This window comes from Cupressus sempervirens, chromosome 8 (assembly GCF_028749045.1).
Source record: "Cupressus sempervirens isolate cs-2001-9-10 chromosome 8, ASM2874904v1, whole genome shotgun sequence".
Classification (NCBI taxonomy): Eukaryota; Viridiplantae; Streptophyta; class Pinopsida; order Cupressales; family Cupressaceae; genus Cupressus; species Cupressus sempervirens.
Window position 1 is genome coordinate 508,891,795 of NC_143125.1, and position 72,089 is coordinate 508,963,883.

General features: G+C 34.7%; 1 protein-coding gene across 1 annotated transcript; it reads right to left on the reverse strand.

Moving 5' to 3' along the window:
• Window positions 1-31,170: 31,170 nt before the first annotated feature.
• On the reverse strand, window positions 31,171-52,788 carry LOC149543427 (ras-related protein RABE1c-like). Its single transcript, XM_089798213.1, has 8 exons — window positions 52,389-52,788; window positions 52,065-52,137; window positions 51,143-51,243; window positions 50,635-50,700; window positions 32,303-32,400; window positions 32,141-32,203; window positions 31,898-31,990; window positions 31,171-31,769 (listed from the first exon to the last, which is right to left on the reverse strand). Exons 1-8 carry the CDS (start codon window positions 52,459-52,461, stop codon window positions 31,686-31,688), a joined length of 651 nt encoding a protein of 216 aa, XP_089654339.1. The 5' UTR covers window positions 52,462-52,788; the 3' UTR covers window positions 31,171-31,685.
• Window positions 52,789-72,089: the final 19,301 nt, after the last annotated feature.

Below are 72,089 nucleotides of genomic sequence, written 5' to 3' on the forward strand. Positions count from 1 at the left end.
TATTTCTAGTTAAAGCTCTTGTTATGGAAATATAAAAATAGTAAATAGTAAATCCTTTTATTTTATGCATTGTGTTATATGAAGATGAAAAGTAAATTATGTTACCTTAACTTGGTAGAGAAAGTGCAATTGATGTATATTGTATTAGAATGCATTCAAATTGGAATTCAATTCTTTTAAAGAAATGAAAATTTAACCTTGTGCATTAGATTAAATCTATATTGTTGATAGAAATGAATGTTTAGATATGATTGCAATTCTTGTGTGTGTGTGTGTGTGTGTGTGTGTGTGTGTGTGTGTGTGTGTGTGTGTGTGTGTGTGTGTGTGTGTGTGTGTGTGTGTGTGTGTGTGTGTGTGTGTGTGTGTGTGTGTGTGTGTGTGTGTGTTGGAAATAATCAAGACTAGCTAGGTTACTGAGAGGGGAGGGGTGAATCAGTAACCTCAAAACTTTTAACAAATTCAGCACTTAATCAACATAATGCTTTCACCATTAATTAATCTAATCTATTGTATGCATGAGAAAGATAAACATTAATAGCACATGAATACAATATTTGGTGACCCAGAAACCTTCCAAATAGAAAGTAAAACTAGGGTGGGGATGATACCCACAAAACTTCAATAGTGCAGTATAAAGTTGGCCTATTAAGGCTTACAATGATCACTTCTGATGATCTTCCCTGTTAGGAGCAATTAGGATTACTATGTCCACCTTGTTAGAGGTTTTACAAATATATAATGAAGTATGCACTATGTTAAGGGATTTAAAGAAAAGACTATTAAGTCTACCCTGTTAAAGGATTTGAATCTAATTCACCTGTTAGGATGAAATAATAGATCTAACTTACAATGATTTGCTGATTAGATCCTTGAAATGTTGATCACCTCTTTGTGATAGATGTAACTTGACTGCTCCTTATAGACCTTGTTTGAATACTCTGCTCTGTCGTGGATTCGCATTTACTCTTCTCAAAACATTATTTCATCATATTTGGGAATGATACAATACATTACATATATACCATCCAAATACTCATATTTGCAAGGTCAGCCAAAACACAAGTTAACACAAATATTACTAAGTTAGCCCAAATGTACAAACTCGGGTTGTAAAAGTTGACTTGGTGACCTTCTGATACTCAGCATCCACTGCATTACTCGGCATCGTCATGCATTTAGTAGAAGTAGAGGCTCATTCCATACTAATCACTCAACGTAGCTTCAAACTTGGTGAACATTGGAGACTCGATAGATATAGTGTAACTCGGTAAGAACTGAACACTATGTTTACCTTGCTTGCACTCGGTAAACACTGCTCATCCCATCACTCAGTTGACATTGGCTTCACATAATAGGAACTAATGACTCAGTAGATACTACGAAGCTCAATAACCACTATCTGCTCAGTCTGAACTATTGGACTACTGAACTCACTTGGTAACCTTTGGAATGCTCGGTATGAACTATGAAACCTGGTAACCACTGAATTGCTTGGCAAACGTTAGAGACTGAGTGATGAACTCAGTAGCCATACAGAATTATGAATAAGTGTTTTCTCTAATGAAAAAATTAACTTAATGCCAACAATCTCCCCCTTTGGCATTAGTGACAAAAACACTTATTAGCCAAATTTTATGTACAGTGACATGCTGATTTTTTTGATTTTTTAAAATTTGTCTTTGTACTTCTGCCATATATACATTTGCACATATCTCTCCCATATATCATAATATCATTCAGAATGTATATACAAGTATTTCTTCTTTATTACTATGCACATGTCTCTCTCCTTATATTTTTTCCATATGTCTCTCCACAAATAGCTCTTTCTCCCCCTTTTTGACAATAATGCCAAAGATTTATACATAACATACTTATACAGAGACACTAAAATGTGAGAGATACTCAGAATGTACCTTGAGAATAAGAGCTAATGTCTTATCCCAGTTCTTTTGAAAAACTTTGCAGGTATGAAGTGCCACTTGAACTTCTGCTAAAATTTCAATCATATGATCTGCAATTGAAAAATTGTTATCATGGATCAATGTTTTTGAATAGGCTATGTGCTTCTGCATTGTGTCCATGATTGGAAGGATCATTTTTTTGAATGTCTATTAATGTAGATCTTATCCTTGCTTCTTCTCTCAACAATTCAGCCTGCATATCAAATAGGAATCTAACCTTCATGTGATGAGTTGAGCTTGAGTTGGGGTCAAGCTGCAAATTTTGGGCACTGGCCTTTAGATCCTCATCTATTTTATTCAATTTTTCCTTTATTTCCTTAGTGTACTCAGTAACATCACAAAGTTTGGCAAAAAAAGAGATGTTACATTTGTAAAAGAATTTTCAAGATTAGCCAAAATTGAGGAAAGCTCTACTTGATGAATAGCAATGTGCTCAAGCACCTTATTGTCAAACTTTTTCTTAGCTTTTTCAATCAACGTTTCTTGACCAGTAGAGTCCTCATTGAATTTATTCACTTCTTCCTCTAATTGTAACAAAATATGTTGAGATGAATCAACATCTATGCCTATAGCCTCTGTCAAAATGTTCTTTGCACTTTCTATTATCCTGAATTCTCTATCCGTTTCCTCTTTGAGTTGCTTCTGTTTGGCTTTCTATTGTAGAAGTTGGCTAACCAATCTCATTTGTTCCACAGTAGCATTATCAAAATCCAACTTAAGAATTTCAATCTCTTTGTCCAAGTCTATATCTTCATCAATTTATTTTCCAATAATCAAAATTTTAAGGGGTGTCCTTGGTTCTACTTCTAATATTACTGCTTTGGACTTAGAAATAGAAACAATGGTAGAGACAGTAGGGCTTGCAATGAAAACTTGAATAGCCTACTGATGAAATACTGACTAGAGTGCTAATAGAATCCAAAATTGATGTGCTACCCAAAATTGAAGTAATTATAGGTGGAACACTAACTAAAGTACATACAATAGAAGCACTGATAGAAGTATTTACAAATGAAGTACTTACAAGAGCATGCAAAATTGAAGTAGACAAAACTGTAGAATTGGATGCTATACATAATACTAATGTCCCTGACTCAAGAGCTAAAGAAGAGGAGGGCTACAGCTCGGTGAATGAAATGGTAGACACTTCCATTAGTGATACCTAGAGCTGAGAGGGAGAAAATAGTGATTGAGCAGATGATGTATCTGTTGTGGAACTTGCAATCACACTTGTTGAAGTTGTCTCCATACCAAATGATGTAGCAGTATTTGGTGGAGAGTGAGGAAGGGAGGCTATAACTTATGTAGCTATCCTTACTGGATCATTCTCTTCTTCTTCTCCTTCCTTATCTTCCTCTTTAGCTTCTTCCTCTTTCTCTTCTTCACCATCCTTCATTACTGTCTGATAATCCTCAGCATCAATAGTGACACAAGGTGTATTATCTTCTTCATTCTTATCACTATCATCATCATCATTTATTTCCACTGGGTCCTCACTTGGCTTATGCAAATGATAAACATTTTTCCACATATTTGTAGCATCTTTAACTACATGCTCAATATCTTTGACCAAAATCAAACAAGTATGAAATCTCATCATCGTCTTCTCTTCATTTTTCTTCATTGCTTCCTTAACCTCAGCATTGGTAAGATTCGGTAGCAACCGTCTCAAAGATTGCTCATAAATATCCTTGGTTGTCTGCATAGTTGATTCCCATCTAACCTTGACCTTGTCTAACAAAACTATAGGGATTTGTGAAGCAAACTGATCAGGAGAGAATTTCCATCTTCCTAACTTGTCCATGATCAGATCTTCAACCTCTTTATGTTCTATTGGAGTCCTGGTTTCATATTTGAGTGCTTTGAAGTTATTGATTCCAGTACCTACTCTTAATTGGTTGAGTCTTTCCTGAAAAGTGGGAGCAGGCTTATTAAACACAACCTCACTATCTCCTTTCTTCTTGGATCTTCTTGTGAACATATCTATGGAGGCCATGAGTCACTTGGTGATAATTACCTTGCCTTTCTTTTTCATAGGCTCTTCCTCCTTTTCTAATTCATGTTCTTCATCCTCAAATTCTTCATTATCTTCTCCTTTGCCCTTAATAAGCATAAGAGGAGCATTTTTTGTTTTCAACTTTGCTATCTTCCTCTTACCTTTACTTACTGCCTATGGGAGCTTAATTTCTAGCTCTATTCTGGCCTTTGCTTCATCATAAGTTCCAAAGATAAGTAACTTTGGATCTACAAGCTTGTTCACTAGGGCTTCAATTATCTCCTTGGTTTCATCAATATTAACCTCATAAGGAAGAGGTTTCACCCATACATTATGGGCCTAACTGCCTGAATGTACACTTTATCACAGTCAACCATGAAACAAACATCATCCTTGTAATCTTCAACTAGTTTTGGTGGAATTCAAAAACTTTTTCTTTTTTTTCTATTAAGATAGTTTAATAAATATTTACACTACTAGTTCAGAGTTCTCAAAAACAACCAAAAAAGACAAACTTTTCACGCCCTCCCTGCATATATGCTTACAAAATTAGGGGGGTGACGGTATCATTTTTTTTTTACTAACAGTCCATTAAAATTACTATTTACATTACATGGATCAGCAATTTAATAAATTGATACTAACTTATTGAAGTTAACCCCATCCATCCTTAGAGGTCGGACACCTCCTCATGGGTCCCTTGTTTAGCTTCATTCTGACTATTAACTTGATTAGGCACTATATTCCAACCATCATGTTGTACTGTACCTTGCTCTTCCTGAATTTGGACTGAACCTCTAACAAACTATTGATCATCTCTCCAGCTGGATTGAACAGAACCAACTTGCTCCTGCTAATGGTTATCTATATTTTCCCATCCTATCTAAGGAAGCTTAGTTTGAGGGACATCATGTAGTTGTCATTCACTAATATAATTGTTCAAATCATCCATTTCTGTTGGAGCCAAGAAGGATTGGAATCCTGATATATATTTTGCTGCTTGCACCTGTTCTTGAAGTCTGATCTTGTGATTTTGAGAACCAAAGATATCTGTGACATAATATAAAAATGGGTGAGTTTAAGATTAAACTCAGTAAGCTTCCTCCCCTTGGCTTGAAAAAATTCTTTATTCTTGTCCTTCCATAGAGTCCATAACACTTCAATAGTCAGAATAGACCAAAAACTGTTGAATTTAGAATCAAATATATCCACATAACTAGCAAGGACCTCTGACCAAGAAAAACTATCAATACAGTTCCACAAACATGGAGACCCCAAAAAAAAGGACCATATCTTACATGCATATAAACATTAAAAAGAAAGACGTTCAAATGACTCATGATCATTACAAATTATACAACACACAGGAGCAAGACTAATTGATGAAAGGACTTTCCCAACAACTAACTTTTTCAATAATAGCAACCACATGAAACAAAGTTTTTTTGGCTCTACTTTACTTTTCCACATGTATTCAAAAAAAAAAGACCAACTTGAAAAAGGATTAATTTGCCCCCAACACTGAGACACCCTGGTTATGAGAGAGGAGTCATTTTTCATACAGAGATAAACATTTTTGGTCATACTTTCAGACAATAGATTACCATCAATCCATTTAATCTTTTTTAAGAATCCATTAGTATCTAACATTTCTTTTGGATTACAACTTGGCATTGCTTTCTTGATAAGAATGTATGTCTTTTTTTGCGAATCTAGAATGCTAAATCTACTTTTGATATCCTCCTACTCCCTTATTTTCCCCCCTTCCATAATGTCTTGAATCAAGGAAATCCCCCTTAAGTTCCAGGCCTTGGCCGAACAGCTTTGTGTTAAAGCCAAAGGTTTTCCATTATAGGAAAGCCCCCACCAAATAGATCTATCTTTGACCAAATAGTGTCAGGGTCCTCCTGTTGCTCTCCTCATCAGAATATACTGCCTCACATGAATCTAGGCATTCCAAAAAACTTGAAAAATCTTGGGTCCAAATAACTTCATATTGAAATCACCAAAAACAATGTCCATAAGTGGAATATCTTTCCATAATTTCCCTTTTCTAATGATAGACCTTAGAATGTTATTTCTAATAAGAATCTTCCATGGCTCATTCCCCCATAGGGCTTTTACCATCCACTTAGATGCAAGGGCATACCCCTGAGTTTTAATGTCTTTTAATCCCAATCCACCCTAGTTCTTCTCTTGACAACACCAAGCCCATTTGACACAATGCCTTTTCCTGTTCCCTTTTCCATCTGACCAAAGAAAATCTCTAAGTATCTTGTCAATCATATTAACTTGAGAACTTAAAATTAACCAGGCCGAAGCATAATATAAGTGATGAGCTACCAGAACCTTTTGCACCACCTGGAATCTACCTGCTAAAGAAAGAGAATGAGTTTTCCATTTAACATGTTTTCAACTAATCTTACTATAGATCCAATCCCACATGCTATTCAAATTAGGCTCAACTAAAAATGGAATCCCCAAATACCTTACTACCTCATTAGGCCCTGACCAATTCCATCCCTTGCTTACTAACCAGTCTGGTGTGTTCTATTGCCATCCCAAAATTGTGGATTTAGATGGAGCTATTTTGGATCCTGAGACCTTGCAAAAGAACTCCAACCTCCTCATGGCACTATCAAAATTCCCCTTAGATAGCCCTAAGAATAGAGAAGTATCATCCGCAAACTGCACATTGATCAACTCATCTTTGTTTGGAAGAGAGATCCCTTTTACAGGAGGTCTTGATTCAGAGGCTCTTAAAACATAGAACATAGCATCTCCTACAATCACAAATAGTAAAGGAGCTATCAGGCACCCCTGTCTAATAGACCTTTGCAACTTGATGGGTTTTGAAAGATTGCCATTAATATCTATAATAGTAGAAGCCTCATTAAATAGAATGTTGATCCAATCACAGTACTTCTTTGGAAAACAAAAGCCTTTAGAATACCAATAACAAAACACCATTCTATTCTATCATAAGCCTTTTCAAAATCTAACAAAATCATTGCCACCTATTGCCCATTCTCTTTTGCCCAATACATTGCTTCCCAACTTGTAATGAGATTTTCCAATATATACCTACCTTATATGAACCCAATCTGAGTTTGTGAAATGAATCTACTCACCAATGGATCAATTCTCCTGGCTAGGGCTTTGGCTAATATTTTATAAGAAAGGTTTAATAAAGCAATCGGCCTCCAATTTTTAACCAGTGATTTATCCCTAGTTTTTGGAAGAAGCTTAATGACTCCTTTATTAATACCTTTTCCCAAAGATTTTTTAGAAAATGCCTCCTCATATACTCTTAGAAGTTTAACACTTATCCAATTTTTGTTCTTCTTATAGAATTCTACCGAAAGGCCATCTATTCCCGGAGATTTTCCATTAGATAGGGAACCTATGGCAGCATCAATTTCCTCTATCAAAAGCCCTTTATTGAGAGATTCTTGCTCTACTGTAAACACTTTTAGTGGGATAAGCCTAAGGCACTCATCCATTTTTGAATGCTCCTCATATCCCATCTCTGAGGTAAACAATTCTTTATAAAATTGATAGAATGCCTTTTGAATATCTTCTGGTTCCTTAGAGTTTCTACCGTCTACTTGAATCTCCTCTATCAATTCCCTTCTCTGTTTGGCTTTAATAATATTAAAGAAGTACCCTGACCCCTTATCCCCTTCATCAATCCAATGCATCTTGGCTCTGATTTTCTAACCTTGAATTTTATACCTATGAATAATATTAAGGTTATGCTTGCTCTTTACAAGTTGAGCTTCTAATATTTCATCATTCCCTCTAATTTTCATATCTTTTTCCATGTTATTAAGTTCCTTCTGCCAAAAGGATTCTTCTCTATTCCTATCAATGGCCTACTTCTTCCCAATAACATGACAATGATTTTTCCAAGTTTCATTCTTCAGATTCCATAACTCTATGGCATTCAAAAGGGGGTTGCTCATATTAGTAAGATCTGAGACCATCTAAATAGCCTCTAGATTGTCTGTATCATCCAAAAGGGAAATATTCAATTTGAAAGCATTTGCCTTCCTCTTCCTCTCCTCCCTACCCTTATTACCTTCAAGGAAAAAAGTGTAAATTGGAGAATGATCAGAAAGAGAGGCATGGAAGACTTGTACAAGGGCATGATACTGATCTTGTTTGAAGGACACTAAGTTCACTTCCCCATACACTCTATCCAATCTACAATACACCCTTTGTTTACCTCTCTAATTATTGCACCAAGTGAACCAGATATCCTAGAATTTTCCATGCATATTTTCCATAGGATTAGTCAGATTAAATTTTCTTTTAAATTTATTCCAGAAAAATAATTCATTTCCTTTCCATGAGTGTACCAAACCTCCTGATTTATCAGCTCTATGTTCTACCATATTAAACTCCCCAAAAAATACCCAATGAATTTTAGGGGGATTAGAACAACACCATTCCATAATTCTGCTCTTTCTTTGTAGTTATTAGAAGCATATACATTACATATAGCATAAACTGTCTCATCCCTTTTTAATGACACCCATATAATTCTCTAGCAAGGAGAGCAACCATGATCTATGATATGATTTTCCCATTTAGGGTTGACCAGAATAGCCACCTCTCCTTTCCCCCTTTCATGGTTGGAATGAAAACCAACTGCTTTGTCCCATAAGAACTTCAAAATAGATAAAGCTTGAAGCCCTACTACTTTAATCTCTTGTAAACAAATAATATCTTTAGCATCCAGTCTATTACACCATCTCCTAACTAAATACTTCCTATCAGTCATTTCTAACCCGCGGACATTCCAACTATGAATGTGTAGCATCATCGTGATTTAGAAGGAGATTTGGAATTCTTACACAAATTGTTGAAACAATCTGGCAAGCTCTTTCTACCTCTTCCTCAATTAGGAAGAGCGCTCCTTTCTGCAATCTTTCTTTTCTTTTTAATCACAACCTTCGTGAATTGCTTATCCTACTCTAGACTAACCAAAGCCAGGGATCCAGGTAAGGCATCTAGCACTTTCGACTGGGGGAGCAACAGCTTGTTATCCAATTGTATTTTACAAGCTCTTTCCTTAATGGAAGCAAGGGCTAGCTGTTGAGCATTCAATGCTGGGACTAAAGCCTTATCAGAGGGGGCCTCTAAAAAAACATTTCCTGCCAAGGAGGCAACAGAGGGAGTGGGAACCTAAAGTAGAACTATTAGCAGGTACAACTTCAAACTCTTCTTCAAAAAGAGGATTCACAAGGGAAATAAATTTATTAGAAGTCGAGGTATCCACATGGTTTGAGACCCTCGACTACAAATTAAGATTATTATTAACATCCACATCACCATAAGCCTTCTTAATATTAGTAGAAACTATTAAAGAGTTCTTCTCACCCACCACTAAATTCAAATCATCCTTCTTTTTATCTTTAGGTCCATTTTTATTCACCACATTAGCTTTTTCCTTTTGTAGATTCATTAGAGCCAGGCAATCTTTCCTCGTATGGCCATTACATCTACAATGGAAGCAAGCACTAGGATTTCCTAGCAAGGAGATATCCCAACAGAAGGATTCCCTCTCAAAATCTAAGGAAATTTTGTATGGAAAATCCACCTCTGAGGCCAAAGCTACTAAAACCCTAGCATTCAAATGTGGCAAAGTAACTCGGGACTGTTCAATTTGCAGCACAGACCCTAAAGGCTTAAGAATTTGTGGAATAAAAGACCAAAATTCAACATTAAGTTTTTTAATCTCCACCCAATTTAGAGGGGCACGAACAACTATTTTTTCAATATTACTTTTTGGAGACCAAGGATAAGCCTTGAATAACGACCCACCCACATTCCAAAACTTTTTTTCTAAAATTCTTTCCTGCATTATATGATTCTTAAAAAACACAACAAACATACCTTTTTGAATCATATGACAGTAAGTCACAAAAATTCCAAGTTTCTTTCCCCACACTGTAGCAAGTCAGTCATCAAAAAATTTCTTGGCTAGCATAAACTCCTTATCAAGACATTAAAAAAATATTGCAATGCTTTTAAGCCTAGATTGCTCACCTTTAATTGTAGAAATCATGTCCTCATTGGGGGATAAAGAAAGAATTTTTGGGCTGAGAAAAGGAACCTTACCATTCTCTCCTCCTCCATCACCAGTGACAACATCTCCTCCTTGGGCAAGTCCACTTCCCTCGGTTGTGGCTCATGCTCCATTTCTCCTGGAACCATCATACTCTACCTCCACTGGAAGCCTCCATAAAATACCATCAAACTCTACAAAGGCCAAGAAAATAGGACCACTATCGGCTAGGATTTGCTTATATGATGGCTTCTCCCCTACCTTGACAGCGTTAACATCTTCTTTCTCAGAACCAAATCTCTCATAAACACATTCTGAGCCATCTCCCATAATAATATCCCCCTCCCTTCTATCATGACTCAGCTCTCCCATAACACAACTGTACCAGGCCAAGGGCAAAAAAACCACAAGCAATCGAGGGCACAATAAAAACACACATTCAAAATCCCTAAAACACTTAAAACAACAGCACATAAGCACCTACAGGACACTTGACACGACCAACACTTCCATATATTCCTTAAATGACACCTATACACATGACACACGAGATCAAGCGCAGACATCATCATGTATTCAAACTAGTTGCAGAGCCATCCATCATCATCCTCCGTCAAAATTCATTATTTTTTAATTTTCAAATAGTGGGAAGTCTATTAAAGAAACACTAGTATGATCGAACCTGTTATTCATTTTCTCCTTAAAAGCTTCAAAATAGTTATCCATTATACTGTCAAAATTCTCACCCATTTTTGCAATAAACTCATTGATTTGGTACAAAACTAGAGTATCCTTTCTCCATACCAATGATCCTTTGGATGGGAAAAACTTTTGTACATAAAAGAACAAACAAGTAAACAAAGAACCAAATTTACATGGATTATTCTTTGATTTCCTGATACTTTCCATGTTCTTGTTCAATTGTTTCAACATTAGATCTGCCAAATCATATTCTAGATTCTTCTTAACTACTTTGTAAGCTAGGTCCACAGCCTCACATGACACACTATTCAATCGAATGGAGTTGTATATCTTATGCGCAATGATATGAATAGCAAACCTAAGTTCCACATCAGATACATTGTTGATTTTTAGTCCTCTATTGTCCCACTTGGCTAGGGTTTTCTTTTGGAGCTCATCTTGATCTAGGGTTTTGGTAACTTTGACTTTATTGAGCATAGGGAGACCCATGATTCTATGAATCATCTTCTTTGTTATCAAGATGGGTTGTTCTAACCACAACTGACCATTGTGCTCACAGCTCAAAATATAACTAATCCATTTGATTTGGAAGTTTCTTAGCAGGTGCAGAATGTGGGTCAAGCCTTTCTCCTCTAGATGTTTATGCTGGGGTTTGAGGGTTTGATCCACACACAGCTCTCCTAGGCCACTTTCCATTTCTAGGGTTCCAATTTCTTGTACATCACATTTAAATGAGTATGAATATCATTTGTAAGAAGTAACTTTGGTGGGATTTGTGACTAAGCTCCATTAGGGTCGAGTGATTCTATAATTGCTAGTACCAATTTGAAATTCGGAGCCTTCCATTCGACGCCTCACACTAACATCTCATAACCTCTCTTTGTCTTGCTACTGCTGGTGGTGGATGCCATGATTTCTCGGTAGATTGAGGAAAACTTCTTTGAAAATTTTGCTGCAAACTCTGCACAAGATCGCTTGAATGCTCTACAAATAGCTCTACTCTAGATATACTGAATTTGCGATGAAAATGAAGTCAAAATTCTGCCTCTTTGATGAAAACCTTTCATTAATGCTCGGTAAGAAGAGAGCCATAATGACATAGTGCTTGACAGGCTGTCATCCACTATCTATGTAGATAACTCGGTAGAACCTTGTAACTCGGTGACCAAACAAAATTTTTTTACTCCCGACCTCACTTGGTATGACCTAACCTCGCTCAGTGAATACAGATGTTAAACTTCTGTGATCCCTCTGTATCTGAAATACTAATTTGAATCTTTTGCTTCCTTCCATTCAATTGGAACTGTGTAAGATGTGACCCTGAGAGTACAGTTCTAGTTCTTTTTTCAAGAACTTAATTGGAAATGGTGGAGTCACCCACTTCTTGAGTAACATGACCATCATCACTTGAACTAGCTTGCTCGGTAGATTTGGGAATCCACTATTGTCTCATCTACTTCCTAATGTTATCATCTTTAGCTTTCTTTTCATCTTCAACTCTACCTATATTCATGCAATTTTTAGCTATGTGGCCAAGTTCAGTACATGTATAACATCTTATTGTAGTATCCTTCTTTCTTAATTGATGCCTTGCATAGTTTGTGCCAATGTGTCCATATTCTCCATAGTAATGACATCTACACCAAGTATTGTAGTCCCAACCAAATATTGCCTTTACAAATTGTTCAGCTAGATTGAATGGTTTAGATTTGCATTCAAATGCCTTGTGACCTTGTTTCTTGCATTTGTGACATTTACCTTCAAACTTTGGTTTTTCCTTGCATTCATTAGCTTTATGACCATGATGACTGCAATTATAGCATTCTCCATTGAATTTTTCCTTTCCGTTGCTCCAACATTTGTTTGATGATGACCTATCTTACCACAATGATTGCAAGTAGGTATTTGATTCCTATGAGCACCTTGTTTGGAGGATTCACCTTCTTCTTTGTATCCAAGTCCTACTTTGCCCTTTTGCCTATAAAGATTCTGCTCACTTTGCTGGTTCAATTGATCCATGTCTGTTTAGGATTTTATTATTCTTTCATGGAGTTTCTTTTTAGAATTTAGATCAATTTTCAATCTTTCATTGATTTTTCTTTTAGTGCTTAAATCATTTCTTAACCTTTTATTTTCAGATCTCAGACTCATGATTTCCTCATTTGCATTGGAGAGTTGATTGTTAAGACTTTCTTACTAAAGGGATTGATTTTGAGTTTCATTGTTCCTTCTTTCCAAATCTTCATTTTCCTTATTTCTCTATTACAAAATTTCACACAATCTTATTAACTGAATTTCTTGTTCTCTTTTTAATTTTCTTACCTCTTCTTGCAGGGAGCCATTCTTTTCTAGGAGTTCTTTGATTGCCTCATTTGCTTCATATGAACTGCTTGAAGGGAAAAAGTCTTCAATCTTTTCTTCAACATACTGGTGGTCATTCATCTATTTTGCAAGTTCCTTCCTTCTTTTTAGGGATCAGGAAAGATGTTATTTTGCTTCCTTGAGTTGAGCTATGGCCATCTCCAGATCTAGCTTCTCATTGTCAATAGCTTTGTCAAGTCTTAATATCTCCATTGTCCTTGATCTTTGCTTTAGCTATCAAACTTTATCCTGAGAACCACAAAGCTCTGATACCAATTGTTGGAAATAATCAAGACTAGCTAAGTTACTGAGAGGGGAGGGGTGAATCAGTATCCTCAAAACTTTTAACAAATTCAGCACGTAATCAACATAATGCTTTCACCATTAATTGATCTAATCTATTGTATGCATGAGAAAGATAAACATTCATAGCACATGAATACAATATTTGGTGACCCAAAAACCTTCCAAATAGAAAGTAAAACTAGGGTGGGGATGATACCCACAAAACTTCAATACTACAATATAAAATTGGCATGTTAAGGCTTACAATGATCACTTCTGATGGTCTACCCTATTAGGAGCAATTAGGACTGCTAGGTCCACCTTGTTAGAGGTTTTACAAACATACAATGAAGTATGCACTCTATTAAGAGATTTAAAGAAAAGACAGTTAAGTCTACCCTGTTAAAGGATTTGAATCTGATTCACCTGTTAGGATGAAACAGTAGATCTAACTTACAACTGATTTGTTGATTAGATCCTTGAAATGTTGATCACCTCTTTGTGATAGATGTAACTTGACTTCTCCTTATAGAACTTTCTAAATACTCTGCTCTGCGGCAGATTTGCATTCACTCTTCTCAAAACATTATTTCATCATACTTGGGAATGATACAATACATTACATATATACCATCCAAATTTTCATATTTGCAAGGTCGGCCAAAACACAAGTTAACACAAATATTATTGAGTTGGCCCAAATGTACAAACTCAGGTTCTGAAAGTTGACTTGGTGACCTTCTGATACTTGGCGTCCACTACATTACTCAACATCATCATGCATTCGGTAGAAGTAGAGGCTCGGTTCATACTAATCACTCAAAATAGCTTCGAACTCGATGAACATTGAAGACTCGGTAGATATAGTGTAACTCGGTAAAAATTGAATACTATGTTTACCTTGCTTGCACTCGATAAACACTACTCATCCCATCACTCGGTTGACACTGGCTTCACATCACAGGAACTGATGACTCGGTAGATACTACAAAGCTTGGTAACCACTATCTACTCGGTCTGAAGTACTGGACTATTGAACTCACTTGGTAACCATTGGAATGCTCGGTATGAACTGTGAAACCTGGTAACCACTGAATTGCTTGACAAACACTGGAGACTGAGTGATGAACTCAGTAACCATACAAAATTATGAATAAGTGTTGTCACTAATGACAAACTTAATGCCAACAATATATATATATATATGGTATGAACTGTCAAACCTGGTAACCACTGAATTGCTCGACAAACACTGGACACTGAGTGATGAACTCGGTAACCATACAGAATTATGAATAAGTGTTGTCACTAATGACAAACTTAATGCCAACAATATATGGTATGAACTATGAAACCTGGTAACCACTGAATTGCTCGACAAACACTGGAGACTGAGTGATGAACTCGATAACCATACAAAATTATGAATAAGTGTTGTCACTAATGACAAACATAACTTAATGCCAACTATATATATATATATCAATGCATCAGGATGATGCATTTTATATGGGAGGGAGGATGTCACAACCCAATCAAATGACAAATTCGTTGCACCACATAGACTAATTGATTTAATTGTTATCCTTATTATTCCATTAACACAATAATTAGTTAAGATATTGCTATTTCATCTCAATTCAAACAAGGAAAAAGGAGAATTGTGTCAGTTACGATTTTATAATATTATTAATAACAAAACCATTATCTAGAAAAAGAACACAGGAACTGGAGAAGGCTGGAGTGTTGGCGGACTGGAAGAGAGATTGGGATAAATAATTTGGCATTCATCAGTTGTCCAGGTTCCTTAGGGTCCATTTAGCAATGAAAAAATGAGTGGAATAGGCATATGTAAATTCTTAAAATTTCCAATTCTCCATTTGGGTGCACCAAATCGGAATAGTGAATAGGAATACATATTCCAATTTTGACTCAAAAATGAGCATTTGCAATTCCAACTAATTAGGTGAAATTGGAATATGTGTTCCTATTCCTATTTTAGTTATTGTAGAAAACATAAATTTTTGGGTCCGTGAATTCCCCATTCTTATTTTCTATTCTAGAATACATATTCATATTCTCATATTCTTATTCGGGCAGCCAAACGGGCCCTATTGTTCCGTTCATTTTTCTATGTTCAATTTGAAACTACATTGGAAAATAAGAAAAAATTTCAATAAGTATCCTCAAAAATAGCTAAATTCCTTGCAATTAAATGACCCGCGTAAAATTGAATATAGCGGTAATTGCAATAATTTTTGTGTTGTTCATATCTATGTGGGATGATCTTTGCAATAGATACATGTTCTATGAGTGGCATGGATACATTAAATCTTGTGGTTACCTTCTTAGACCAATGCGAACAAATTAGTATTATTTAACCTTCTCAGATCAATGCGAACAAATTAGTATAATTTTAGAATTAGCTTTAGTGTTTGATGATTACAGTGTGTACTGGAAGTCACCTTTCCTTGTGAATCTGAATAGCATTGCGAAGAATTAAACTATTAGCTTACTAGCATGTTATAGGAAGATGTCCATGGCTTCTTGATGCTTCCAAGTTCTGCATGTTAATTTAAAAGAAATGTATGTTTATTAGAAATGTTGATTGATTTCATATCCATCATGTATTCTTTTTTTAGATCACACTATATTTATGTATTGGTAATATACCAGTAGTCGTATATATTCTGAAAGTTAATCCATAATGGTGCTTTTGATGCCTTTCTTTCCATAAGGAATAGCCTATGGATTTTCAAGGTGTATGGAATACTCCTTTATTTGAGATTGAGTGCTCTTAATCTACTTGGACTAGTTCAAGAAGTGAACACATTGAGAAATAATTTTAAGATTTATTTTGCAAGCATGTCTAAGTTTATGCCTATGTGTAGATGGAACATTTGGAAATATTCATTGGTCTCCTTATATTGTAATGAGTGCAATTAGACTTTCTTGTGGGATGGGTCTAATGTGGCTATTTGGGAGGGATAGAAATGGATATTGTATGATTTGTTTCTTTCTATTTGTCAGTTATGATTAGAAATGGATACGGTGTGCTTTGTTTCTTTCTATCAGTTAAATGTGGTTCAATGTGCTTTGGTCAAAGTCGTTTATATTACTACATACATGTGTACATATGTTATTTCATTTTATTGCATATGAGTAGATATGATATCATTTTGTACTGGATATGTGTAGATAGGCCTATTTATGTTTTTTCCCTACCATATTTCGTGACTAGGCTAATTAGACATATGTGGAAAGTAGTATGTTTCAAGGCTACACCGGATCCATTTGATCCTTTTGTTCCAAGTTGCTAGGCTTCTTGTGTCAGGGTCGGGGTTTTCTTCATGTCAGGAAGGATCTTGGGGGAGCTAAACACTCTATGGTTGGTGTGGTAAAAGTGCCTAAGCCACACTCTTGTCTCAAATAGCGGATGGACAGTGTCCGATGGCTGTAGAGGCCAGGACTTGCATATGGACACATGATCAAGATAACTTGTTTCAAAACACTTCATGTGATGAAAATATTAAATCATCATCTTATATGATGTCATTTATGTAACTAAATATTTGATGGGATGTAATATGTAAGGATGCATCCATTTGAATATTGTACGATCAAGCATAAGGATTTTATTGTCATGTCATGGATGTATGACATGTTGATCAACATCACTGAATGGACATTCTAATTGCTTAATTAATATGTAATATTGTTATCTTAATTTTGGATGATGGCTTGGATAAATACTTGTTAATCCTAATTATGGTTTAATTATTTGAATGGTTGAATAGTCAACTAGGGTTTCATATTTTGATTTTCGCACATTTTATGATGTGGCATTGCCTAGTAGGAAAGGGATCTTACACCTAGCCACACCGCTATCTTTATGAAACTGGTACATCTTTTAAATCGTTATGCGAACTTTTATGTCATCTCAACTAATACATGTTCAAGATTTAAATTAATAAGCATCGACATGGTGGGCATTGTTTTAGCTAATTGAATTGTTTGTACACCAAACAAAAACTTTTTTTTAGGTACGGTGTTATCTGTATTGGTGTTACCTAATTTTTATTTCAAAGACTGTGACTTTTCTACATATGGCTCTTTTTCATCCGCAAAACCTACATCTAAAGAATCTTGGTTTCCAAGTATAGCATGTTCTATATGAACAAATCTCTAGCCCCATAATTATAATAATCCACCTCTATATTAATATTTCGTTGTGAGTCATAGATTTTAACTAGACAGCTTAAACATCACACATTGAGCTTAATTCCTACACTAAAAGTGTTAAATAGTCAGAGTTGACTTATTTTTTCCAAGCTTAATTTTTTCCTTAGTATGTGATATTTAAGGGTGGCCAATTTTAACACATAAAAAGATAATAGAAAGTGTTTTAAAGATATGTTAGAATACCCCACTAGTTACACTTTGCTTGATTTGGAGAGTTGTATTCAATTATTCATATAATTAATCCTACCTTGATACCTTGACTTCTTATATAGTGGTTATATTGCATTGGCAATGTTGTTATATGTTTATAAGTACCATCAAATATGTCTAGTTTATCGTAGAGATTGTTGAAGCCCACCTCCACAATTTCCTATGGAGAATACTTGTACTTGGGGAGCCAACCCCACATTACCATCATACAAAAGTTTGATTGCATTTACAAACAATGGTTCTATGGTTAGAAGTTCATAAGTAATTTTATAAAATGTATACAAGTCCTCTCTAATTACTCTTGTGGAATGCAATATACTATTGAGAAATTTGGGACTTGTGAAAGTATGTAGCCTAATCATTGAAAGTATGTAGCCTAGCATAATATTCATTTTAAGTCATTTCAGCGAAAATACATACTATTTCAACTTAGAGTATGACACTCTCCATTTGCAAGAGCATAGAGGATGTAATTGATACAAACTTCCAAATGTGATTTATATTCAACACTAAGATTGTGTACATTAAGAACATTAAATCATAGACACGAGTAATAGCTGAGTAATAGCTAGCATATTCTTAGGGAATTAGTTAACAACAGTAAAAATATGTAGATTGTGGTAGCTAAATTCGTACATTATATTTTTAGTAGTGAATCATATATGCATCTACAATATTCTTAGTATATAATAGGCAATGTCGAATTAACATAGCATCTAGAATATGATTCTTTGCATCTGTATGGGTATAGAAGATGCAACTAGTTTAGAAATTATTTCACTCATAGGAACCCCACATGGCTCAGAAGTGTCAACCCCGTTCTAAAAATTTCTTGAATCAAATTTTGATATTCGCAGAATTGTCAAAGCCATAATGTTTGGCATTTCGATGTTCCTTGAGGGTGTTATAATATGCTTTTAGCATTGTACATGCCAAATGAAACTTTTTGCTAAACCCATTGAAACCTTTCAATTCGATATATACTTGTTAACTTGAGGTCTTATGTTCTATGCTTCATAGTTTTTTTTTTTTTTTGCTCTCATTCACACATTTCTAAAATCGCATTTATTAAGAGAACAAAATTGTCAATAGATGAGTTGGGCGAAGTGATTGGTGTAGATCCCACTTACAAGTGTGGTGATCTAATATAAGAATAATGGTGATTTGGAAGATGAACTACTAGGAATGCACAAATTTTCCTAGTACTCACTCAAGAAATGTCATAATCTTGAGTGACATCAACCTAATCAAAGACATTTGTTAGAATTGAAATTAGTATCATTTTAAATCTATCAAAAATAAATTTGATTAATCTTAGGAATTACTAATTTAATTTTCCTAATACTACTTACTAGAAGGAAAACCTAATTCCTATGCAAAGATATATGACCAATCTATGTCACCTAAATTATTGTTCTTACTATCCTCAAGTATATTCATAATTATTGTTCTTACTATCCCCAAGTATATTCATAATTATAAGGCATGGTATTTCTAATAGATTCAACCTAAACACTAAAATCTAAATTTATAAATGATTTTCAAATCAATTAATATTAACAAATAATAATAAATAAGTCAAGCTTCAACCCATTACTTATAAAAGAATTCATAAATTAAAAAATGAAAAGTAGATCAATTAAATATAAAAATATATTTATTTATTTAAAGAATATATACAATACAAAATATTTAACTTTGTGTATTGTTTAATATTTATTTTTAAAAATAGATATAAATTTTTAATTAAGATCATTTCTAGAAAGTATTAATTATTGATTATCATATAATGAATATATTTATATTTACAAAATTTATTTAAAAATATGTTGCAAAATTAAACAAGAGACACAAGCATCAAAGTTCTTGCCAATGGTGTTATGTATCAGTAAAGGTAAATGAGAAGTGGGGAGGACCAATGGTATAGAGAGAAGCAAAAACATCTAATGTTTTCTATTTTTTGGGGAATGGAAGAAGGGATATGTATGCATTAATTAGTATACATGTATTTTTTTGATGTATTTTAGTCTTTGTTGAAACCCAATGTTCTATGAAAAATGTATGTAATAAACATTTTCAAATACATGTATGAGTATTAATGCTAAGGTGTGAAGAGTTTGACATGTATATTTAAAAAATATATTGGTAATGTTGTATACTTTGTTAAAAAGGGAAAAGTATTTAGGACAAATAAAGTTGTGAAAATAATCTAAAATTGATTCTAGAATATATACTTTGGATTTTTTTTAAATTATCTTCATAAAAAAATTTCAAGGCAGACTCATTGATCCATGATTGATGAGTAGTGGTCCACATGAAACCATCTCTCATGAAAACGAATTGTCTACTTAGTACTCATTCTATCTTGATAGCAATTTTATAATTTGATATGTGAAAAATACTTATTAGCAATTCCTTCAAAATTGAAATTATAATTAAATGTGAGGATAATCCAAGAAATTAAATCAAGCAAATTCGAACTAAATTATAGAGAGATACAAATATAAGCATTTAATATTGAAAGAGACAGATAAATTTTAAATTTTTTTAATGAAGGGGAGGAAACTAATACTAGAAGCAATTCAAAAATGTTGTTTCACAACCCTATTCTATCAATAATGTTGGGATTTTAAATCAACCTAAATCTATTGACAGTCATAGAAGAATCAAGGAGAAACAATTCCATGCTGAAATATTTCAATACTACAAATAATTCTATCATTCCTAAAATGAAAGAGCCTGAGACATTTGTTGATTTCTGACCCATTTTTCTTTGCAACACAGTTTAAAAGATTATTACAAAAGTTATTTATTTGAGGCTACAACGATTCAATCCTTTTCTTGTTTCCACTGAACAAGGAGGCTTTGTCCCAGGAAGAGAAACAATGGAAGGTGCATTGGTGGCTCATGAAGTTCTCCACTCCATTATATCTACCCAATCATCCAACTTCATTATTAAACTTGACATAATAAAGGCTTGTGATAGAGTCTCTTGGTATTTCCTTTTCAAAGTCCATTGAAATTTTAGTTTCTCTGTCAAATGGTGTAAATGGATAAGAGCATGCATTTCTGGAGCTTGGTTCTCAATGATTATTAATGGTGCTCCAACTGGCTTCTTCTCTTCTTCACGAGGGATCAGACAAGGTGATCCATATCACCTATCCTCTTCATATTAATGGTTGAGGCATTTAGTATGATTATCACACATAAACATAGCTTGGATTTTTGGCATGGGGTTCATATCCTAGACACTTTAGTCACTATCACTCATTCCCTCTTTGCGGATGATACAACTTTATTTGGATCAGCAAATATTCAGGAAGCCAAACAGATTAAAAGTACCCTTGATCTATACACTTCAATTTCAAGACAAAAGGTAAATCCGAAAAAATCCAAGATCTTTTTCTTCAATACAAGTTTGGTTATTTCTAATAAAATTGCCAACATTTTGGGTTTTCGAATTTACCATCTTCCTTTTTCTTATCTTGGCATTCCTTTCTTTATGGGGACAAACAAAACATGTTACTAGGAAACAATTTTTGAAAGACCAAAATCTAGGATTTTAGCATGGAATACAAGATGGCTATCTTTTGTTGGTCGCATCTTGCTGGTTAAAACTATCATGTCAGCCATTCCTAATTACTATCTTTTTGTCCTTAAGGCTCCCACCTTAATTGTGAAACAAATTGAAAAGATCATTCGATATTTTCTTTGGAAAGGGAACCTATCAGAAGAGAAGATAAGATGAGATAAGATAAGATAAATCTATTAATGTCCAATAAAAGACCACCAAGGGTCTAAGGGACTAAGAGCATACATCCAAAGAAGCACTCGACAACAAGACACCAAACGGTGTCTAGGAAAGAGAAAGTGAGAGACAAAAGAAACAAAGCAACAAAGGAGCCAACAAAGAGGCAAGAACTAGGGATCCTTCCTCCACTAAAAGAAATCCAACACCAAACGAGATTGTTCTTGATAGGAAGGAACTCTGGTTCGCCACTACGAGTTGCGAGAGTGGTGCTACTAAAGAGTAAAAGTAAACCTAGTACAGGGTCTCACTAATCTGGAGTGGCCATCCATGGGTGTACTAGAGGCACTAGAGGCACTGAAAGTTTGCTTCACTCCTCGTGTTAGAGACAAGGGAGAGAAGAAGGTGGTGATGAGGAGATGATCTGAGGCCTTCTAGGGGGTCAAGCATTGTAAAGCGTGGTCCCAAAACTACATCACCTCCCTAAGATTGAGCATCAAACACCTCTGATCCGTGTATCCAAAGAAATTTGTGAGGGAACCACACTCTCTAAATAGACAATAGAATCCCCCTCTAATCTCATAGCAGGACAGGCAACAGAAGATGAAATGGGTCTCGATCTCAACCTCAAACAAGGAGCAAAAGTGACAGATCCAGTCCTCTCTGCCCATATGAGGATCAATCTAGATTGTAACCGGTGGGAGCCAACTCTAAAAGATCCGAGGGAGATGCATAAGTCATGACACCAACATCACGACAAGTAGTTAGGTTGTGTAATAATCCCATCAGTGATAAACAAGAAGTGCTTAGCATAAAAGACCATCTTAGGATGTAACCCCCCAACCAGGTTACTCCAAGTCGCAGTGCTATAATGTATGTAAATGTTCGTCCTGACATGCCCATTCAACTCCTATTGTGATAGGAAGAGATGAGCAAGAGCATCCAAGGAAAACTGGAAGGCATGGAAGTATTCGATATCAATCCCTATTGAGCTCAACAAAGAGGTTGCCTGAGCATACCAACATCGACCTCTAGGGGAGGGCTCCAAGGCAGCAATGGCAACAGAGGAGCAATAGGCCAAGTAAGCATATCTATGAGGACCATCTGCAAAGCCATGAAGTCGGTGAAGAAACCAAACTAGATCAAAAATCGAACCCAATCTAAAAGGATGAGCCTCGAATTCTATCATAATAATGCCATGGGGGGTAAATCTATGGCATCTAATAATGTGTCAGAGAAGTAGAGTTTGAACATGCTCAATAGAGGCCCAATCTGAGTTAAGAAGAGATGATCCCCATACCATTGAACCATAAAGCATTGTCAGTCTAACCAAGGACTCCATAAGGGATAACTTGGACATCATGTCCTAGAAGTGGTGTCTGAAGCATTGTCTCTCGAGCATAGAAAGGGAACACATCCCCTTGTTATCTTTGGGCTAGATGATTAGCCTCATACTGAAGCAATGTCCTAAGAACTTGACATCAAGGTATGTGTAAGAAGAGGCGATCTCAATCTCCTATCCCTGAAAGTAAAAGTGCAGATCAAAGCTCTTCAGTCAGTTGAATACCATAACTCGAGTCTTCCTCAAGTTCACAATCAGCTGTCGCAAGTCACAGAAGAAACCCAAACCATTTAGGAGCCTCTGAAGACTCTTGGGAGAGGATGCTAAAAGGACCACATTGTCAGCATAAAGAAGAATGGAGATCAAAACCTGGTGTAATAAACAACCATCACTTGGGTGCGAAGACTCTCTAAGAAAGGTCTCAATATCATCAATATAAATGTCAAATAGTGTTGGGGAAAGAGGGCAACCCTATTTCATCTTAGTAGTGCTCTAGATAGGAGCTAAGAAACCCTCAAGAGTCCTAAACCTACCCACAATGTTCTCGTATAACCTCATAATAGTTGTCAATAAGATCTCTAAAATCCCAATGTCTCTTAACCTCTAGAAAAGGGCCATCGGCAAGAAGGTGTCAAAAGCCTTATGAAAGTCTACAAAATAGAAGTAAACTTTCATAGAGTGGTGTTGAGCCTCCTCAATAATAGCCCATAATGTCATGATGTGGTCCATGGTTTGGTAACCTGCCTGAAACCCAACCTAGCCTCTAGCTTTGCAAGCCCTCCTGTCAAGCTCTCTAGTAAGAATGGGGTTCGGTGTTGTGGTATAGAGCTTAGCAAAGGTGTTTCTAATCATGATAGTCCTATAATTGTTGAGGCCAGAAGTCAGCATAGACTTTTGGATCGAATAGATCACATGCCTCAATTAGGAGTCTGGGAAGCCAATGCAGACCACTCTATTAAATAATGTGGGAAGAAAGGAGCACAACACCGAGGCGCCAAGCTTGAGAAGCTCAACCTGAAAACCCTCCTCGTCATGCGCCCTACTACATCTCATGTATCTAACGGACTCAAGAATGTTGGAGGGGGTAAAAAGGTGGTGGTAGTGGGGAGGGACGGTAAGGTGAATGGGGAGTTGGCAATGGATTTCATACAGAGTGGAGGCATGGGTGGTGAGGGAGATGAAATCGAAGGAGGAGCGCGGGGGGGTGAAGCAGCAAGGGAATAAAGTGTGTCAGAACAACTTGGGATCCTGAGAAGCATAGCATACAAAGAGTGGCACAAGAAGATACCTTTAATCTTTTTGAAAGAGATGGCATCAACAAAAGCTATTGGGGGTGCATGAATCCATGATCTATCCCTTAGGAATAAAGCCTTTAGGGGGGAATTAGTACAAAAAATGTATACAAAACCAAACAGCAAGTGGTGTTGGATCATGCAACAGAAATATTTGCATAATAGTGACCCTTCTAGAATTTTTTCCTTGTCTAATAAACCAAAGGGATTAGCCATATGGGATTTCATGATGTCTTCAAGGAAGGTAATGGTAAAATACATCTCAAGGATAGTTCATAATGGCGATAGTGTTCAGTTTTGGTCTGACTCGTGGAATGGTCTCCCACCATTGGCTATCTCTAACCATCTCAAAGATATTATGGCTCTCACCATTGACTTATGGGGCCCAAAACTTTCAAATTATGTGTTTTCTATTGGAACATTCTTAGGAAAAGTGATATGGAGGGATACTATAGAACATCCAATTAAGGCAATACACAATGATGCTTTGCAACAAGTCTTCTCAGAAATAGAATTATTTCTTTATAATAAGAAGGATTTATTATTTTGGGTTGCTGCTAAAGATGGAAAATATACAATAAAGGAGGGTTACAAAGTCTTACAGCAGTTAAATAATTGTGAAGTCCCTAACTGTGCATTCTCTTTTTGTTGGAATAAGTTTGTTCTCCCCAAAGTTGGTTGCTTTACCTAGTTGGCTTTGAGGACCAGAATTATCACTAGTGATCGACTAGAAAAACTCCACATTAGACAACCATTCAAATTTACTCTATGCACATTTGATGATGAAACTATGGACCACCTTCTTTCAAACCACCCATTTGCTCATGACTGTTGGACTTATGTGTTAAACAAGTTGAGTTTCGCTATGCCTCTACCATGTAAATTATGGGACTTATTTCAAGCATGGCATGTGCTTTATTCCAAATCTTTTTTGTCTCCTATTTGGAGATGTATCCTTGATGTTGTGGTTTGGGCTCTATGGTGGGAGAGAAATAAACGCATTTTTCACCAAGATTTTAACTCAATAGACATAGTTCAAGAAGGCATTCAAAAATCAATCTCTGAAGTTGTTAACAACAACATCTTAAATGCTAAATACAATTAGTTGGTCTCATCTTGGGATGGAAATTTTGTTAGGGAATGGGATGGTTTACTTGCACCTTTTGACTCTATTCCTAATAAAATCCTAAAATATCTACCAGATTGTTCATCAATTAAATCGATTCTCCCTTCTACTGATTTTGTAAATCTAGCATTGGCATTTGCATAAGGGATCATGATGGTATAATGCAAGTAATTAAAGCTGATCCAATTCCTTCATGCACTAACAATGTTGTTGAAGCTCAAGCTTTGCTCATTGGATTGGTGTTGGCTAAGCAAAGACATTTTAATAAAATCCATATTGAAGGTGATTCCATGGTTATTATTAATGCATGCATCAAGAGATGACTCTTGATCTAGAAGCTCATGTGTATTATGAATCAAATTTGGAACCCTTTAGACTCTTTTGATGATCATTGTATCTCACATACTTACGGAGAAGGTAATAGAGTCACTGATTTTCTTGCTAATCTAGGTTGTGATGAAGTTAATTTTGAAGCTTTCAGCCCTTATACTCATTCTTTGAATGGAAGCAATTACAAGAGCTTATTGAGAATGAGAAGTCTTGACATTCAAGTCAGCATTTGTTCACAAATGTCTTTCTGTTTTGTTTTAAAATGGCTCTCTATTCTTCTCTTCTCTTCTTCTCTATTGTAATTGGGCAATGATTCAAAGTTTTCTTCCTGGTTCTTTCTCTAATGAGCCCTCGAATTAGGTTTATTTATTAATAAAATGTAGTGGTTAGCCCACTTTTGCTTTTAAAAAAACCTACTACTAAGCATTTTTTAATTTTTAAAATAATATTTTTTAATTATTCTCATTTCTCATTGTTACTATTGGTTTGTAATTATTTTTAAAATAATTAATCATATATAAAATTGTAGAATGTATAGTTTTTATTTTTTTAACAATTGTTATAATTAAATTATTAAACTATATATGAATTATTGTTATTAAAGATGTGTGTGTGTGTGTGTGTGTGTGTGTGTGTGTGTGTGTGTGTGATATTTTAATAAATATAACTATTTATTAATTTAAATTTAATCTTCCATGTATATTATAACATAGTAGATAAGATATAAAACTAGTTATATCTAAGAAATTAAATGTCATTAGGTCTAATGTAGAGAGCCTTTAAAACATAGTGCTTCACAAGGAAAAACCCCATAAGAGAACAAGTCTATTAAGGGTTCATTCAATTAAGAAAAATGAGTAGAAATTATTCAAAATGGAGCCGATGAAACAACCATAGTCTTAACCATGTGAATTTTTGGGTTTTATACTGACTTTTTTCCATTAGGTAGCATGAAACTCATACGAAGTACACCCATCATTATTGACACATCAACTATTTAATAATATTTTATTTTATGTTGTGGGCTCCCCTACAAAAAATTTGTTGTTTCCTTAACAAGTATTTGATTTCAAGCTATGACGTATATTTTAACTTTGAAACAGGTTATTGTTCATTGTTGTAATGTCCCCACTAACTAGAACAAGAATATCTACAAAACCAATATTAGAATGTATACATTAATAAATTAAATTTCACTAATCTACCCTCTATCCTCACTCAACCTTAAAGACATCTCTACATCAGAATCAATAACCCTCTTCAAGATCTCTACGTCCTAAATGGTGTATCATCAATTCTAGTACCATCCTCAGTTACTTCTTCATCTTCTATGAAGTGCTCCCTCTAAGGTCCTTCCTAGTAGATATATCCTCTATCCAAGGTCCTTATCACATATGCAAATGTTAACTTCAATGAAATATTCCAACCTTAAAGAACCATATTAAGATCACTCTCTTTTGTGACAGGGACTCGCTTGATCTTAAACCATTAACCATATTAAGATCACTCTCTTCCCTTAAAAGGGACTCGCTTGACCTTAAACCATTAATATTTAAGTCGTGTGATATCCATTTAGAATTCCACCTTTATATATAAGTATGTACAAATATGTATAATTTATCGAAAAGCATGATTCATTAATATAAATAAATTCATCAATATAATTAAACACAAATAATTCTCAAACATACATTCCTTACTTTCACCTTTTCTTGGTCCATGTGGCTCTATCCTTGGTCGTCTCTTCAATGAATTATTCCTACTAGATTATCTCAACTCTATATTTAATTTCTAAAATTATTCCTTTTCTATTTATAAGGAAAAGATAAAAATACAATTTTTGTTTCATCTTTTCAAGAGACACAACCTTTCATAATAACAATCCTTTGAAAAGTCACAACACTTCATAGTTGTAATCCTTTTGAAAAGTGACAATACTTCATAATTTAAATCCTTTCAAAAAGTTTCAATACTTTATAATTACAACATTTTTGAAGAGTCCCAACTATTCATAACTATGACCATTTTGAAAGTTCACATCATTTCAATCTCATTGATACCCTTTCAGGAAGTTGGTTCTTATTTTCTTCATATTACTTTCCTCTTCTATTTTTCCTTTTTGAGCTCCTATCTATTCCTCTTCTTTTTTCCTCTTTATAAAATAAACTCTTTTCCCTATTTATTAAATATTTGTTGACTTTTTATTAGATTTAATCAACTTATATTATTTATTCACTTACTTATTTTAGATTTATTATTAATTATTATTAAATTATATTTAGAAAGTTAACATATTTTCTATGATTTCCTCTTTAATTTATTTTTAACACAACTTGGTTGCAAATCTAATCGTGTTTAATTAAAAAAATTAATCATAATACATAATAATTAATATTTGTGGTGTTTAATCTATTATTATTTAAAATTAATTTTATTTGTTTATTTATTCATTGAAATTTCATTATTTTCTAATTATTTAAAATATTATTTTATTGATAATATAGATTAAATAATTATTATTTTTTATTTTTATATTATAATATTAATTTTAATATAACTTTATTTTCTTTATTTATTTAATAATATTGTAGTATCTAATTATTATTAAAATTGTATTTCAAAATAGGGATATGACAAATGTTGGCAGAAAATTGAATTTTATTCTTACAGAGATTAAGATTGGTCAATCAAGTGAAAGAAAATCAAAATTTATATAATAACACAAAATAAATATAAATATAAACTATAGAAATTGATTAGTTGATTAATTGTAGAATTACATTGAACGATCACAATAATGTATGTTTAAAAATTTGTACATTTAGAAAAAGGAAAAAAAAGTCAATCAAATGAAATCTGATATAAAATCAAAATTATACATCGAAGTAAAACACAGGTGTATTCAAATTTCTAAATCAATTGAATTAATCTCAAACTTATCTTGTGATCTATCGTCATATTACCGGGAAATAGATTATTTTTCAGATTGTAAACATACGCCGCAACATTTTGCACATTTGCCATACAAAAAAATCTCCAGATAACAATGACTGAATCAGTATGTACATAAATTTGAATATTTAATAGATTCCAATGTTATAATCCTTCGTCAAAAACGAATGGAAATCTGTAATAAAATTTCACGGCGAGAAATGAATGAATACTTCTTCAATATCTACACGCGTGTTGGCGAGTTTGGTTGGTGCTAACGTTGCTAAGGCACGTTCAACCTATCCACTAACTTGTTCAGTAAAACCGAGATTTAAAAAACATACACTTTGAATATTTAAGGAGCAAAAGGAAGTTTGATGCATGTCTACTGCAATCATGAAAATTTTCCTACAAGATCAATTGTGCAACCCCCTGAACATTTAACAGATCGCTTTATTTACTAACTTCTGTCCAATATTTTTGGGAAAAAATCGATGAATAGGTAATCCAAGCTTCAGTTGACATTTAAGCATATATTCTATTAGATAAAAACAAACAAACAATTCTAATCTAATCGATAGAAACAAGCAATTCTAATGGAATATAAGGCTGTGGTTCATTGTCTGGAATGCAGGTCTAGGGCTTCTTGATTCTTGATACTCGACACGTCATAGCATTAGTCAGATTTTGGAATTTTAGGGCAATGCCCCAAATCTATTCCATGTTTACAAGCAACATCATAGTTGTCTTTTCAGATTTTCTGAGACTTATCTTGTTTGCTTAGTTTTAATTTGTAATTTGAATTTATGTTTGGTTGCAAGTAGAGTAGGTTTAACTATGGAAGAAACTCAGTAATTAACTGCGCTCAAGCTTGAGGAGTACTGGAATGAGTGTACCTCTGGGGAAGTCCTGGTGCTTCACCTGTGTGACCATCACCTAGATCCAATGTATTAATTGTTCCAATTATTCTCATGAAAGATGGATTTGTATAAATCATTTCAATCATTGCTCATAAAACATGGTTCAATGAATTCAACTCAAAAACTACACAACAATTAAATCCTGCTAACAATGTCACAATTTGTCTTGCTGCAGAAAATATCTCCAGCTTATCAATTGAGAGTGCTAAATATCAGCATTTAACTCCGTCGTTTTACTTTGTTTATGTCCTATCGGTGACTCCGCACACGCATCTCTTTACAGCTTTACATTTCGTATCAACTGCTGCCAAATACAATTTCCGATGCATTTATCACCTCTCCTCAAAGTCATGTTGATATTGTGTCTCATTAGCTTTGAATACCCATCTTTTTTTAATGCCACCTATTTTACATTATAAATTATTATCTTTGTATATATTTGACATTTGATTATGGTCTTTTAAAAAGGTGCTTGGTCAAATTATTATCTTTGTATATATTTGACATTTGATTATGGTCTTTTAAAAAGGTGCTTGGTCCCGCTCACAAATTTTACATATTTGACTTGAATTATAGTGAAATATTAAAATCAAAATGTATACATTATATTCCTATGGAATGGGCTGATGCGAACATATGCTCAAAGAAATTTTAATTGTTAGTCCCAGATTTACTCTAGTAGCCGGATAAAAATCAGGAAAAAACAGTGATGAATACTGTGACGAAGATTTTTAGTAAAATCCAATAGACGTCTATGGGCTTAACTATGAATATATCCAAATCATTCAAACGTATTCCAATTAGATTGTCCAATAACAACTTCCAGAAATCCTCCTCTTCATAAGTGTACAGAAATCACCTTACTTTCTTATGATCTTTTAATTTTGTCTTCTCTTTTTAAGCTGAACGTGGAGATTTTTAACAAGTTTTTTTTTGGAAATTTTCTTATACGTCATAACCAAAATTATTGGAAATGATGCATCGAAAAATCAACTTATAAAAACAGAAAAAAATTGTAAAACAAAATTTGACAAGCAAGTAATAACACAATCATGAATCCCAAATATTGTAGGATACAAAATAATGTCAATTTAAATGTCTTATTCTAGAACACATAATTTCCTAAAAAAGAATATTGTAAGATAACTCTTCAGAATTGCCACCATTTCTAAGTGACCATATTGGATCGAACAAACTTTAGCTAAAATTTATAAACATTCGCAGCAAATACTAATACCACTGATCTTTGGATCTTACTCATCGCAAGCTCTACAACTCATTATACCAAGACAATGAACCAATTAGCAGATACCACGACAACAAATACTTGGTCACTTTGATTGCATACTATATAGTTGTGTATACCGAGACCACAAATATTTAGATCTATTTGACTGTGGACTCTACAGTGGTAATTTCATAACAGCAAAATTTCACACGTTAGACATGAATTAACCAAAACTTTGAACCTAGGACTTAAGAATTAAGCTTATATGCAGGGCAGCAAATTCCACGACAATGGCAAACTTACCTTGCAGCAAAATACCAAGACCACAAATATTTAGATCTCTTTGATCCCAGACTCTATAATTGAGTATTCCGATACAGCAAACTTAAGAGCAATTGCAGCAAATACCAAGACCACAAATATTTGAATCTTTTTGTGTATTCCATGACAGTAAACTTCATCACAGGTTAGACAAGAATCTACATCAATAAAGAACCTATGGGAACTGCTGACCCAGTGATTCTCTTAACTTCATATAGAACCGCTGATAAATTTCAAGCTCAGCTGTTAAAGCCTCTATTCCAGGCAAAATGATCAATTTATGGCCATAAGGCACACACAAAAGCTTATAGAGCCTGGGCATATCCATTGAGACTAGGCCCCAATTAATGTTCACCTTTTAGCTCACAATACTGAGAGGAGACTGACAGGACTCTTGAAAAGAATTCATCACAAAAGAAATAATACAATAATCAAGGAAAAGAATGGCAGGTTCAGGACAGATTCTTCCAATTTGAGCTTCCACATTGTTTACAAATTGATGCCGCCAGTAGAAAACCTGGCAAATTCATCAACTTATAACTCATGCACACAAGGTAGCCGTCTGTCACACTGAACCAGAACAAATATCAAATGGATGATACATCTTTGTAGCTTTACGAACTGCAGCAATTGGACTTCTGTGCAGGACTGTCTGAACCGTTTGCTTGATCTGCTTTGTTAAGTTTGATAGTATTTGGCTGCAGCAACCATTCAACAGTTACTCTATGTTATGGTGATGAAGAGTGAATTGCTCACCTTTAAAGCTTTAACTAATAATAAAATAAAATCAACTTATGAGTAATCTCAGGTTGTCATATACAATTACCTCAACCTTTGTATCACTCTCTTCAAGCCTTTTCTTTATATCCCTTCCAATATTAAAGAAAACCTCCTCAACATTCATATTTGTTTTTGCACTCTGCAATGCAAACATTCACAGAATTTTACTTGCTTGTATTGAAAATATTGAAAATATCCATAATATGGACGATAGGTAGAATAGTGCAACTAACAGAAAAAAAAAAATCATTATTGCTGACTGCCCAAAGGATGTGTATTTAGAACTTACAGTTTCAAAGAACTTGATGCCAAACTCATCTGCAAGTGACTGACCCCATGAAGTTGGAACAGCCTAATGAAAACAATGAAATGGTCACAACAAAAGTTAAACCATGAGCATTTCTTACAACAGCAAACAAAATAATCAGCTCAGAAGGGAATACCAACTTACCCTCTTGCTGTCATCCATATCTGCCTTGTTTCCCACCAATATTTTGTTGACATTTTCAGAAGCATGTTGCTCAATATTTCTGATCCAGTTACGAATGTCTTAAGACAACAGAAGTTAAGAATACAATTGAGCCATGAAATTTTAGAGACACAATTGTGCTCACACGCCTGAAATTTTCCATTTTACAAAGAAAACCCTAAATGTGAATGATTCAGAAAACAACTTGAACATTCTTTGAAGAGTCCCAAAAATTAGAACATTGAAGCATCACATGCTATTCAATACATTTAGACCTACATCAAGGGTGTCCTAATTGGTTCTAGATAATTATTTCAGTTGAAAGTATTTGAGTGATAGAAGTTGAAAACTCCAGATTCTCCTAAAAAAAACATTCAAACGATATATGCAACTTGGATAAGAAAAGGTGTATCTTCCAAAATGCCATTCATCTTCCTTTCATGTCAAACTCCCCAAACGTTCCCCCAAAAGACAGACCATACCTTCAACAAGAAGTGATAACTCACAGAAGTACGAGCTGCATTGCTTAATACTTATGTCCAAGTAAATATCAGCGAGCATCAGGGAGAAAATTTCAATTCTTAATTTGAAATTTATTTCATTTACCCCAAAAGATGAATATGGCTATTTTTTAGCAACATAAGAATTTGTACAAAATACTGTCAAGAATTCAATGCAAAATACAGACAATAAATATGCAAGAACACATATTTCATATGGGTGGATGGACCTCCCACTCTTGCCCGGGGTGGAGGGATGGACATTAAGGAGGGAAGGTCCTCTGCATCCTCTGGTGCTTGGAAGGTTCAATCAGCCTTAAAGCCTTGTTCACTCATCGTTAACACCTGATGGGTGAATGGATGGTCAAAGCTTTCTAGATAGGGCAGTTCTTTAACAGTAGCCACATCCTGAATGTCATGCTAAATTTTTCCTTTGGTTCTATACTCTGTGTGGACAGTGATTTTTCATTTCTGACTAAACCAAAACTTGGAAGATGTCTTCAAGATCCAAGTTAGTCTTTTCTAAATCACAATGAAAAGATTATTTCTACATTAAATTTATGTTTTAGCACTGAAGCTCCATTTATTCCAAAATTGTTTTTCCAAATTTATCCCAACTAGAAGTTTTGCCAGTTGCTACACTTGCTATTAAAATATTAAATTTTAATCACAAATAAAGAGCACTTCCATTAGGGGATTTGTGTGACAGTCTAAGCAAGGACAATTTCTTCTTCAAAGTCAGCCTTGAGTCTTGAAACATTGCCTCTGCTCAGAAAGAGTCAGGTATAGTGCAACAGTTAAAACATTCCATTAACCCTCTTGCTCCCCATCTTAGATCTCAAACCAAGCTCTAAGCCAATAGCCTAGTTGGATGTCAAAAGAAATAATCCTGCAAAAGATAATTCAAATAGTTCTATTTAAACAATATAAGTAGTGTCGTACCTGGACATTCTTAGAGTAATGTTATCTATATTCCAAATAAAAAATGAATGAATAGGCTCAGGAATCTGAGAATAATGATTAGCAAAATAACTGATAAAATTGACTGGTATGTATATATTGATTACATAACTAGAGAATAAGACAGCAGCATATTGATAACAATTAAATAATATATTGATTACCGTTTGTGTAGTATTATAGCAGCATGACACAACCTATCTACAACAAGAAATGGACATTAGAATAATTTTTTTTTTTAAATATGAACCTGTGAAAACACAATGCAATAAAATCCATACATTTCTAAACTGAAACCTCCCCAAATCCATCTCCGGTCAAATTGTCATTAGCAACACTGATCACAATTAGCAAAATAATAATGGGTTTCTTAAGAATATCCATGCAGATTGCAGGTTGCTTGGCTGCCAAAAAAATGCAATTCATAAATCATCGTGGACATTGTTATCAAATGGAAAATTGAAAACTAATATTACAAAAATTTAAGTCTGTGATAATTGAACCATTGAAAAGAGTGTGACAAACAAATCTATACATTTTCTAAACTGAAACGTCCACAAACACATACCCTGTCACATTGCTATTAGCAGCATCAATCACAAGTGATGGGGAGCAAAACCCTAGACTCTATTGAGGAGTGAAACGAATCCGATTCAGGCACGTGAATCGAATCCATGGATTCAGAATTTTTTTCCCCCAATTATGATTTGTGGAGGGTGTTAGCATGAATGCTGATGATACTACTTTGGGAGAGTATCCTAAGCATTGGAGAGTATTGACATGTTGCATTCATGACTGTGTTTGTCATTGATATCAACATAGCATGGTTTCTATAAAGACTAGCTGAGTAGCAAACTAAGATCTTAATGGTACGGTCAATGTTTTGATTGTATGGTGATGCGCAGTCATGGACATGTTCTACACTATGTCCTGATGACGTGGTCAAGTGCGCAGGTCTAAGTCGAAGACGTACGGAAGTTGTACCTGAATTACAGAGAGCAATTTAGAGACAGACTATTGGGAAAGCAATTCTTGATGTTTGTTCGTTACATTACATTTGAGATGCAGTAAGAAGATGCGCAATCAGGTAGTGACAGAGGACACTCTGTTGGTGACGTCAGCAAGTGCATAAGCCCTAGTCTCACACGTGTGAAGTTTTGTATAGACTATGAGCCGACAATGCTATTGTAATTGTAATTAATTAATTATCTTATTATAATTAATTAGGAAAGCCTCAAGGCCGACTCAAGGAATAATTTTGAAGATATGGTATAAAGGAAAGATATTTTCTTTGTTTGTAATGTGTGTGATCGTGGTATCAAGTGCAAAGTGTGAAAAGGAGCGAAGTGGTTGAGGAATGCGAGTAAGCAATCCAAGGGATTATTGGATGCGAGTTTTATGATCTAGTTACAAGATCAGAAGGAGCAGAGGTCCGGTTGACAGAACAAAAGAAGAGGAAGGAAGTACATTTCATTTCTATTATTCTGCAAGGAATAATACAGAGATCATTTGGACAGTGGGTTCATTGGTCTTGCCTTTGAAGTTGTTTGGGCAATGGGTCCAACTGTCTTCCACAACTCTTAACAGGGTTGGCACAACTCCTAATAGGGTTGGAATATCCTAACAGAGATTCAAAGTCTCCTAACAGAGACTCATATATACTGAATGTATTCATAGACTCTTAACAAGGTTCATCCTCTAACAAGGAATATTTATATTAGTACATCATCTTGTGGGTACCATCCCCACCGGGGTTTTCCCTCTATTGAAGGGTTTCCCTAGTTAACATATTTGGTGTTTTGTGTATGAGTATCTTGTTGTGGTTTCTGATTATATTGCTCATATGGTTAAAGTTTAATAAGGTTGATAATTGTGATATTAGTTGTATAACTGATTCACCCCCACCCCCCCTTTCAGTTATATTAGTAGACTATATATTCTAACAGAGGGTTCATGTGTGTGTGTGTGTGTATATATACACACTAAAAAATGAGAGAAATATACATAATTCTAAAACTAAATCATTTCATCGCAGAGTAACGTGACTCGCCGCGAGTTAGGCGAATCACGCGAGTCAGCAAGCTACGACCACCTAACTGAGTCATAATGACCCATGACTCATGAGCGGCGAGTCAAGTGGTGTGACTCGCCTAACTCAGGCAGCTTGACTCGGCTGCGGCAGCATAAAATTGGCTGGCCTAAAATAATAATTTTTGCATACTTTTTAATTTTTTTTTTCTTCTTACTCACTCTTGTAACCCTAAAAGGGCTTCCATAACACTCTATTGTGAGAAGAAGAAAGAGAGAGAAAGGTAGAAGGGAAATAGAGTGTCCTTGTTTTCCATCCAGCTGAATGGAAGAGGAGAAAAGCTTGCATTTGTGACATTGGAGTTTGCATTTAGATCATCAAGGAGTTTATAGGAGCTCTTCTCAACACTTCCCAAAGCATTTGAAAGAGGTAAGAGTTGATTTTTTAGATTTTGATGATTTTTTTCTCTATGCTTATGGGTTTTTTGGATGAATTTTTTTTGTTTGTTTATGAGTTTTTTTTACTTTAGGTCTTCATAAAATACAATGCTTAAATGGTAATATTTGGTCTAAAATGTCTTATTGCAACAACCTTTACATTTTTCCTTACTCATAATGGCTCCTGGAGGTAAAAAAACCCAAACTCTCTAAAGACAATAAAAAAGATGTGTGTTGGAAGTTCACCATAGACTTTCCGAGTAGAATTAGAACTCAAACAAAATGCCTATTTTGCAAAACCATTAATAGTGGGGGGATAAATAGATTGAAATACCATATTGTTGGCATACGTGGTCATGATACTAAGCCTTGTAGAGCTGCAACTGTTGAGGCTCAACATTTTTGTTATGTAGCCTTGGAAAAATATGAACAAGAAAAGGAATTTAAAAAAAAACAATTAGAAGAGTTAGCTCAGATTGGTTCTAGTTCCCTTCCACGCTCATCTGGAAATGTTTTTGAATCAGTAGGTTGTGTTGGAGAAGGTTCTTCCCTTCCCCCCTATTGTCTTAGTGCTTCTGCTAGTCGTACTTCTTCTACATCTATTCCTTGCACTGCTAGTGGTGCTACTGCTACGACTACTGCCCCTTCTAGTAGAATTGGGCCTACTGGCTTTACATTTCACCCTGGAGTCAGAAAATCTCGATTGGACAATTTTTTTGTACCGCATTCCACTCCTAGTGCACAACCCTCACTTGAGAGTTTGAGCTAGAATAGGGAGGTACATGAAGCTGGAATAAGAGCAATTTGCGAGTTTTGAATTTTTTTCAACATTCCATTTATAGCAGCCAGGTACTTCAACTTCATTTATATTTGATAGTTTTACATTTTAAGTTTTAAAATTTAAATTCAATTTTATACTTTTAAGTTTTAACTTGATGTTGAAAATTTGAAATATTCTAATTAAAATGTTTTTAATAAATGTAACAGGACTCCTTATTGGCAGAGGATGATTGATGCAGTTTCCATCTGTGGTGCGGGGTTCAAAGCCCCCACTGAAGATGAGTTGAGTGGCCCCCTCTTACTAGATATGGTTGAGGAGATGAAACTTGAGTTGGAGGACCATAAAAAAATTTGAAGCCAAACGGGCTGTACCATTATGACGGATGGATGGACAAATAGGAAGAATAGGACCCTCCTAAATTCTCTTGTTTCTAGCAAAGGTAATTCATCATCCTCTACTTCTTGAAGTCTAAAATTTAATGTATTATTGAATAACAAAAATTTTATTTTATTGACTATTGATTCTTGAATGATAATTATTTTGTTTAATTTTCACTTTCAGGATCCACCATGTTTTTGAGGTCTATAGATGCTTCTTCACATGTGAAAAATGCAAAATTCTTATGTGAGGCTATTGAGGAGGTCATAAGGGAGGTGGGGGAAGAGAATGTTGTCCAAGTGGTGACTGATAATTCAACTAATTATGTTGCTGCAGGAAAAATTTTAACTTCTAATTCTAACTTTCTAAGTTCTACTTCTACAAAATTTGTTTTAGTTTTTCATTAAATTTTGAAAATTAAAAATTTTTTAATACATCAAAAATTTTCATTGTTTACTAACTAATTTAAAATTGCTGCAGAAGAACTTTTGATGGAGAGACACCCAAAAATCTTTTGGACTTCATGTGCGGCCCATTGCATCGACCTCATGTTAGAGGATATTGGCAAGCTTGTATGGGTGAAATCATGTGTTACCAAGGCCAAAAATCTTTGTAAGTTCATCTATAATCATGCTTTGGTCCTCAACACTATAAGGCAATACACAAAAAGAAAGGAGTTGGCTCGTCCTGGTATCACAAGTTTTGCCTCTAATTTTATTACACTAAAATCCTTGTTGAGTTCAAGGTTCGCTTTGAGGTGCATGTTTGTTGGTCCAGAATGGAGTTCCTCCTCATTTGCCACCAGCCTTGCAGGGATAGATGCAACAAAATGCATTTATGATGATGAAGGTTTTTGGGAGCGATGTTCGAAGATTGTGGAGGTAATTTAAATTTTAAAAGCTTAAGTCTTAAAATTTTATAAATTAATTTATCTCATACATATTTTTGTTTTATTTTCATTGTGCAACTTTGCAAAGTTTCATCATTCACTAAATTGTTTTTTTGTTTAATTGTTTTGTAAATCACTGAGCCCCTTGTAGCCCTCCTACGAGTTGCTGATGGTGAGAAGCCCTCTATGGGCTACATTTATGAGGACATAGATAGGATCAAGGAGGCTATTAAGGCCAAATATGTCGGAGTTGAGAAAAATTATGGCCCTATTTGGAACATAATTGATAGGAGATGGCAAAATCAGCTTCATAAGCCCATCCACGCAGCAGCCTATTACCTCAATCCGGCATACCATTTCCGTGAAGATTTCAAGGCATATGAGGAGGTTCTTAGTGGCCTATGCACTGTGATATCAAAGATGGCCACTAATGCCACAGATATATTGCTTGAGATGGATGCCTATAATAATGCATCAAGGCCCATTTTTTTAAGTCAAATTTGCAAAGGTCGTACAAAATTGCAGCCAGGTAAAAATTGTAGCTTAAGCCTTATACAATCTACTTTCTAAATTTCTAGCTTTAAACTTTAAATTTGAACTTTAAAGTTCAAATTTTGAAATGAGACTAATATTTTTTTCTTTTCCTTTTTCCAAAATTCAGATAGATGGTGGCAAATGTTTGGGCCTTCAACCAAAAACCTCCAACAAATCGCCATCCGCATTTTGAGCCAGCCAAGTAGCAATTTTGGATGTGAGCGCAACTGGAGCATGTTCGAGCACATCCACTCGAAGAGGCGTAATAGGTTGTCTGTGGAGAAAAAGAATAGGCTAGTCTTTGTGCATTACAACCTGCGTATTAGGACCAGGGAGATTTTGGATAGTGACACCTCTCCGATTACTCTAGAGGAGGTTGATCCAGAGTCTGAGTGGATCACTAAGGCTACTGATCCTGTCTTTGATGATGAGGACCTACAGTGGGTTGACCAGGTAGTTAGCGAGGGCCAGGCTGACGCTGTGGCTATGGCAGCAAAGGACCTAAGAGCTCCAGTTCTTCCTAATGGCACCTCACAAGAAAGACTACAATTGATCCTAGTGAGACCTCACAAGCATTGGCAGAGCCAAAAACTACAGTTGATCCTAGAGGCACCTCACAGGCTGATGCTATGGCTAATCAATCATCCAGGACCTACCTTAGACGCCTTACTAAGAGGCATTTTATAGATTATACTGAGCCTGAGGTTGGGGATGAGGATGAGGATGACGATGACGATGACAATGACGATGATGATGAGGACTCCAACTAGGAGCCATACCTATAGTCTTGTTTTAACTTTTTGTTTAACTTAATATATGATCAAAATTTGGAACATTTGATGACGACTATTGATTCATTGAATCTTGATGTGTTGGATTTCATAATACATAATACATATACATTTTGATGGGTTGCATGGATTTATCATTTTATATATGATTGTATGTTTTACTTTTATAATATTTCCTTCAGCTACTGTTTAAACTTTAATTACTAGTAATATAGTATTTAGCAATTTACCTTTGTAGTATTGTATAATGTACTTATGTAATCGATGTATGTTTGACTTTTAACTTTAAGTATGTGCATTATGATCAGATTATCTTCTATTTAATGATGTTAGTGTGTCTTTCAGCTTTATTCAATAATGGGTGCATGATATGTTCTTTAAATCCTAAAAAATTTCAAAATTTCGAGGTTTTTCCACTTTGTCGAGTCACCATCGAGTCATTTCCAAGTCACGAATCAAGTTACCCTTGTCGAGTCCGAGCCGAGTCCGAGTCACGTTACTTTGTTTCGTAGTATGAATCCATGATTCTAGTATGGATCTATGAATCTAGTATACTTAATAATTGATTTATTTTCATGATTATAAAGAAAATGAACACATTCACATTGAATTACTGAATTACAAAATGAAATTATGATCCTCGAGGATATCATCGAGCTGTGGCTTGGATCCGGGCAAGATCCTACCTAGATTCGAGCACGAATTCGGATCCGGATCCAGATCTGGCCTCTCTAGGATGAATCCAGCAACTAAGCAATAGAGGCAATGTCGAACAACAGTGACAATGGCTCCTCCATCACTGTTGATGGTTGTCAGGTCAGAGGTTTCAGCTTCCCTTGTGGACACTGGCTTGGCAATTTCCCTGTCATTATTGGTATTTTTTTGCATGTATGCAAAGGATGACAGAGTTGGCACTAACTGCTCTTAGTTGCGTGAATGGGGTCAGGCATTAGCGATGGAAGAGGCTGAGAAGGTTCATGACATCTTGCTGGAGGAAGAAGTGAAGCTTGGAAGTGAGGATGCAATTTATGGTGGTGGCAGGTGTAATATCCCAAAATTGGCACATTGCCATGTAAACCAATTCTGGTCTATCTTGATCAACCCTAAGTCCTATTTTACTATGCAATTCTTATTCTGGTTATCGCTACATGACCTAAGTGTCAAATATAGAAAACCCTAATCTGCATTAATCAGCTCTTTATTTAATTCCTAAGTATCAACTCGAATTACTACATTAAACCTGTTAATCAAATTTAATTTAATCGTAAGTGTTCATACTTTAATTAAATTAAATTACTTCTTTAAGCTAATGTGCGAAGGAATTAAACATATTTAATTTCAATTATTGGGTTTAATTACTCAATTAATTAGAAATATGCATTTATGAAGTCATATCTCATTTTGTTAAATTAAATAATCTTCCAAATCTTATCTTCAGTTCAGGAATGGGAATTCTAAGTGATCTATCTCTCCAATTGGAATTGACTTAATCAACTTATTCTCACACTCAAGTGAATTTCAGTTAACCTTCATTATACTCAAGTTCTAAGTTAGTTAACCTCACCTATACTTGGAATCTTCCATCCTAACTAAATCTCAGCTTCAATCTTGACCATCCATTCCAATTGATCTCGACCGTTGGTTGATTTCAAGAATTCTATTTAAGAGGCTTCTTATTGCTCATTACAGGGATGGGAATTGAATTGCATCAAACTATTGTCGAAATAGATACTCAATTGCATAATACTTCATAGCTTTTATAATTGTTTAGCATTAAATATCCTCTAGATTAAAATGCACTCATATAGCTTAATTTGTTTTCCTGTTATAAGATTAGAATTGCACTTCATTTAGATTAATTGCACTTTCATAGAGCTGCATAAATCCTTCGTACTAAAAGGTCTAGTTGCCCGCTTCTTGTTCTGAGAGCAAAGGCAAAATCCTTCTAGTTAGAAAGCAACAGGTCGCATTGTTAGATTACTCGAATGAACAATTCAATGTTCATTTCGGGGTGATCTCTTAGGTAAAGACCAAGTTAAAGTGTGTGTGAGGATCTAAGCCCTGCACAATTCACATATACATTTCTAGTGCGCACAGTGGGGCCGAGAAATCAATTTTTCTAGCCTCATTTGCTTTGATTTCTATTTTTTAATGATTCTGCTGCATTCGTCCCTACAGATTTCCAGATTTTCACACAAAAAGCTGAAAATTTCGCCCCTTTCATTGCAATTCCTCGCACGAAAAAGTGCATAATTGCACGGTTTCTCGCGCGGTGCACAACATTTTCTCACGTGGGCCTGTACAAGATTTCGCACGATATTTTTCAACAGCACATGCAAAATATAGTTTTCCAGAATTCAGTTTTTTATCATCACATTTGGCTAATAGTTTTCTCTGAAGCATTTTCTTTCGGATTTCTAGTTTTTTGCAGCATAACAGTGGTTTGCAGGACGTTTTGACGAAGACACCTTTATCTAAACACTTCAAACATGTACTGACTGTGTGATTGCAGGACGCTTGCCAAAGAAATGCATGTCAAAGACCAATTTCAAACCCACTTTAAATGTCATGTCTTCTTTTTGCTTTCCACACATAGTATAATTAGGGCTTGTGAACTTCGTAGGGTGCAACACAAGGGAATAGGGGAATATGCTCTTTACCACTTGGAAGTCATGCCCAAGGGTAAATTAGAAACCTAGAAGCCTCTGAAAGACGGCATCCGAGGGAGGCAAGCAAGTTAGTGGTTCTCTAGTATGAGTCCTCTTCTATGAAGGGATGATGATTTCCTTTTAAGGAATCAAAATCTTGAGAAAGGACAAGTCTAGATCGATTAAGCAAACTCAATGATTAACATGTCTTGCGTGTTTGGGCGAGGCAAGGTGACGAGGTAGAGGAGTATGCTCTTTCCCCTCGAGGGAAATCAGAAACTCGAACCCTTAGATCCAAACCACCAATCCGAGTCAACCCTTAGAGGGCCTACTGGAGTGATCCAACCTCCAGGAATGACCCAAGGGAGCACACTCCTTTTGCCAGAGATTCCAACTCACTATAATAAAGAAGCTTTGTAGAGCGAAAGACTCCAAAGCCATATTAATTTCCTCTTCTTCATTCTGATATCGCATATCAAGAAGAGGCTCTATAAATTGCACTGGCCAGCGCCAGCCCTAGTCTTGCCAATCAAGTGTGTGCACTTACAAATGCTGGTGTGGTCTGCTGGCCTCAACTTCGCTTGCGAAGCCACCAGGGGTTAATATGAACAGAAGCCAAGTAAAAACCTCTTAGATAGTTGCTACCCAGCCCACCTGTGAAAGGGGGCATAACCTTTGTGCAAGGAGGGGGAAGAATCTCTCCTATAGAACTCACCATAGGCATCTACTTGGGCGTTGGAAGGTGGTATATGCGCTTGACCCCAACCACAAGGGTATTCATTCAGCATACATGTTATTGAGCCCTTGGAATACACCAAAAACACGGGCACCCTCTAGTGGGGTGACATAGTTGTGTGAGGTGAACGCATGCACATAAGTTGTGGGACAAAGGTTTTGCTTCCTCTACCATTTTTGGTTATAGGAATAAAAGCATGTTTGTTATTGAGTCTTAAACTTGTCCAAACCTATCAAAACAAACTAAAAGTCAAAACTCCCCCGTCCCTTTGAGTTGCTTTGTCCTCAGTTGGATTGTTTGCAACTACTGCTTGCTTCCCATGTCCTTTTAAAAAACAACTATCTTGTTCAAAACCAAAATGTTGTTTAACTTGAAAACTATCTTGCCGTCTGTCTGAAATCTGTCAAAACAACCAACAATCTGTCCAGAACAGTCTGAAACTTGTAAAATCTCTTCAAATTCAATCTCAGTTGTCAGTCTGGTCTTTGTTTTCACGCCCAGTTTGACAAAATTTCGCGCGAGAATTGACAAGCCAACAATTGAAAACACCTCAAAATGACCTAAACTACCTCGAAAAGAGTGAAAAATTAATGCGAAGCAAGGTTATCGACTATTCACCAAATGTCCATAGTCTGTCGGCCGGCTGTTTCGTCAAGAGCGCTCGAATCGATGTGTAGACAAAGGGACCACCATTTTCACCTCAAAGCTCTCTTCTTCACAAAAGACAAAAGTGCAAATGATTTGAAAATGAACCTTTGGGCCCTTATATAGGTTTTGACCTAATTTTTCAAAGTGCTCTGATTGCTATAAAAATCACCCCCTAGCTAATTTGACTGCTTTGAATCCATTTTCGGGATCGAATTCAAAATCTAACACACTTAAGCAACGCATGATCACATTTTAAAATTTTGTGACCGACGCGATCAAATAGTTGTGCAATCCAATTTTTTTGATATTTCATGAATCTTGGAATCTTTTCAAATCACAATTCTCTTCAAACTTTTCAAAATCTCTGAAAAAAGTCAACTCTGGTTAACTTTGGTCAAACTTGGCCTTTTGGACCTCGAAATCACTTCAAATCGACTCCAAATTTTCTTCAAATCCTTCTAATCTCTTTTGTATTCTTTCGAACCTCAAATTTCTTCAGTATCTTTCAATATACTATTCTACATCATATTTCTAGTGTGTCATCTTTCAATTTCGCTCCCAAGGGGGCAGGATGATTACATCATTGAATCTGAATTTCAACTCAATCTGAATCTCATGTCCCCATCACTCGGGTCATCTTGTCCCCTTTCTATCTGACATCTATGTCATCTATCTCATCTTTCGATCAGCTGATCACATCTTATAGCAGTCCTTATCAGAGTTTGATGGATAGGTATCGGGACAGTCTAAACCTCGACTCTTGAGGGTCAAGCCTCGTTCTAGGGATGATTCTATGACTCATTATGGGATCTTTCTATCTTTTATGGACAGGTATCTAGGTGTTCTATCTGGATCCCTTAAGGTTAAGCTTCATTCTGGAGATAATCCTTAAAAGCTTATCAATCTAGGTATCTAGGTGTTCTATCTAGATCCCTTAAGGTTAAGCTCCGTTCTGGAGATAATCTTTAAAAGCTTATTAATCTAGGTATCTAGGTGTTCTATCTGGATCCCTTAAGGTTAAGCTCTATTCTAGAGATAATATTTAAAAGCTTATCAATCTAAGTATCTAGGTGTTCTATCTAGATCCCTTAAGGTTAAGCTCTATTCTGGAGATAATCTTTAAAAACTTATCAATATAGGTAATCTAGGTATTCTATCTGGATCCCTTAAGGTTAAGCTCCGTTCTGGAGATGATCTTTAAAAGCTTATCAATATAGGTATCTAGGTGTTCTATCTGGATCCCTTAAGGTTAAGCTCCATTCTGGAGATAATCTTTAAAAGCTTATCAATATAGGGATCTAGGTGTTCTATCAGGATCCCTTAAGGTTAAGCTCCGTTTTGGAGATAATCTTTAAAAGCGTATCAATCTTGGTATCTAGGTGTTCTATCTAGACTCCCTAAGGTTAAGCTTCGTTCTGGAGATAACCTTTAAAAGCTTATCAAATGATCTTTGTATCATCAACTTCGGAACCAATCTCATTTCTTGATCTTCACATCATACTTCTAATTTCTTTGAATTGAACGTGTTGCTCGCACATTCATTCAAAGAGGGGCAAATGTAATACCCCAAAAATTGGCATATTGCCGTGTAAACCAATTCTGGTCTCTCTTGATCAACCCTAAGTCCTATTTACTAGGTAATTCTTATTCTGGTTATCGCTACTTGACCTAAGTGTCAAATGTAGAAAACCCTAATCTACATTAATCATCTGTTTATTTAATTCCTAAGTATTGACTCGGATTAGCTACATTAAACCTATTAATCAAATTTAATTTAATTGTAAGCATCCATACTTCAATTAAATTAAATAACTTCTTTAAGCTAATGTGCAAAGGAATTAAACATATTTAATTTAATGAGATAATGTCTTTATTTCAATTATTGGTTTTAATTACTCAATTAATTTGAAATATGCATTTATGAAGTCATATCTCATTTTATTAAATTAAATAATCTTCCAAATCTTATCTTCAGTTCAAGAATGGGAATTCTAAGTGATCTATCTCTCGAATTGGAATTGACTTAATCAACTTATTCTCACACTTAGGTGAATTTCAGTTAACTCTTCATTATACTCAAGATCTTAGTTATAGTTAACCTCACCTACACTTGGAATATTCCATCCTGACTAAATATGAGCTTCAATCTTGACCATCCATTCCAATTGATCTCGACCGTTGGTTGACTTCAAGAATTCTATTTAAGAGGGTTTTGATTCCTCATTACAAGGATGGGAATTGAATTGCATCAAATTACTGTTGAAATAGATACTCAATTGCTTAATACTTTCATAGCTCTTATAATTGTTTAGCATTAAATATCATCTAGATTAAAATGCACTCATATAGCTTAATTTGCTTTTCCTATTATTAGATTAGAATTACACTTCATTTAGATCAATTGCACTTTCATATAGCTGCATAAATCCTTCGTACTAAGAGATCTGGTTGCTTGCTTCTCGTTCTAAGAGTAAAGGCAAAATCCTTCTAGTTAGAAGGCAATAGGTCGCACCGTTAGATTACTCGGATGAACAATTCAATGTTCATTTCGGGATGATCTCTCAAGTAATGACCGTGTTGAAGTGTGTGTGAAGATCTGAGGCCCGCAATTCACATATACAGCAGGTCTGTTGTTGCTGGTCTTTCTGTTGATCGTGAAGTTCTGGATGTTGGTGATGTGGTTGGAGCTGAAGATGAGGTTTACTGGGGGGAGAAACAGATTTTCCTTCTTGCCTAACAAAATTTGATATCGGATCTTTTGATGGGGATGACCTAGATGAAGAGGATGAGTTTTCCCTAAATAACCTCTTGGAAGCCCATTTGAAGGCTAATAATTTGGCTAAGGTGTCTATGATTGAAGCAACTGATGGTGATCAGTGTTTGGGTTGGAGAAAACGGTTTCTTTTCCCTTCCTCAGGTGTTCTGCCTATTTTTGGATCTGCCAAAGCTCATTATCTCCTGCTTAGGAAGTGATAGTGAACAGATTTGTTTTTCAAAAACAAAATACACAAACTGACTCCAGATGCCCAGAGAGAAGAACAAAAAACACAAACAGTTGGATAGATTATTATTGAATTACTAACCTTTCTCTGAATTGAGAGGTCCAGCTCCCTCAAGTTCAAATTTTTGTTTAAATTAATCCCTCCTCTTCAGGAAATAAATACTTGCAACCAAAATAGATCTGAACATCTATCAATGGCACAAAGTCAATTAATAATCAAGAAAACGAAACAAATGCTTTATCAATAAGAATATATGCAAATACTGACAGCACACAGTCTCCCAATATATCCATAAATCAGAAATCTTCAAATACACATTTGCAAATATTGTTAAAACACAGTTCATCAATAACCTCCCATAATAGTGATACACAGCTCACTTCCTTTTAACAGTACAAAGACCATTAAAAGAAATAAATGCACAAGAAAGCAAAATACTTTGACAGAGTATTCATTTCCATAGAAGACTGAAACTTTCAGTTACAGAATTCTTATTTTCCGGAAAAGGAGAGAGAGACACCCCTGCACCATAAAATTATTCTCATTTTGACGAAAATACCCCCATGTGAAGTTGTTGAATAACTTCTTGTAACTTCCACCTTTCCAACTTCCTCTTTCCAAGATTCTCCGTAAATTCACCTTTTCACTAATGCCTTTTCACTTCACCGGCATTTTACAGATTTTCACATTTTAAATCAAAATTAATTCTTGAAAGAATTAATTTATGTGGAATATATTATTTTATAACCCAACTTCACCCACACATATTTTAAAATTTAATTACTTTGCACTTTATGATAAATATTTAATTCATAAAGGAATTAAATATTTAAATGCAAAAAAAAAAAAAAATCTAATAGGTAGATGAAAATTTTGCTTTGCCAAACAGGAAGAAAGGAGCCTTCAATCTGAGTTTGTTGTTTAATCTTCTGGTCAGCTGGAAGACTGTGTTAACAAGGCTTCCCTCTTTCCAATATTCTCCATAAATTCACCTTTTCACTAATGCCTCTTTCACTTCACCAGCATTTGACATATTTTCACATTTTAAATCAAAACTAATTCTTGAAGGAATCAATTTATGTGGGATATAAAATTTTATAACCCAACTTCACCCACACATATTTTAATATTCAATTACTTTGCAATTTATGATAAATATTTAATTCTTTAGGAATTAAATATGAATTAAATATTTAAATGCAAAATTAATTTTTTAATCTAATATGTAGATGAAAAATTTGCTTTGCTAACAGGAAGAAAGGGGCCTTCAATCTGAGTTTGTTGAGTTTGTTGTTTAATCTTCTGGTCAGCTGGAAGACTGTGTTAAGAAGGTTTCAGAGAATGCTATTTCTCCTCTAAAGTGTGGAGAGGAATGTCAGTCTGCTGTTCTTACGGATGTTGCTGCTTCTCCTCTCCAGTAATTGTTCTTGATCCAATCCCTGAGAGAGTTGATTTCTCCCCTAGCATGTGTAAACACAGATGTAGTTCTCCTACACCTGTGGTTGTTGCTGCTTCTCCTCCAATTGTTCATGAGCCAACCCTTGATGTGGATTCTAATTGTGGCTGCAGTTGTCTCTCCTCTGGTTGTTTTGAAGGCATTCACCATGAAGGTTTGTGTGGTTTTGAAGACCTTAATTTGGGCTTAGTGACACCCAAGACAAGGAGCTCTATGTAATGTCCCCTTTCTAGGCAACAGGAGAAGTCTTCAAGAGGTTGGCTTATTACTGGGTTCCCATAAGCCAACAAGATGTTTAGAGGACTCACTCACACAGTTATTGCAGAGACTTGTGCAAGGTGCCGCTTCCGCAGAGACAGAAAAAATGATTTTGAGGCATGCATTGAGAGGAAATGTGTCACCTGTATTGATGGGGGTTTGGAGTCTGGTAATGGTGGTGGAGGACCAGCTAGCTGTTCCTGTGGCAAAACGTGCACAGAATGTGGAAGCTCCGTCTGCAAAGGCCGCTACTCCATATGGCTGATATCCTTGAGCCATTCTATTAAATGACTTAGGCCTCCAGACTCTATTCCACACTGCTTCTGCCGCCATGAATCTCTATTGTAGAGAAAACCACTTCAGAAAATCACCAGAACCCAAAATATTATCAGTTACGAAAAAGTGAAATAGGAATTGGAAATTGACAATTCCAACTCCACCTCCAAAGGTGGAATAAAGAATTCTCATTTTGGGTCCAAAATGGGAATACAAATTCCCAATTCTGATTTGGCGCACCGAAACTGAGAATTAGAAATTTTAGGAATTACCATATTCCTATTCCAGTTCAATTCCCACAAACAAACCGGCCCTTAAAGGGAAAGAACAATGTGGTGGTTACTGCACCCTCAGAAAGATTTATATCATCTCTAAGACTGCTATATCTACTGAATGGAAGGTTTCTATAACAGCCGAATATGCCAAAAACACCTTTGCCATTAACATTTTGAAGAGAAGCTATATGATGACTGGTATAAAGTGGTGGATGAGCTTATTCTTTATAGGGATCAATTGTCTCATGTACTAGAATCAAAGGTATGAGAAAATTTCGAGGGGTATGTCATGACACCACTGAACTATAAATCATACAAGGGAAAATATTTTTCATAAAAGGGACTCGTGTAAGGGAATGCTTGGTTTGCCAAAAAATAAAACAAAGCTTCATATTTTTATAGTTGGTTTGTTACAGGCGCTACCCACTTCTAAACAAAAATGGGAATGTATCTCCATGGATTTCATCGCACATCTCCTAAAGATGCACAATAAGGATTGTATTTATGTGGTTGTCGATAGATAAACTACATATGCTCATTTTCATGTTCCATCTTCAAAATACAAGGCTGCACAAGTGATTGATCTGTTCCTTAAAGAGGAATTTAAGCTTAATGGGCTACTTAAGAACATTGTAAATGAAAGAAACGGTAGATTTATTAGCCTTTTCTGGCAAAGACTCTTTGGATTGACTGGCCCAAAATTAATTGAAAGCAGTAGCTATCATTCTCAAACTGATGGACAAACTCGAATTGTGAACAAATGGATGGAAGGATATTTAAAGAGCTAAATATTCTAGTCAACAGCATGGGTTAAGTGGCCCCACTTTTTGAGAATTGGTTTAAGTTGCCCCGCTTTGTCGAGTATTGAAGGCAACAAACAGAATGAGTTTAGTGGCTCCACTTCGTCGAGTACTGCTACAATTATACTCATCGTGTGTCTATAACTATGTCTCCTTTCAAGGCATTCTAATGTTAAGATGCTATTTCATTCACCAATTCAATCATCTCGGAAAGTAGAATATTGGGGGCTAAAGATTTGGAAATACAAAGCCTAGAGATTAATGCACTTAATCTACAATATTGAACCCATCATCAAGGAAGGGATCAAAACCAATGTCTCCTCGGAGCCTCATCACTGAACTAAAAAAACATTTCTTACTGCAATAGAAGCTTTAAGTAACACGATTGCTGTACAATTAAACACATTTCAACTATTGAAAACAGAAAACTCAGTCTATGAAACCCTAGGAAGATTCATGTCATACACTGGTTTTGCGAACTTAAAAATCTATAATTTTCTTGTGGAATTACCTGCATAGTTTTATTGGGTTTCAACATTTTGACCTTCAATATTGAACCCATCATCAAAGAAGGGATCAAAACCAATGTCTCCTTGGAGCCTCACCACTGAACTAAAAAAACATTTCTTACTGCAATAGAAGCTTTAAGTAACACGGTTGCTGTACAATTAAACAAATTTCAACTATGTTGAAAACGGAGAACTTGAATGAGGAAACATTAATTAGCATTGGTTATCATTCAATTCAAGCCAGGAATAGAATTACATTCAAGGATGTACCAGCTCTCTAGAGTCTATATATCTAAAATCAAACCCATTTTCTGCAACCCATATTGTAAAAAGAAACATGAGCTATTCTAGGATGAAACATCAAAAACAATATAAGAAATTATGAACCATTATGAAGAAAAGGATACTGTTGAATGATGATTCATCGGTGACATCGTAAACCAGAATAATGCCCATAGCACCCCGATAATATGCTGCACACAACAATAAATTTTCAATAACAGAACTAGACCATAGAATACAAAAATACAAACCAATAAGTGGAAAACTGTACTTTGTAACATTTTCTAATGGCATGATGGAGAACCAATATTCCAAATCACTTAATACTCTCATAATACTGAGAGAATCCAAAAATGTTTGAACACATGGATCTACATACAAGGTCATTCAGAAGTCAAATAATTGCTCATACACTACAGGAGGAAAGAAACTATATTGGTGTCTATGAATAGCCAACATAGGGTAATGGGTTGAATATTTTTATAACTAATCAGGAGCGCTAAACTCCAAAACCACAAGATAAGTATCTAAGATTCTAAATCTTAATTCAGAAACTGATACAGGTCAAATGAGAATCATCAAAACAGATTAAAAACATATTGTTATAAACTATCAAAGAGAATTACGGCCTACCAGTGGTGATTGTGCGGAAGCGCTCCTGACCAGCTGTGTCCCAGATTTGCAATTTGATGCGCTTCCCATCCAGTTCAACAGTCCTAATTTTGAAGTCAATACTGAGAAAAAACTAAACTTTATAAGTAATCTTCATTATGATAAAATGATACAGTACACCTTAGCAATTGTAGTGCATTCTACACTCTCACAATCATTTAAGCATAGAACATTAAGAGCATCAATATCATATTCCATACTTTCATAACTGGATGTGCATTTAACATAAACCAATGCAAAAATAAGCATAGATATATACAGACATTGAAAGAGAACCAAAACACACAATGGACAACCATACTGAGAGAGCCAAAGTGCATTCCAGAAGGGTAAACTCCCTTTCCCTGGACCATATAGATAACAATATTTGATCTTTACTGTTTCGCAGGGCTGGAATTATTCCTTCTGCAATGCAACTAATATTCAGAATCCCTTGTGAACAACCATTGTCCTAGAGACTGAACTGGGTATCTGACTCGCAAAACCGGGTGCGGGTCTTAAACCCCGGCCGTCACCAGCTCAAAATAAAAAATTGAGAGGTCAGAGAGAGGCAGGGATTGTGGTGAAATTCAGATCATACATATACGTGAATTACAAGAAAAGGTTATCTCATTCTTAGAATGAGAATGTTCATAACAGATTTTGGACTCCTTTTAGAATCCGTAGCCATAGAACAGAATACGGCCTAAATATTGTTTAAAACACTTCTTCATTTTCACAGATCAATATTTTCCTGATTCATAATTATATTTCCTTTCTCAAGGGCGTCGGTGTTTTGACTTTCGGCGCGCATAACATATTAACAAGAACGCCCTTAGATTAAAGAGATCAACACCAGAAATAAATAACGACTTTAGAGCCAAAAGAAAGAGTGGCAGCATACCCTATGGTAGTTATAAAACTTGTGGTAAAGGAGTCATCCGAAAACCTGAGAAGAAGACAACTTTTTCCAACGCCTGCGTTTAAAACATAATACAAAATGTGAAGAGCTGAATTCAGCATACGAACAAAAAGAAAGAAAAACCAAACAAATCAAGATCGATCAATATGAAACTGATTCCAAAAAGGGTATGCAGTACAGAACTAAATTAAAAAGAAAAAGGCGAGAAAAAACCTTTCGAATATGAACCATTCCCAAAAGGGCACCTTTTACAATGGATTCTAAAATGGAAAAAAAAGGAAGAAGAAGGAAAGATCTTGAAATTACCACTGTCGCCAATGAGCAGAAGCTTTATTAGATGATCATAATCAGACCGACCCCTCGCCCCTGGTGCAGCCATTGTAATGTCTTTGCTCTTCTTTCACCTGCAGATGGGCCTCGGATCCTTCTCAAAAATAGCTGAATCTGTAATTAAGGGAAATGAAAGCGTCCCAGGTGCGAGCAACAGACTTATCCGGACAAAACCAGAGCATAGCCGGCGCCAAATCAGAGGAGAGAAGTGCGGCCAAATGCTCAAATCCTCTTCAAATTAGTTGGAATTTGTTTGCTCACAGCTGTGTGGGGAATCAAAATATTAGAAAAAGGAGTCTTCAGACAATAGAAATATGATTGTCGTCCTCCTGTGGAACTAAAATTCAGCTACACTTTACGCTGCCTTCTCACACGTAGCTGGCTTAAATTTAACGGTAACTTTATACTATTATTGAACTTTGGGGTCACTCTACTCTTGAATGTGGAATGGCCCATGGGCAAGTGGACTCTTGTTGTTGAATTTAACCTAGGTGCTTGATTAGGCAAAGAAACTCCTTAGTTTTAAGTTCATGATATTATTGCATTTATTAGGTGGGAAAAATTAATAATAATTTAATTAGATCAATTAGATTTGGTTTTTTTCTTAGATTTTTTTAATAATTTTAATAATTTTAATATCTGAACATTTTGATTACGAAAATTGAGCAAGACCATTTGTAATTATTTTCTTTCAAATACATTCTTCTTGAGTGTAATTTATGATACAATGTTCTCATTTTTGCTAGCAATCAGAGTTTGAGGGATTAGTTTATTATTGTGATCCTTGTAGGCTAATTATTGTGGATAGAGGGTCTTTGAGGCCAAGACTGGGTTATGGGAGGGTCTTGTCTTCTTCACAATTCAATATGTTCTAGTTTGCTCTTTGTTTGACTCAAATTGGACTTCGTTTGAACTTAGTTTCATGCACTTCTTATTAATGGCAAGTCAAAGACTCGGTTATGGGAGGGTCTTATATTCTTCACAATTCAGTATGTTCCAACTTGCTCTTTGTTTGACTCAAATTGGACTTAGTTTGGGCTTAGTTTCATGCACTTATTAATAATGGCAAGTCTGGTGATGGTTGAGAGGGACCCTTTCTATTTTATGAAAGTGCATTTGGTCACGTAGGGAAATAATAGTTGTGACTGCTCACAACAAATTTAAAGGATAATTATTTTGGGAGTCATTATTATTTTAGTGGCTAAATTATTATTAAATCATTAAATGGCTTAATATAAAGTTAGAATTTACCTTTATAACTTCACTTAAGTTGAGGGTTGAGTCATCATTGAAAGGGGTCATTAATTTAATTAATTCATATAAGCATGTGTCATGGAATTAATTGAAGTTTTGGAGTAAATGATTATTATTTTATATTATTACAAATTCAAATATGTAACCAAAAGCAAATTTTGCATTTAAGTGAAAAGTGTATGGAAGAAGTTATTGGTTGTTGGTGTGTTGCAGAAGATTTTGGCTTTAATTGTTATAAAAGTAAGCCTCTAGCTTTAAATTATTGATCTTGTATCACTTGCATTTTATGACTTTGTGCATTTCATGAGAGTTTCAACATTGGCTAAAGAGGAGAATCAATTCCTTCATTTTTGTGGCACTTTGAGCTATTGAAATACATAGTGCATTATGTTTTGAGTCTAAGAATTAATTCTACATATTGGGTTTGACAAATTGGTGTTGAAGTATAATAATTTGATCACATTATTTGTTGTGATTTGCTATTGGTTTGGACGCCCCTTTCTAACCTTCATTTATGTTCAAATACTATTACTATGAAGGTTTTTATGAGTTGCAATTTGGCATTTTCATTCGCTATTAGATTCTACGTTGAGCAACCAGTTATGAGAAGTATCATGGGATTTGTAAGGAGCAATGATTTCCTTAATAGAGTTGTGTTTGGATTTTTTATAGCAACAATGTTGCATCTACTAGCAATGTCTATACCATTGGCTGTCGTATATTGGAGTTTAGTGTGAAGACTAATCCGTTCCTGCTGCTATAGATCATACATCTCTATTTAATAGGTTAGATTGCATGTCAAATATTTGTAAAAATGTCCACTAGTTGTAGATGCATATTTAACATCTAAAAAATCATATTTATGCATTCAAATGGCTAAAAAGGATTGCATTTGTGTTCCAATTCTTTACCTGGATTTCCTAGTAATCATTTGTAAATATTTAAACTTCATTTCAAATCATTTCAAATGAGAAAATGCAATCTGGAAATAAAATACAGTGAGATAAAGGTTTTATGTAAAGTCTTTGACAAAATATCAAACATCTAAAAAGGTAAAGCAATTTGGTGTTTCTCATGCTAGAACCGAAAAGGGTTCTTACAATGGTATTAAATTGGTTTCCTGCCATCCCGTGGGATAGGGAAATAAAATTTGTGCATATGTCAAAATTCTCGCCACTAATCAAAAACAATGAGATGATATTGTGAAACATTTGAATGTGTTAGTAAATGTGTTGAATCAAAACCACAAACGGATGATAAAAGTGATTTCAAATTCAAAATTTAAGTAGAACATGATATCATTTTTTCAAAGGAAGAAAAATGATGCTATAGTGGACATCATTAGAGAGTAAGAAAATATTTTTAGTCAAAACTCTAAGTCTCATTTTTATAGCAGTAGTGGTCCACATGAGCTTATAATTACACATGTTGACATAGCAAAGTCTAAAAATGTTGTGCATAGCGTAATGGATTATAGTGCACATATTATTGATGATATTGAGGAAGATAACATGGATATTGATAGTCACATTAGTTCTAATTTACATGACAACAATGAGGAATTTTGGCATTGTGATGGTATAGTGGTAGCTACAGATGTGCAAGATATTCGTTTTAAGTTACCACAGATCAGTGCTCAAGTGTTGGACATATTGGATGTAGGGTGTGATTAGTATTCATGTTGGGTTGAGTTGGATGATGCAATTATTGGCATGAATTCCAATGATAGTGTATATGATGGCAATACAATGATAGTGGGAGTGAGAGCATGTGATGATACTATCAGATGAGTAGCTACTTCCATGCTAGATGAGCCATCTGGTGGGGTACCCAGTAGAAGTACCATAGTTGTTGATGTGTGTATTAATGATAGCACACATGGTGTTTTTGATTATGAGGTGAGTGATGTTCAGACAATGTCATGTTATAGTACAAATTAGAAAAGTGGCAAGGTTCACTTTGTGGACAATCCTATGTTTGAGATGGATGCAACATTATCTTATGAAAATCCACTTTTGGAGGTTGATGAACTAATTACTCACTTGAGTGGAGCTGGCACAATTTACACCATCTATAGACACGGTTTAGTTTCCTATAGCACTAGTTGGTGATGTTCTTATGTTCACATATCATGATGAGAATGGCTACATCTATTGTAGTTACAGGTGTTACCAATACAATTGGGATGAGTGCATATTCTGACGGAAACAAAGAAACACATATTGGACCAGGTTATATTGTAGCTACATCTCTTGTAGGGGTTTTTATTAAAAGTGTTATACAATGTGTATTTGTTCAACCTAACTTTTTACAACATTATAAGCACATGAACATTGAAGGTTTTATTTGAGCAAGGTCTGAAGATTTTCCTGGGTGTTTGAGTTCTAAAAATAATCTGGTATATGCTTATCCATCGACTATCTATTTATGAAAGGTAAGGATTGTTGCTAGGTTATTTTGTGTTGATAAATTTGATCTTCCCACTATGTTTGTTATCTAGTATGTAAAGAAAATTGCCCCCAATTATGCACTCTAAAACTTCTCTATATGTGGAAAGGATGGATTTTTAGTCAATTACAAAATCCACTTCTTCATATCTCATAGCCTAACTAATAGAAGCAATTTTTGTGAGGTTTCTTATTCAAGATGGAATTTCTTTCTTTTCTTATTATCTTTTGGGTGATCTTTATAGTTGAATTTTAATAATTTGGACTTTATGGGTTTCTATATTTGAGTTCAAATAAACTCTCAATTATTCTAAGAACTTTAAAGAAAGAGAAAATAAACCCGGAGTCTAGAAACTAGCAAAGTACAAAACCAGGACATGTCTTTTGTAAGTTTTTTAAGGGGGTGGATTTCAATCTAGACTACTGAGCATTCTAAGATGGGTATCCTTGTGTGAAATAATATTAACTATTTTAAGTCATTTCTAAGGGATTGGAAAATAACACTTTCAAAAATAGTGTGATCATTTTGAATATTTGAATGATCAAATTGCCAAAAGTATTAATTATCAAAGGTTTTGTTGGTTCTTTAAATTGTTGGTTGGAAAATCTATGAGCCTTGCTTGCTCAATGCTGGGAAATCTAACATAATTTGGCCAATGACTAGGGTTTTGAACTAAAAGACAAAACCCACTTCACTTCAGGATTTGCTAACCCAGGTGGGTATATCTAATGGAATAGTTTGTTGTGACTTATGTAGATTTTATTACTTGATGCTCTTGGGATAGCAAGTAATTCGCAAGGAGAAATCAACTATGTACGGGTATGTGCTTTATTGAATTAATGTTTTGATGTTGCTTAGATAAATATGGTTTAAGGAATTGTAGAGCATTTGAGTATGATAAAGAACTCCACCAAATTCAATTCATAATGTGCTTAATTGAAATTAATTTAGACCAATTCCTTGCTCTGATTGGGAAGAATAAAGTCAATTCAATATGGTTTGAATATTATCAAAACTTTTCAGAGATAGTGCGCACCAACCATAAATCACTATATAGAGAACTTGAATACAAACCATGGTTCAATTGTTTTTAACTTCAATCTCTGAAGAACAGTTGAATAAAAGACACAAAGTTTGTGAATTTTAACTTATCAAAAGAATGTATTGAATTTCAATCTATCAATGACAATATAAATCCAAGAGGACAATCTAAAAAATAAAAGACGATTCCACACAATCTTTTAGATAAATTGAGTATTTTATTAATTTCAAAAAAGGGGTATAATAGAGTGGTGGTTGCTTGCGATATCCACTCAAAAAATTACACAAATAGTTTGATCATGTGTATAGCCCTGATTTATATATTCTACTATATAGTGTTGGTTGGTATGATATGTTATATTTTCTTTTGGGTTTTGGTACCTCTCATTATAGAAAATGGAGAGGTGCAACAAAACTTCAAACACTTTCAAAAATTATTTAACTTAAACTAATTACAACCATTCATTAACATTTATGATGTTAATCAAAATGGAAAAATTTTGCAATCCTCAGGGGAGAAGGCCATGAAACATGTCAAGCATGTCATTGATGTATGCTCATTCACCCAGCTACTAGTCTCTTTCTGCCAACATATGTGTAATTGCATCCTTGTCATCTTCTAGCTCAAGTTCATGATAGTCACTTGTATAAGTGGCATAATTCATCCTGAGGTCCCACATAGCTTGATACATGTTGTTAATGATACCAAAGGCTCTTTTGAAAATATTCTCAAGATGATTACAATGATCCCCTGCCCTTTTTGAATAAGTAATGAGATCATCTTGATATACTACAAGAATGAGATCAATTAGACCTTCAAAGGCAACATCCATAGCCCTTGGAAAAGTAGCTCCTACTTTGGTTAAATCGATAGCATTCTCGCATACACATATGTTCCCCATGGAGTGGTAAGAATAGTTTTATATTGTTCAAATTCTCTTACTTTGACTTGGTTGTAACCAAAGGAACCATCCATCATGGAAATGAGTTCATTCCTTGTTACTTTTTGCAATAATGCTTCCATATTAGGAAAAACATAGTTTTCCTTTAATGATGAGATATTGAAATTTCAGAAATCAACACACAATCTGATGTCACCATTATTTTTCCTTATAGGAACTAGGTTAGAAACCCAAGTGGAGTGACAAATTGGTTTAATAACCCTGCATCCCTCATCTTGATTAACTCTACCTTCATTTTTGGTACTAATATTGGATTTATAGGCCTTTTCTTTTGTGTGAATGGTTTAGTATCTAATTTTAGAGGTATTTCATGTTGGAATTTATCATCTCTATAAGCTTTCAACTCATCATAGGACCATGCAAATACATGTTTGTATTTTTATAACAAAGAGATAAGATCTTACCTAACTTTAGAAGTTAATTTTTTGCCAATGAAAAATTATTTTGTAGAATTTTAATTCTCAAGGTTCACCTTCTCAATGTCCTCTAGCATAGCAGTAGGTTTATAGGTTTTGAGGTTCTCATGTTCATCAAAAAGCCTTTCTAATGTCACCAATCCTCTAGGTATTCTATTGGATCTGAGTTGAACAATTTCTTCCCTAAATAAAGTTTCCCTCTCTTCTTGATTTTCTACAAAATTATTCCAATCAATGATTTGATCTTGATAATGTCCTTCACATGTTAAAAAATCAAGCAGATCCTTGTCATTGTAAAAAGTTTGCCAACTGTGCACATTATCAGGTACAGATGGCCTATTTTTCATTTCCACTCGAACAATCTCTTGTAGTGGGATATAAATTTTTTTGATAGTTAAATTAGCCATGATATTAGCTAAGAAGTTTTCACTTTGATAGATCCATTTTATTGAAAATGTATCAAAACTTTCAATCAAGTCCCACACATAATTCATGTATTGCTTCAATCTTGAATTCTTAGTGGTGAACTAGCATCTAATTTGAGATACTACTAATTCAAAATCTCCTAAAACTAACAATATTTTATTCTTATGTACTTTAGCCATGTTTAGCCCCAATATTAATGCTTCATATTCTACAATGTTGTTGGTACATTCAAAATTTAATAAAAATGAATATCTAAATATTTTCTTAGAAGGAGATGTGAGAATTACTCTTGCACCATTACCTTCCTTACTGCATGCTCCAACAAAATTCATCTTCCATACTCCATTTCTATCCTCCTATGGATAGATTTCCTTTGGTTTATTAATATATTAGATGGGTTTACTCAAATTCACCTTGAAATTTTCCATATTTGTTTGACATAAGTTAACTCCATAGTCAAGACTGAAACTCTCGACCAAGTAATTGAATCTTAGTTCCCTGTCAATTCTAATACATCTCCCATTTATAGGGATGGTTGCATAGGATAAATCTAATTAAATATTTCCACCCACCAAATTTGACCATTGCCTTGAAAGCCACATACCATAATAAGTCAGTACCTCTACTACAATGACATCCATCTTGTATGATATATCTAGGCATGAGGGAAATCTAAATTCAATACCTTTCATGATCCCTACTACTAGTACCAATTGGTTGTCCATTGTATAACATTTCTCATAAGGAGTATCCACATTCAAACCCATCTCTTTCATGACATTAGCAGACATAATTTTTACTACAACACTTGAGTCTATCAAGCAATTCCTCAACAACTTACTGTTGATTAATAAACTTAGATAAAAGGGGTCTAAATGTGGTGAGTTGTAATTGATATTTTGTTAGAATATTTAGAATAGCTGAGAGGGAGGGGAGGTGAAGTTATCCTCAGGTTGAGATGTACCAATTCAACCTTTTAACAACTTTAAACAACTTATTCAAACTCACTTGACCATTATAGCAACTCATCATTAAATCAACTTATTCATCTCATCACTTAGTTATTTGTTCTAGTATATGTCGAATAACAAAAATTTATAATAGTAAATAGCATGAAACATGAAAACAACATTCACACATGTATGACACAAAGATTCAACATGGAAACCCAATTTAGTAAAAATCACCAAGTAACATGCTACCACTTTTTCAATCTTCTAAAGTGAGCTTGGTTAAGAACCAACCTTGTTAAAGGTTAAAAAACACATTGTTAGTTGTGACCCTATTAAAGGATTTAATCACCTTGTTAGGAGAGGCCTTTTTAGACGACTTTAGATCATTCCATTAGAACATCACCTTGATTAAAGGATTTACAATATGACTATTAGGTCAACCTTACTTAAAGGAATTTATTGCCACAATGGTTAGAAAGTAACAACTAGGTTTGGTTTTATAAAGCACAACTCACTTTACAAATTCATATCTTCATTCAGCTCATTCTTGGTTTAGTTATTGGACTTCATCACATACTCCATCTTTGATCTACTTGGAAACCCTTCAAGAAATCACTCTCCACTAACTCTTCACTTTTCTTATACTACTATGTTCTTCACAGGTTCTTCATAAGTTTGTCAATCAACAACCTTAAAACATCTCTTGTGCCTCCTTAAATAGGTAGCTTTGATCATTTGTTGCTTAAACATCACCATAGATCTTAGGGTTTGATTAGATCCATTGAATCTGCCCATCATTTTATCCTTCTACTCCTTCCTTGAAAGTTCAATTATGTCCTTGTCTTAGATCACTTAACAAACTTAATTCATGCATTAAATATGTCATCTCATTGATCAATCCTTATCATTTATGCATTTTGACCTATTTGTGAATTCAACTATGTTGGCCTCAAATCTTGATTCTTTCACAAACTTTTATTTTGCTAACACTTGGTCATCACTATGTTCTTCAGCTTGGTCATCACTAAGTAGCTTGGTGTTTATTGCCCTAACTCACTCAACTCGATCGCTACTACATTTTTTGCTTTATCTTGCTCGACCATTACCATCACTTGGCTAATACTATTTTGCTTGACTATTACTTAAGTTGCTTAATCTTTTGCTTCAATTTCTTCATTGACCTAGTAAAATTGTCACTTGATCATGCTTAGTGTTTTACTCTCTTTCTTGTCTTCCATCATTAATTTCTTCTAGACTTTAACTCAACTTTTCTTAATACAATGATCAAACAACACATTATCTTGTAAAATACAAACTAATCAAGTCCTTATTGTAATTCCATCAAACTTAACTCCTCTTTTCTCAACAACTTGACTAGCTCACCTTGTTATCTCTTCTTTTCAAATCCTCTTCATCAATCAACTAATATGGCACTCTACGTTGTTATTAAATGTCTTACTCATAAGTTTTGACATCAATGACAATATAACAATTTTCCCAATTGTAGTTTCCACCAATCTCCCTCTTTGGCATTGATGGCAACACCTTTAGTTACCATATAATGGTAAAATCTTTCTCACAATTTTTACTATCAATTTCCTCTATATTTTGTATTAGATCTTTGTTAATATCCTTAGTTTCATTTTGATTCTCAACCATGCAACCTCCAATACACTCCATCAACTTTGCTTCTTTCATATCTCTCCTTCTATGATACCAATTATGATTCTTCATGCGAACACCAATTGTAGCAACTCCCTCTTTAATATATCTATGTGTGGTTTCAGATATTCATCTTTTTATTGAACAATAATTTAACACATATTCTCTCTCTTAATATTGGATGGTACATGTCATATGTTTATCCCTCTTTGACAACAATGCCCAAGACATCATCCATTATCACATTATCTTCTTTGTCACTTTTATGTATTGATCGATCTTCTGAATTATCACTTTCTCTTTCATCTTCCACTTGCATCCTTATTAACTCACACAATATTCCATCTTTTCACAACTTTAGGCAACTCCTAAAGTGTGACTTCCTGCATCAATCTATAAGATATTCTGATTATAACAATTGATGCAATGTTGCATATCTTCTTAGTTTTCTTCAGATAGGAGAATGATTCCTAACTCACCTCATAGATACTCAAATACATCCTTAGGTAAATCCTTAGTGAATATATCACCTATCTGCTCCTTTGTGTTCACATATTCTAATCTCACTTCTTTGACTTGCATTGATTCTCTCAAGTAATGATACTTAATTGAAATATGATTGCTCTTTATGTGCATCACAATATTTTTAGATATGTTTATAGCACTTTTGTTATTGCAATATATCACTACAGGTTTAGTAATCTCTTCCTTTATACCTTCCAACAATTGCTTGATCCACACAATGGTTGAACAATTAATTGTTGTTGCAACACACTCAACTTCTACTCTAGATTGTGATATACAATTTTGCTTCTTGCTTGTCCAGGAAATCAATCTCTTTCTTAGAAAGAAAGCTTCTCCACTTGTGTTTTTATTGTCATCAATGTTTCTAGCCCAATCAGCATCTGTGTGAACCTAAATAACTCAAACTTGTCATTCTTCTTATACATAAACCATAGTCTTTTGTACCTTTCAGATATCTCATTATCCTTTTTATATCCATCATATGATTTTCCTTAGGATTCACATAAAATCTTTCAATAATACCAACAAATAATGCAATGTTAGGTCTGTTATGAATAATATATTGCAGTTTGTCGATCATTGACCTATACAATGTATGATTTACTTTAGCAGAATCATCATTGTTTAAAAGTTTATGTCCAGTAGCCATAGTGTTCCAAATGGTTTTGAATCTTCCATTCCAAAGGTTTTCAATATCTCCTTGATATACTTTGATTGTGTAATAAATATACCTCCTTTCATTTGATAAACTTGCAAACCAACAAATAATTTAATCTCACCACACATTGACATCTCAAATTATTTCTTCATCTCATTATCAAATGATTTACACATCAAGTCTTGACCTCCAAATAAGTTATCATAAAAAAATATTTCAGCTATTAATATCCTACTCTCAGATTCACTCGTCAAGTACAAATTGCTCTTATCATTAGTTATTGCAAAACCAATTTTCACCAAATATGTGTGTAAACTTTCAGGAGGATTATTTCAAACAATATAATACTTTGTACAACTTACATACCATGTTCCTCTTTCGAGATTCAACGGACCCTTCAAGATGTTAAATGCAAACTCTTCTAAGATTCCATTCAAAAATGCAGATTCGATATCCATTTGATATACCTTGTATCCTTTGCGAGCAACATATGTAAGTAATGTTTTTACTCCTTCCAACCTTGCAACTAGGGTAAAATCCTCTCCATAGTCAATTCCTTCCTCTTGTGCATATCCCTTACAAACCAACCATTCTTTGTTCCTTGTGACTTCACCTTTCTCATTCAGCTTATTTTTGAATACCCACTTTGTTCTAATCACATTCTTATCCTTTAGCCTTGGTACCAATGTTCTCAATTTGATCAATTTCCTCATTCATTAATCCATCTTCATTCTCCAAAGCATCTTTAACTGATCTTGGCTCAAACTCAAATAGTAAATATGTATAAATTTTTAATTTATTTCTTGTCATGACTCCTAAATCGTTATCTTTAATGATTTGATCTAGTGCATATTGTCTTCTCACATATTTTGCTAAGATAGGTTCAGATCTTCTTTCTCCTTATGGTAATTGAGTTGGTCCAACTTGTTCATCTTTTGTAGGTGTTTGTTGTTATAACTCAACATTGTATATCTGATGTTTGGTCTCTTCTCAGGTTCAACACAATTCATTGTATATATCTATCTTCTTGATCTTCCTCTAGAAACTTCTCTAGGATTCGATTGTTAGGTCTTTACCTAATCCTCGCCTTGAATTTAATGATGCAACTCATCAATCCTATCTTCAATATAGTTTACATCTCCCAAGAAATCAATTGATTTAGCTGAGAATCACAATTTCCTTAAATTCATCTTCAACAATGTTACTAGGCAATCTCTAAATTCTAACACTCAAGCATCACTGAATTACTCAATCATTGTAAATCTTTTGGCTCGGTATCAACAATTTGTTCAGTTGATACTAATGCTTAGTCAACACTAGATTTTCTTGGTACTAACTGTGGCTCAGTTGACACTAGCATCACTCGACATTCCTTAGCCTTTTGCACTATTGCTTGGCTTAGCTTGACTTCCTTGACATAAATAATCACTTTGTCTTGAATCAAAGTCTAACTAATCAAATGTCCATTGTAGCTTCCTTTTCATAACTCAACCTTTCCTCTAGGTGCTATTGTTATGAGCGATTTCTAAAATCCTCTTCATCAATCAAATATATATGACATTTAGATTAGGTAGCAATTTGTCTTATCAATATATTTAACATCAATAACAAAAAAACAATTGTTCTAATTGTAAGTTTCCAAAATATACATATATAGATATATGTGCATATATACATATAGATATATGTATATGTATAGGTACATATATATATACATATACATATACACATACGTATATACATAGATACACACACCCACATATACATGTATACATATATATACGTATACACACACACATATATATACATACATATATATGTATATATATACATATATATACATATATATGTATACATACATATATATGTATATATATGTATATATATACATATATATGTATGTATATATATGTGTGTGTGTGTATATATATATATGTGTGTGTGTGTGTGTGTGTGTATATATATATATATATATATATATATATATATATATATGTATGCATGTATATATATGTGTGTATGTATATATGTATATATGTGTATATGTACATGTATATATGCATGTGTATATATGTATATGTATATGTATATGTATATGTATATATACATATATATACACATATGTATATACATAGATATACACACCCACATATATATGTATACATATATATATGTATATATATGTATGCATGTATATATATGTGTGTATGTATATATGCATGTGTATATATGTATACGTATATATATATATATACATATATATACATATACATATACATATATTTATATGTATATGTATATATATACATATATATACATCTATGTTTATATGTTGATAACAATTATTCAATTGTATATTGTCATTGATGTTACACAAATGTTATACTCTAACCGAGCACTGCCAGTTGGAACCGAACTCTGAAGATTCATGTATCAGCTCAGCAGAAGACAAGTTCAATAATCCAGTTGAAGTCAAGCTAGGTCAATCACCAAAAGAGCTCAGTTGTGATCAAGTTAGAAGTTTAGTATAAACCAAGTTAGGTTGGTTACCAAGGAACTTAGTGGTAACCAAGTGACTCCATTTCAGTTCAAGATGACTTGCATCAGAATAATTTTATTTATTTATTTTGTTTATGCAAGCTAACTTAGTGGATGTTATTTATTTATTTAGGGTGTTCAAGCTGACCTAACATTGTATTTCATATATATGAAAGGTCAAGATGTCGATTGAATAGAGTGCAAGTGTTGAAGAAGATAAGATGAGAATAAAGAAGGATATCTAATTATGGCATAATATCCAAGGATTTGCAAAGAATATTTTGATCAAGAAGGATCCAGAGGATAAACTAGAATAGTAATTTGAATCTTCAATCCAATTGCTTCGTCCATTGGGTCAATCATTATTACTCTCTAGTAATTGTAACAGTGAAGAAATCTCTTAATAAAGATGACTTAACAATCATTTTGTAGATCCTCGAACCAAGTGGCATTTCTAGATTGAAGTGTCTAAAGACCTCTAACAAGGCCACTCCTAAAAGGGTGATTTAAATCCTTTAATAGAGTCACACCTAATAATGTGTTTTGTAACCTTTAATAGGGTTGGCTCCTAATAGGGCTCACTTTAGAAGAGTGAAAAGTTGTAAGTAATTGCATTGGTGGTTTTCTCTAATTGGGTTTCCACGTTAAATCTTGGTGTCTCATGTGTTAATGTTATTTGCTTTATCTTTTTGCAACTAAGTTACTAAAGGTTAATGCACATTAATATATCAGATTGTTTTGTTAACCGAGTTATAGTGTGTTAGGATAAACCACAGACATAAATAAAACTACATGCAAATATAACCAATAATAGAAAATAATAGATCACACAGAAATGAACACAAAGCACCAAGATTTAATGTGGTTCACCCAATCCCTAGGCTACATCCACCAAATAGCAAGTCCAATCTTATTACAATCCAGTGATTACAACATGATTACAATTTGTAATCCCTTACAACTCAACACCGCCGCAAGAACCAATTTCGCATCACAACATCATGAAAATACCCAACCCTAAGCCCTTTTATACAAGTATTAAACTGCTTTAGGGTTATAACATGTCAGCCATAAATTAGCCATAACTTTAGTGGCGAATCTACGAATAGTACCCAATTTTTTTTTTTGGGGCGATACCCTGAACCCCACTAATTATGAAGTATGTACAGTACTTTCCTAATCAGTCACCACAATCTAACAATCTCCCACTTGGGGATTGATTAGGATCCACGCTAAACAACAATCTCCCACTTGGAGACTGATCCTGTAGCAATACTACTACCACATGGGGCTCCCACTGGATCAAACAAACCTGGACTCTATTGTTCTTTTATTCATGTTCAGCCTAAAAGACGAACTAAAGCTGAAGAGGAGTTCAGCTTCTCCCTTGTTACAACCTTTGTCAACATGTCTACTGGATTGTCATTTGTATGTATCTTCTCCAGCTTTAACTGTCCATCCTCCAAAACTGACCGAATGAAATGGTACCGCAACTATATGTGTTTGGTCTTAGAATGTAGAGCTGAATTCTTTGCAAGATGAATGGCACTCTGACTATCTGTGAACAAATAATTATCCTTCTGAGGATGTCCCAATTTTTCCAAGAAGAATTGAAGCCATATCATCTCCTTGGCTACCTCTATAGCAGCAACATACTTTGACTCTGTAGTGGATAGTGCATTAATCTTTTGTAACCTAGAAACCTAGCTCACGGCTGCCCCACCAACAGTAAAGACATAACCTATAGTACTCCGCCTGGTATTAATATCCCCTGCCAAATTTGAATCAACATAGCCCTGTAAATCAGTAGTAGAGCCCCAAAAGTGTAAACACTTATTGGATGTTCCTCTCAAATATCTGAGAATCCACTTGACAACATTCCAATGCTCAAATCCTAGATGACTCATATACCTGCTAACGATTCCCACTGCATGGGCAATATCTGGCCTAGTGCATACCATAGCATACATCAAGCTTCCTACAGCTGAAGCATAGGGTACCTTTGACATCTTATCCTCCTCTTCTTGTGTCTTAGGACACATCTCCTTAGTCAATTTCAAATGACCAGGTAAAGGTGTGCTGACAGCTTTAGCATTCTCCATAGAGAAACGTTGCAACACCTTCTCAACATAATTAGCCTGAGATAGAGTCAATGTTTTGTTCTTCCTATCTCTAGAAATCTTCATACCAAGGATTTTTTTTGCTGCCCCCAAATCCTTCATAGCAAATGCATGTGCTAACTGGCATTTCAACCCCTTAATATGATCCATGTTAGACCCAGCTACAAGCATATCATCAACATATAAACATAAAATAATGTAGCTATCATCATCCAACCTCTTAAAATAAACACAATAATCTGAATGACACTTGTTATAGCCATGCTCATGCATAAACCAGTCAAATTTCAGATACCATTTCCGAGGTGCTTGCTTCAAGCCATATAAACTTTTCTTCAATTTGCACACTAAGTTCTCCTTACCTTTGACCTCAAATCCCCGTGGCTGAGCCATATATATTTCTTCATCCAAATCACCATGAAGAAAGGTTGTTTTAACATCCAACTACTCTAAATGCAAATCTTCAGTAGCCACAAGACTTAAAACAATACAAATAGAAGTCATTTTAACAATAAGAGAAAATATCTCATCAAAATCAATTCCCTTTTTCTATGAAATTCATTTTACAACTAACCTGGCCTTAAATCTTTCCTTACCTCTTTCCTCTTCTTTCAACCTGTAAACCCACTTATTATGTAAAGCCTTTTTACCTGCAAGCAACTTGCATAGATCCCATGTCTTATTTTTAGTAAAGAGTCCATTTCATCTTTCATTGCAGACTCCCACTGAATCTTAGTATCCACCTGCACAGCTTCATCATAACTTTCAGGTTCACTAGCATCAGTAAGTAAAATAGAATACAAAGAGGGAGAAAATCTTTGTGGAAGTCTAATTTGCCTTGTTGACCATCTAACATTCACTGGTGTGTGTGGTATTTGTTGTTGCAGTTGTTGCACATCATAAGAAATTGTTGGAACATCAGCTTTTGGAGTATCATCCAACACTACATAATCATCTTCTTTCTTCTCATGTTGCTGCAACAGATCTTTGTACAACACTTTCTCATTGAATATGACATCCTGACTTCTAACAATTTTATGATTTTCAAAATCCCAAAGCCTATGACCAAATTCATTAATGCCATATCCAACAAAGACACATTTCTTTGATTTAGCTTCTAGCTTGGTTCTATTTTCAGAGTCTATATGAGCAAAAGCTTCACAACCGATGGTCTTGAGAAAAGAATAACTCACCTTCTTACCAGTCCATGCCTCCTCTAGAATACCACAGCCCAAAGGAGTAGAGGAACCTCTATTAATCAAATATACAGTAGTATTGATAGCCTTCGCCCACATGTGTAAGGGCAACCCAGCATGGAACCTCATGCTCCTTGCACGCTCCATTATAGTCTTGTTCATGCATTCAGCCACTCCATTTTCTTGTGGAGTCCTTGGAATAGTTTTATGTCTATGAATACCATTAGTGGAGCAATAATATTCAAATTCATGACTGCAATACTCACCACCATTATCAGATCTGAGACATTTTAATTTCTTACCAGTCTCATTTTCAACCAAGCATTTCCATTTCTTAAAAGTTTGAAATACATCAGATTTCTGTCTAAGGAAATAAACCCATACTTTTCTAGTTGCGTCATCAATAAATATAGCATAATAATCAGAGCCACCAAGGGAAGATACCTGAGCTGGTCCCCATACATATGTATGCACAAGCTCTAATTTCTCCTTTTTGTTTTCCTTCCCAGTCTTTAAAAAACTCACTCTCTTTTGTTTTCCATACACACAACTTTCATAGAAATCCATATTAACACATTTCAGACCTGGTAAAACTTTCTTTGAATGAAGTACTTTCATACCTTTCTCACTCATGTGCCCAAGTCTATTGTGCCATAGCATTGTATCAAAATCTACAACAGCTATTTGTTCTCCTTCCTCAACTGCAGCAATTGTTCCTGAACATTCATTTTTCTCTGAAACAATCAAAGTAGAAGGAACAATATGACCTGTACAAAGATATAAGGTGCCTACTTTCACACCTTTTGCTACTACAAGGGAACCTTTTGAAACCTTCCAATTTTTATCATTAAAAGTAACTACACAACCCTCATCACCGAGTTGCCCCGCTGAAATTAAATTCCTACTCAACCTTGGAACATGTCTTACCTCATGTAGTAGCCAATGATTCCCATTCTGCAACTTAATCTTAATTTTTTCCTTTCCAACAATCTGATAGGGTTCATTATCCCCCAAATAAACAAGTCCAAAATCCCCTTAGACATAATCATTGAAATAACCTCTATGAGGTGTAGCATGAAATGAAGCACCAGAATCTAAAACCCATGAATCATCATCACTTTCTAAAGATAGAAGCAAAGCATCCTCTTCGGATTTGTTACTTACCACATTTGCCTCCTTCTCTCCATCTAGTTTATCTCCTTCATTTTTCTTTCGATTTTAGCAATCTTTCTTTTTGTGCCCTGGTTTCCCACAGTACCAGCAATCATTTGGTCCTCTCGATTGAGACCTCTTCCCCTTTGACTTTCCTCTTGATTTACCATGATTTCCAGAGTTACTTCCTCTCTCAATCGTTCTGCCCCTACTTTGTGCATTCAAAGCACTTCCTAATGTAGATCCACTTGAGGATTTCCTACGAGTTTCCTCACTCAAAACAACACCAATTACATCATCATATTTTAGGGTGCTAGATCCAGGAATAGAACTACTCACTGCCATTACCAAGCCATTCCAGCTTTCAGGCAAGAACACAAAATCAAGAGAGCCCTAATTTCTTCATCAAAATTGATACCCACAGAAGATAACTGACTAGTAATAGTATTAAACTCATTTAAATGATTTGCAACAGATCCACCTTCTACCATTTTCATATTAAATAAACGCTTCATGAGAAATACCTTGTTTGAAGCGGAGGGCTTTTCATATAGTGTCGCTAGGGTTTTCATCAAATCTTCTGTCATCTTTACTTTTGTAATATTAAATGCCACTGATGGTGCCAAGCATAACCGAATGCTTCCGAGTGCCTTTCTGTCCAAAGATCCCATTCAGCATTTGACATAGTTCCCTGATTCTTGGCTTTGCCTTCCAACAACTTCCATAAATCTTTCTGATATAGATAGTCTTCCATTTGCATCTTCCATAACTGGAAGTTCTACCCATTAAACCTGTCAACCCTCAGCTTACCCTCATTTTCCACCACTCCCACTCAACCGTGAGACTCCCACTCAACCATAAGACTTTCCTGCAGAGGATAACTGAAAGACAACCTCACCCTGATACCACTCGTTAGGATAAACCACGGACAGAAATAAAACTACATGCAAATATAACCAATAATAGAAAATAATAGATCACACAGAAATGAACACAAGACACCAAGATTTAACATGGTTCACCCAATCCCTAGGCTACGTCCACCAAACAACAAGTTCGATCTTATTACAATCCAATGATTACAACCTGATTACAATCCGTAATCCCTTACAGCTCAATACCGCCGCAAGAACCAATTTCGCATCACAACATCATGAAAATACCCAACCCTAATCCCTTTTATACAAGTATTAAACCACTTTAGGGTTATAACATGTTGGCCATAAATTAGCCATAACTTTAGTGGCGAATCTACAAATAGTACCCAAAAAAATAATTTGGACCCCACTAATTATGAAGCATGTATAGTACTTTCCTGATCAGTCACCACAATCTAACATAGTGGAATTCTAGTTCTAACCAAGTTGTGTGTTTCAAGGAAGTTATTATTGACATCTAAGGGATTTGAATTTGTTCGAGTGGTAACTTATTCACCCCTCCCCTCTTAGTTACTCCTCTTATATTTCCAACAATTGGTATCACAACAAACACCTTGTGAATTATGGTATGGCTATAAACCTAATGTTTGTTATTTTAAAGTATTTGGAAGCAAATGTTATATACTAAAAGAGTTAAGGAAAGGAAAGTTTGATGTGAAAAGTGATGAAGGCATTTTTTCTAGGATACTCCAACAAGAGCAAACCATACAAATGTTTGAATCTTGCTACTCACAAGATTATAGAAAGTGCACATGTAAAAATTGTTGAGTTTGTTAAAAAGAGTGAAGATCAAAGTAACAAAGAACTTGATGATTACAAAAAGTTTTTCTACTTCAAATCTGATACATTACCTAACATTTAGTGGATTACTCAACCTGAGTCACCCAAGTCTAGAGTGTCAACCAAGTTGTAACTAGTACAGCCCAAGTTGGAAACAATTCGAACTGAGTCTTAGATAGAGGAACCCGAGTCATAGTCTATGGGAACCAAGTCTCAGACAATAGAAATAGAATAAATTTTGGAAATTCATAGAACCTTTGAGCATGGTGAACCAAGTGAATCTAGTCTAGAATATAGAAGTAAGATACCTATACTTGATAGATACGTCAGAAGGCATCATGTACCTGAGCAAATAATTGGAGATTAGACAAAAGGTACAATGACAAGGAACAAACTAAAAGGTACATGTTTTCTTACTAAATTTGAGTCTAGATATGTTAATGATGCATTGAAAAATGAAAGTTGGATAGAGGAAATGAACGAAGAGATTGAGCAACTTGAAGGGAACAATACTTGGACTCTTGTTCCTAGACCCAAGGATAAAAATGTAATTGATAGAAAGTGGGTATTCAGAAATAAATTGAAGGAAAATGGAGAAGTCTCAAGGA

What these genes read in the sequence shown, in the direction of transcription:
- LOC149543427 (XM_089798213.1), bottom strand. Translation starts at nt 52,461, where the DNA reads ATGGCTGCACCAGGGGCGAGGGGTCGGTCTGATTATGATCATCTAATA. An exon ending in CGATGAATCATCATTCAACA is followed by an intron (nt 32,401 to 50,634) that starts GTATCCTTTTCT and finishes TGTTGTCTTAAG; the next exon opens with ACATTCGTAACTGGATCAGA. An exon ending in AGAGTGATACAAAGGTTGAG is followed by an intron (nt 31,770 to 31,897) that starts GTAATTGTATAT and finishes TGGTTGCTGCAG; the next exon opens with CCAAATACTATCAAACTTAA.